The following is a 72,089-nucleotide window of genomic DNA, read 5'->3' as shown; positions in this document are numbered from 1 at the left end:
ACGGGGATTGAACTTGGGTCGCAGCGGTTTTAAGCGAGTGCACTTTAAAATATTTTATATCTACATTTTCTTTGTTATTCATTGAACGAATTCTTTAAACGCATCTAAGAGAAATGACCAGGTGTAAAGTATGTTTTATATGTAAGAATTAATTATGAAAGATTGTAAATGAAACGCTAATTAGTATCCCCTTTCTCGAGGCCAAACAAGATATTCTGGTGAAATGTTTATTATATAATTAATCAAATTAATTGATAACCAAGAAATGTCAGCGATGAATGTGCCAAAATTAATTTATTTGTAACGCAGTCGAGTATACAAAATAGTATACAAAATTATGTATTAGCAAAATTACACGTTCCTTTAATTTCTTCCACTTTTTAGCTCACCTGAGCTGAAAGCTCAAGTGAGCTATTCTGATCGCATTTTGTCCATTCGTCCGTCTGTCCGTCTGTAAACTTTTTTACATTTTGAACTTCTTCTCTAAAACCGCTTATCCTATTCCAACCAAATTTGACACAAAGCATCCTTATGGTAAGGCAAATATAAATTGCAGAAATGAAAGACCTATATTTATTCAAAGCTGAGAAAACCTCTAAACTGTAGAAAAAGGGGGTGCATTTTTAAAAATCTTCTTCTTAAGAACTACTAAGTCAAATTCAACGTAGTTTAGCATTAATTATCCTCATGGGAAGGAAAATATAAATTGCAAAAATTAAGGGCTTATTCTGTTTCAAATTTGAGTAATTTACGAAAATGATAATATGACAGAGAGAATGAGGGTCAATCAGAATAACTTCGGGTTCGGTACTCCATATCTCAAAACCCTCTTTGAAACAAAGAAGCGGACATTTTGAACGTATAAGAAATGGGTCAATCTGAAAAAGATGAATTTGGTTGTTGTGGAACAGTTTGCGTGCGAGAGGAATATTTGAAACGTGCAAGATACATTAATGTCGATTTTGTGAAGTAAATTGACATTAAATATTCCAATGCGTTGACATTTTTACCTTTGACGGTGGTTTTAGCTTGTTTGATTTTCGTTTCGTTTTCATGAATTACGGTTTATAACTTAGGGGAACTATCGCCTGTATTTTGTAATTTTTACGTATCAATCAAATATAAACATCGGAAAGTAAGACAGCTGACTGTTACTTGCGGAAAATAAGATACATTAACAGGTACGGTACATTTACAACTAAAATACAAATTCTAATGGTAATACGGTATGGTCTTTGCGTAATAGCTGATTACTGCATTGTGTTTTTGGCTAGTTGTAAGTATTTTCTCGTCTATTCAGTCTAAACGGAGATTAATATTGCTGATGGAAATACTAAGTGTGTGTACATGTAGCAGAAACATAAATAATTGTTAGCTCACCTAAGGGGAAATATACAGAGAAACATTTTCTCAAAAATCAATCGGCCAGAAAAGCTGTTACTTGTGTGGAAGCATCCTCAAGTAGTGCAGATTCAAGCTTGTCCAAACCATGATCCCCGGGGGTACGGTGGGGCTCCAATGGGGGAACAAATTTTTAGATACAAAAGTATAGAGAAAAATCATTAAAATCTTCTTTGCAAAAACCAGTTAGCCAGAAAAGCTGAAACTGTGGAAGCATCTTCAGGTAGTGTAGATTCATTTTTTTTTCAAATCACGATCTCCAGGGGTAAGGTGGGGCCGCAATGGGGGGGGGGGGGTCGATATTTTTACAAAGGAATACATAGAGAGAAATCTTCTGAAACAAAAACCAGTAGGCCTGAAAAGCTGTAACTTGTTAGGAAGCATCCTCAGGAAGTGTAGATTCAAATTTGTTCAAACCATGATCCCCGGGGTAGGGTGCGGCCACAGTGGGTGGGTCGAATTTTACATAGAATTACATAGCGAAAAATCTTTGAAATATTTTCTTCTCAAAAACCAATTGGCAAGAAAAGCTGTAACTTGTGTTGAAGCATCCTCAGGCAGTGTTGATTCATTCTAGTTTTTTCAAACCATGATTTCAGGGGATAGGGTGGGGCCACCATGGGGGTCAAATTATGGTGGTGCGTGTAATTCGGTATTATCTCTACGTCATAGTTTAGTAATGCAACATGTTCTATTAAGATGTTCAGCAATTTCAATCTAAACGGAGATTATTCTCGCTGCTAGAAATATAACTAAAGTATATATATTTATATATTTAGTTTTCTCTTTGTTTTAGTGCAGTTTTCTCTTGTTTTAATTGTTTACAAATTCCTATAATTTTACTAACCTGAGAGTCAAGCTTCGAGTTTTAAGCAAGATACAGAGCTTTGCGCACAATGCTACTATATGCTGAGGTCATGCTTTAGTTTGTTTGTATTTTAAATGCAGCTATGCTGAATAGGATACCAAGTTTAAAATTCTTAAGTTGAATGTAATAAACTCATGTGAACAAAAACATGACTCAAACCAAGCTATGAATCTTTCTTATGATTTTACGATTGACACTGAAATTTTGGTTAATCAATAGAAATGTCTTGCTAAAAGGATGATATGCTGTAATTACTTTCTGTTCTCCCTTAAAGTGATGGGGGGGGGGCTAAAATAAAGGGAACTGGAAGTTAACCGTGAACACCAACTGAAAATTTAGTTATTTATATTGCATATAATCTAATTATCGGTAAAAATGGTATTCATGAAGGTGAATATGTCAAAGATTAAGTATATGCAAATATAAGTGAAAATTCGGATATTCATTTTTGGTTAATCTACCGAGAGGCCACATGGCACAATATCCTTTGAACGCCAATTTAAAGCCAGTGTTGCTCAGATGAGCGATGTGGCCCATTGGGCCTCTTGTTTAAAATACTAATAATAAATTGTAACTCCATTTATAAAATAAAGGAATATGAATCAATATTCATTAATTCCCTCATTTATATTTCCCGCATGAGAAGAATTTGGGGAGGTAGCTCGCGTTAAAAACAAGAACAGTTTTCACCTGGGACTGGTTTTACAGTACCGCGATAGTGTGGTAAAGGTGAGAAGCTGTATCGCGAGGATGCGCGGTTTTACCTGAGTTACCTGTGCTAAACCGCGATCAATTTCACACCACGAGGACTCGCGGTAAATACGCAACCGCGTTAGCCGTAGTGTATGTAGCTTCAGTGTTTGTTTTAATTTTATTCGATAAGGGGGTTGCGGAAGAATATCTCTGGTCATGTGTCTACATAAACACTTGAAACAAATACGTTGGGAATCTATATATTTTTAATGACCAGGAAATTATATTACCAAAATAAATCAGTCCAACGACTCCATTTGCATCCATATACAGCCAGTTGCTTTAAAATGCAAAACTCAATGTGTTTATTTGGAATTCTTTGTGTCTTTAATGTCGTTGTAAGTGGTGCTTCTACTTTAAGGTCTAGACGTTGTCGAAGGTAAACATTTAATGTAATTTAGTTTCTGACACAGTGTGTAGCCTCAAATAATACCGTTGTTTTTATTCTTTGTAAGAGTAGAGCACATCTATGTCAAATCATTTTATGTAAGAATTTGAGGCTAATATTGTTTTTACATATCAAAATTCATCTAATCCTTCATAGCTTGGTATCTTTGTGTTTTGCCTTTAAAGCATAGTCCTTTCGCAGTTAGCATTTATTGTAACTCAGTCTCTTTGACACACTGTGAAGCCTAAAATATGACCAAATGATGCCTTTATTTGATACTGTAAACAGGTGACCATTAAATTTTTAAAGGGTTTGCTTTAGTGCATCTCGACAGATAGAACAAATATAAACACCCATCAAAAATCATCTAAGTCAGTCGGCGAGTTTTAGACTAACCTTTATATCCAAAAAATACTCTAAGGAAGATTTAATTACCGACTCGTAATGATTTCTCAGTAGAAGTAACAAGAACATCTATCCGACGTTGGCAAAATTTATATTTGCAATTATTGAACGCTGAAAACGGGTTTAGAAAATGTTCATTATTTCATTGTCTATAATAATGCGAAACCTGTTTGTGTTTCCAGAGTGTACACATATTTTTAATGTAGTACAAACTGATTATTACCACGCAGCACAATTCAAGCACATAATGTTATTGAACTCAGATGAAAAACTGACAAATGTTCAAATCAAGTAATCGAATGTCTTTGAGTTTTAGCAAACGCTAAGAAAATTAAGAACCTCATTTATTTTCAAAATATTTCACAAAACGAAAATAAAGGACTGTTGGCTAAAAGTATTTCAAATTACAATGATTATTATTTTATATTTATCAATAAATGAAACTGATAATTTACACTATTGATAAAGAGAGACTTAACTTGTTAAAGCTGCTTGATCCGATTTTTTTGTAATTACAGTATCAAAAATTTTTCCATACAAATCATTTATCTTAGAAAGTTATGGACTTTCTCCTATTTACACCAGCAGAATCAGTCTTCTTTCAAAGTTAGAAATATTCAAAGTAAATAAAAATAATTTCTCTTTGGGCAAACGAAAAAACAAATCAAAATGCATCACGGGAATGTTTAGAAAAGGAAACCGCTTGGTTTCGTCCCCCGAATGATTGGGGTTATTCAACCCGCATGCTATGCATCGATTGTAAAGAAAGCAGACTTTGGAAATATTAGCGAAAAAAATGTACACATGTTTATTGTAATTTGTCTGATCATTTTGACCTTTATTTAAAGCGATGTCAAAGTCGTAATACAACCATACCCGTCTCGTCGTCAGGGGTGAAATTAACATGAGGCGAAATAACGCGGTACCTTTTAATGTCGTTTGTTTTGTTAGCAAATTTTGTACGTATTTTTCTTCATGTAAATTTGGCATAATTGATGGGTTTAACTACTGCAATGTCTATTATTATACATATACTAAGCATAGCCATCGTTTAAAAGCGTGCATAAAATTTGATAGAAAATCGGACCAAGCAGCTTTAACATATTACTCTTTTAAATTTCATATATTGCCAAGCTTTAGAGAAGTAAAACTATTTTTCTTGATTTTTGTACTCTTTGTCATAAATATTGAGTCGTAAAACGTTCGATAATTGGGAGTTAAAAAGAGGCTAGAGGGTCATCTTTTCATCTTTCTTTAAATTATCTATTTCACAAAACAATCTAATAAATAATATCAGGATGTTCAAAATACTAGAAAATTAATAATTTCACTGTTCAAAATGATGCGTTAAACAAATTTACAACATTCACATTTTAGAAAAAGGTCCGTCGAATAAATAAAGCGATAAAATATTTTTAACTCTTTTTCATCTCTCTCGAACAGTGAAATTATTCAGTTCCTAGTATCTGTGCCCCTGATAAAACTAAAAATATAATTTCTTTTATGTTTGAAGAAAAAAAACGATAATTGGCACGCTGTCTGAAATGGGTGTATTTAACAGCATTACGTGATTGGTTTGTGCCGCTTGGATATGCACACGCTATGTGAAAAAAATAATGTGTCAAATGACGTTATTCTAAAAAAAAAAAAAAAGGACGTACAAACGTCATTAATTAAATTGTACTATACAAGTAGTTGAAAAATGTTGAATTAATATTTGTATTTTATTTTGGAAATAAACTTGACTATGGGTCAGTACGTGTTCAAATTTACCATTTGATTACGAAATTGGCCTGGATTTGAATAAATGCACGTCAACACTTACTCAAGTACATAGTTTCTTGGCATTATTATCACTGATTGCAAAGGAGTGGCACCGAAAAACTATTTAGAAGTATTTCTAATAATGGCAAAAATCTAAGTTCAAATGGGATAGAGTTCCCAGAAAAATACTAGAATCAAAATTTTCTGTAAATATGCACGTCTATGCATTATACAATTATTGCTGTTTTTTTATGTCAATTCGATGATCTAAATCACCGTATTGATGGAAAAACAACAATAATTATTTTATCATATGTTTCAGCCACAAACTGATACAGACATCAAATTGAGTGTTATCAAGCACAGATATTAGTTTGAAACCATTTAATTAGCCAAACAAATTGAGAAACGCGATATTTCATTGGACAATCTATTTTTAGTCTAATGTAGAGAATTGACACCCCAGGTAACGTGCAGGTACATTGATGTGCCATTAGTGATCATCCAAATTCAAAATGGCCGCCGTAGTAACATGACGCTTCGGAAAAAGAAAACGATAAAATAAAATAGAAAAACACTTTATATTACCTTAATATTTTGTTATGTAGCCCTTTGACCTTAGTACTCTGTGTATCCGTCTAGGAATTGACCTATATAGGCTCTGCACATAGTCGGTTGGGATGTTTACCCAGGTGCGTCGAATGGCCGCCTCCAGTTGATTTTTGCACATAAATGTTTCATTGCCGTTTTTAGGTTCACGTTTGAGTCTTAACCAGATAATTTCTATAATATTTAAATCTGGACTCTGAGCGGGCCAAACCATCGAATGCATGTTGTTCTGCACCTTGAATTCTTGGACGATTCGAGCTCTGTGAATGGGGGCGTTGTCGTCTTGGAAGATGTAATTATTCCTTGGAAAATGACGAGCGATAACAGGCCATAGTTGTTCATCAATAATATTGATTTACTTCTGGGCATTAATATTACCACTCAGAACAGTTACAGTACCCACACCATCGAAAGTAATGCAACCCCATATCATTAAACTGAACTTGGGCGTCGGGGGTGTCAATAGACAACATGGCATCCACTCTTCGCCGACCTTTCTCCAGACAAATATACGGTTATCACTTCTAACATCCACTTTACATTCATCACTGAATATAATTAGGTTCCAGTAATTGTCAACAGTTTTAAATCTGTTTCCTCTACACCACGAAAGCCGGGCTTTTCTGTTCGCTTCTCGAATTCGAATGCGCTTCCGAACAACTCGTCTAAAATATCCTTGCTTGTACAAACTTCGCTGAACAGTTCTTTTTGAAACAATAGAGTCCCTATTCTCAATAAACAAAGCCGTGATGTCTGATAATTTTCTCTTTCTGTTTTCCTTCACCAACCTCAAAAGTTTACGACTGTCTCTGTCACTCAACTTCGCATGCTTCCCTTTCCGACAATTGTTTTCAACACTTCCCCGCTTGCGATATCGGTCAATTATAGATGAAATTGTAGGTCTGGGTATCTCTAACCTTCGTGCAATATCTGAATGTTTTAACCCTGATAGATACAAAGAAACGATAACTTCTTTCAACTCGGTACTCAATTCTCGACGAACGGCAGCCATGTTGTTAACAAGGGAAAACCACAGCAGACGAAAATATTATTGATACGTAATTATGATATGTGACAGTCTCGTGAATACGTGTTAAATATAGGCAGGCTTTATCAATATGGACGGTGTTATTAAAAACCAGAGCGCCGGTAAACGCAACCAAAAATTAAAGGTGATGTAAAAGAAATGAATTTGGATGATCACTAATGGCATATCCCTGTATATAACGTTTTATTTTTTCTAGATTGTTTGATATAAGCCAGAAGAGAGCTGGGAATTAATCAATCATACAATATGTTTTATTAACCGGGTTTTCCAACGGAAAAATCCGGTTATTAAAATGGTGAAAATGGCGGGCGGGCGGGAGGACGGGCGGCTGCCAAAAGGGTACCCTCATTGTACGGATAACTCCTCCTACAGTTCTCAAGATAGGCAGTTGTTCTTTTGCAGATCAATTGTACATATATTAGAGATGTGCATATTGCTAGGATTTTGATTTCCGATAATTTATCAAAATAATACAAGCTTTTGAACTTAGTCATTTTTGGCAAAATATTGCATATAGGGTACCCTCATTGTACGGATAACTCCTCCTACAGTTTTCAAGATAGGAAGTTGTTCTTTTGCAGATTAATTGTACATATATTAGAGGTGTGCATATTGCTAGGATTTTGATTTCTGATAATTTATGGAAAAAAATACCAGCTTTTGAACTTAGTCATTTTTTGGCAAAATATTGCATATAGGGTACCCTCATTGTACGGTTAACTCCTCCTACAGTTCTCAAGATAGGAAGTTGTTCTTTTGCAGATCAATTGTACATATATCAGAGGTGTGCATATTGCTAGGATTTTGATTTCTGATAATTTATGAAAAAAATACTAGCTTTTGAACTTAGTCATTTTTTGGCAAAATGTTGCATATAGGGTACTCCATTTCACTGGATACGGGGTGACATGGATTAAGGATACTGTTCACATAAAAGAAAACCCGGTTTGCTGTCACAATGACAGCTTTTCACTTGTCAACTACTAGGATTCATGAAATTCTATTTAGATGGTTTTGCTGACAAGATGTTCCAGTTGTATATGAAATAGGGGCTAAAATTCTAAGTTCTAAAGGGATAAATTTCCCGGAAATTACAAATTCCTGCGAGCATGCACATTTAAACTCATCTATGCATGATGTCGTTACATATTAGGTTTCATTACATTTGACACAGTTGTTTAAAAGCAATAACGTTGACAAACTGTTCCATTAGTAAATTCGAGAATTTCCATAAAAGGTAGGAAAAGGAAATGCTCATTGATGATCATTAACACATCATAATGACAAGATGGTTTAGTGACTGAAGGGTGTGTTATATACGTTATACAAGTACCTATTAAACTTGTTGCGTAGGGTCAATGTATAAATACCACATTTTATCTTTTAAAAATCGGACCTACTCGCTTGCCTTAATTATTTACCTTTCTACAGTACTCAACAGAACATACATGGATGTTGTGATGGATACAAGTGGGATACTGTTGACAACGATTGCGTCAGTACGTGGTTTTTTTCTATCAATGATCAAGATATTTATACATGTATCAATTCTTTTAATGATCAAGAAAACATAATTGGTTCTTGGAAAAATAATGCACCAGTAATTCAGGTACGGTTTTTGCAGAATGCAGCCCAGGTTTTACTGGTGTAGGATGTTCCATTAAATGTTTTTATCCGTTATTTGGAGAAAATTGCCTGAGAATATGTTCGTGCTCACCAGTGGAGTTCTGTGATTTTATAGTTGGTTGCCTCAAAAGTAAGTATATGTTAAAAGTAAGAAGACTCGGGTTAGATGGTATGGATTTATCTTAAACTTCACACTAAAAATAAGATTTATTGGGAAAAAATAGGATAACGGTAAATACGGGTGATCATTAAGATAAATCATTTTGCCCGTGATATTAACCCAGCCACATGCACTTGACATTCTTATTATGTCTTTTTATAGCAAGATAATTCTGCGGTGGTACATTTATGACAGTTTACTTTTTTTTCAAAATACACGGGAAAAGATTACCTCTTGAAAACGAAATATTATGCATTCATTGCATGATTAAGGGAAATATGAATGTTTATTCCCCGTGAGAAAATCTTATTTCCCGATGGAAATATATATGATTTTTCTTTGGGAATAAATCTTCATATCTCCCGAACGTTAATGCAATGAATTGCTTTTCATACCGGACGACAGGTGGTAATTTAGAATACATCGGTTTCAAACCGGTTTTCAATTCAAATAAAGCAATAACGTACATAATGTTTACCGGTTTCTTTCTGTGTCAATTTTCTGATATAAAGAGGCTTTAAATCAAATTTTACTAGAATTAATCATTTACACGTAATTGCATTGTATGATCATCCTCGGGATTTCTCATAAGCATGGCATGAAAATTCGAAGGGGTGAGATATAATCAAAAATATGAATATGAAGTTTTATTGCCCTGACACGTGATTGTCTAGAACCAATCATATGTCGCGTTATATGGAACAATTATATTGAGGAATAATAATAGAGTTTGTATTTATATGAACATACTATCAATTAAAACTGTTTTATTGCAGTTAATGAAATGAGTTCTACTGGTCTACTTGCTACTGAAACTACTATTGACAAGGATACTGGTTATACAAATCTTTTCGTCAATGAAAGTACGCCAAGTCAAGATAATTCGGAAAGAAGCAATGGGAACATCATGATACAAAGAAACATGAAACTGATAGCAATCATATTATTGGTACTTTCCTGTTTTGTGCTTTCTTTAACATACTGTCAACCAACTTTTATTCGAATACGAGAATTTTTTACAAGGTTGATGAGTACATTACAGCCGTAATGATTTAGCAATGTTATTTTCCCCGGTATAAAGGGACTACACAAACACAGAAAGTGTCAAGTTTATATATTTTTCTTAAGACATATATTAATAATGTAACATAAAGGACATGATTTATACAAATACAAAAAGGGAAAGCAGAACTGGTTCAGATATACATTTATGATCACGTAGGAAAACCTACCATATCGAATAATGTATTGATAAATATACAATTTTTAAAAATTTGCAAGATTTTTAGCTAACATAAGTACAAACCATTTAATGTTCTCTAGTTTTTCTTAATGTAACAAGCCAACACATTCTAGAATATAATGGTATTTCTCGCCGATCTGGTTGGCATGACACAAGTTGCACGTACGTACGACTCTTGGTAAATTGTTCTATCTACAAGTTTTTTCTCTAAAGGGGGTAATTAGGTGTTCTAAACTTTGTAAATATGTTTCTCAATTTTCATTATACTGTAACATGAAAATATTTCATAACAAAGGTTCAGTTCCATATTTTTATAAACTTTGCACGAACACGTTTTGTTGGTACAAGACAAAAATATTCTTGATACCAGTTCATTTTATATGAGCATTAAAAGGGTACATGAATAATTTAACTTCTTTTCTTGACATAAAAGATGTTTTGCCTAGTCTCTTCGATATAAAAAATCTTTGATTATCAGTATGTCACGGTGTGAAATCTAATCTTTCGGACTATTTTTAATAATTGTGTAAATGAACTTTTTCGGACTTAATGTTAATTGCTACAAAAACTTTTCATCTATTTCGACAACTTTTTTTTTATAAACGTTTCAAATTCCGCGCAGCATTAATCCCACCTGAGGCACAACCAGTGATGGACAACTAATCTTTTAATTGACTTCTGTTTATGTTTATTGACACTTCAGCTTCTTTCATCTTATTAATCTTTTTATGTACATGCTGCTTAAATGTCCCGAGTTTCTCAATAGCTGTTTGATAATTGATTTACTTTCATCTGTACTTATTATGTTAATCCTTCATTGTGTTATTTTTGTTCATTATATATAATTCAAAATTGTAAACTATCGTCAGCTGGAATCCGACCTTCGGTGCTGATGCATACCAAACTCACGTAAAAGTATATTTCATGTAAAGTCTATACAAAAGTCTGAAAACTAAAACGTGTGTGTGTTGGAGGTTTCATGAGGCTGGGTCCAACAACAAGAGAATAAGCTCACGGTTGGCCCAGTGTTAGTTTTGCACGGGAGAGAGCGCCCCGTAATAAATATTTTAGCCGATTCTTTTGCGCATGATTTTAGAACAGTGATTATTGATTGCATTTTTATAAAACAGTTTAGTTCGGCTATTTGAAAAATATCTTGCATGACAAAGTAAGCGAGAAACTCAGGCATTGGCCACGTATCGTTATGCTTTACAGCAAATATTATTCATTGAAAAACTTAATTAGAGTGCATTTGATATTAATCTAATAGTGATTTGATAAACATATGCATGTAGATCGGAAGAGCTGATAAGTTATTATGATCAGGGATAGTTCCGAGTGATCACCATTAAAATTATTTAATTAACTAATTATTTAAAGTTCATTGTAATCATGTATTATGGATTTGGCATACAACATAAAACATAAAAATCATCGCATATAAAGGAATAATTACATTATAAAATGTGTCCTGTTAAGCACCATCTTATAATGAGGATAAAAAACATCTATACTTATAAATTAAGGCATTTTGCAAATAAACTACAAAATGCTTGCACCAGAGTAATTGCTTATACCTTTGGTGTTTCACACATGCGTGATGATGTCCGTAAGATATAACTGAATTTTAACTGATAAGTTATTATTGTGAAATTAATCAAAAACCTACTTTCATATTCGATAAACAATCCCGAAATAGCAAAAATGAGAGTAAGGTGATGGACACGCTTTGGCGGATCCAAATCAGGGATAATTTGCATCAAAATATATACTTGCAATGAAATAATATTGAATGATTACGTAAAGAATAAATGTATTTTCTGTGAGCCTATTTAGAGAATACATAGAAGTTAGGATTTTACAAATGGTGAATAAATAAAATGAGTCAATTTGTTTCTTTAGTGGGCGATTTAAGTTTTGATACACATTGGCTTGAGAACTTTCCAGAACGGGATAACCAAGAACGCGGATTGACTAATTAACGAAAAGTGTAGAACGAGTTCATCATGCATCGCGGGCAGATACCTTGGATCGGACTTTTATAAATACAAAAAGTTAATAAATAAAATGGGACAATAAATGCGATTTTAGTATTAATGAAAAGAACTTCCCAGAACGGGGTACCCAGAAACGGGTTGACTAATTGACTAATTGACATCATGGCAGAAAGTGTTAGGCAAGTTAACCATCGGCAAGATACTTTGAATCTGACAACTTTGGTTTAAAATATGCATGCAAATTGATAATAATGCATAACCTAGCGTGTTTTAATTTCATACTTTTTTATACCATGACAGATTGGTTGTAAACATTAATGAACAGATTATAGTCTACGTTTGTAAGTTTAATGGGGACACCCCCCTTTCAGATTGTTTTTTTTTAGCTCACCTGAGCTGAAAGCTCAATTGAGCTATTCTGATCACATTTTGTCCGTCGTCCGTCTGTCTGTCCGTCCGTCTGCAAACTTTTTACATTTTGAACTTCTTCTCTAAAACCGCGTGGCCAATTTCAACCAAATTTGGCACAAATCATCCTTATGGAAACGCAAATATCAATTGCAGAAATGAAAGACCGATCTTTATTCAGAGCGGAGAAAACTTCGAAACCGTAGAAAAAGGGGGGTGCATTTTTTAAAATCTTCTTCCCAAGAACTACTGAGTCAAATTCAACGTAGATTAGCATAAATCATCCTTATGGGAAGGAAAATATAAATTGCAAAAATTAAGGGCTAATTCTGTTTCAAATTAGAGTAATTTACGAAAATAATAATAAGACAGAGATAATGGGGGTTATTCAGTTTAACTTCGGGCTCGATATTTCATATATCGAAAACCAGTCTATGTTAGACGCAGCCATCTTGAAGTTGAACAGAGATATATTTGGTTGTTGTGCAACAGTTTACGTGCGAAGGGAATATTTGAAACATCCAAAATATATTTGTGCCGTTTATGTAAAGTAAATTGAGGTTAAATATTTCAGTGCGTTGACATTTTCATTTGTGACGGTGGTTTAAGCTTGCTTTGATTTTCGTTTAGCATATTTAGTTTAACTTGAGAGGAACCGTCGTCTTTATTTTCGAATTTAAAATTTTTACATGTAGACCGGTTAATCAAACAGCTGATTGTTTACATGTACCTGCGCAAAATCTGATGCACTAACAACATATTATAGAATACTTTTCATTATGTTGGTACATGTAATTCGGTACGATCTCTATACGTAATGGTTGATTAATGCACCATGTCTTATTAAGATGCTCAGCAATTTCAATCTAAACGGAGATTATTCTCGCTGCTAGAAATATATAAGTATATATATGATGAAAAATAGATTGTGTTTTTTCTTTGTTTAAGTGCATTTTTTTCTATAGAGCTTTGCGCACAAAGCTACTGTATGTTTGTACACAAAGCTGAGGTCATACTTTTGTTTGTTCATATTTTAAATGCAGCTATGCTGAATAGGAAATACCAAATTTAAAAAGCTTAAAGTTGAATATAATAAACTCATGTGAACAAAAACATGACTTGAATCATCTTTCTTATAATTGTACGATTGACGCTGAAATTTTAGTTGATCAATAGAAATGTCTTGCTAAAAGGATGATATGCTGTTACTACTTTCTGGTGCCCCTTCTTCAACGATGAATTGCATAAAATCTACACAAACTTTTGATAGTTTTTCAAACACAAGAAATTCTAAACAACGTCTTTTAAACAGTTTCCATAGTCCTGACACATTATTATTATAAGGATAAAAGCATTATCGGTGCTCTTAAAAAATTATTGCAACGGAAAATCATCTTTGTTTGTAGACATTTGTTGTTTTTTCGGCAATAAACTGAAAATAATGGGTGAGCCTTGGTACAATAGAGCGAGATGCCTGTCAATACATAAAATTTAATTATAATTCTATGTCAAAGATTAAGTATGTGCATAAATAAAATTCGGATATTCATTTTTGGTAAGTCTACCGATGGGCCACATTTTACAATATCCTATATTTACAATTGCAAATATTTTTCCTTATATGAACCAATAAAAAAGCGAAAACGTTCGATTCTGTATATTTACATTTGCAAATAAGTTTCCTTATATGAACCTATACTGCAGTAGAATTGCGAAAACGTTCAGTTCTGTATGAACTTTTTCATGACGTCACAATGATCACAGCACGCTATTATCGCTTGTCACTTGGAATATTGTAAACTTAAAATGTTTAACAGTTCTGAACGAATTGTCTTTTTTCTAACGTAAATATAAGTAATAAACAGCAATGTTAAAAAGTTCACCGGGATATGAAGTTGGTTGGTACGTGATCAAATTTACCGAGAAGGCCTACGGGCTTCATAGGATTTGATCTCGTGACCAACCAACTTCATATCCCTGTGAACTTTTTGAATTGCTGTTTCTTTCTTAACGAGGCCGAGTACAGAACGAGTACGCACGCTTTTGCGCAGCGTTTCATTTGCATTGTGACGTCATCTTTTTGCTTTGTTGACGCCATGGCGTGATAGTTTCAACTGCAGATATTCAGCGAAATTTGTTGAAAATAGCTCGTTTGATGCGTAATATTGATATTATATTGTGGAATAAACATAAATGTCTCGAAGTATAAGCTATATTTGGGCTCGGGTTGAAAACGTGAAGAGGGTTCAGCAAGCCTAGCCCTCTGTCGCGTTTTCTTAACCCGCCTAAATATAGCTTAATTCATATATTTTAAGACAGTAACCATGTATTTTATAGTAATGACCCTTAATATGTGATGTTATATATTTATTTATTACTTAAATATGTTTGAATGTTTTAATAATACTATAAAGATCACCATTTCCGCCGTTGTCAAATAAAAAAAAAGCCATTATCTGACAAATCTGGAAAATTGGGCATACAAAAAACAACTTTGATAAGACCCCTGGAACAAACCAGGAGGTAAGAGGTTTTTTTATTTGACAATTTGATGCCGTTTAGCAATATCTTTAATATAAAGAACAGAAAAAGAAATCCCTAGGGCTGAAGTTTAAAAAAAAATGTAAAAAATGTGCAAAATTGATACATTTCAAGCAAAATCCCATAGGGTCCAATGTTAAAAATTAACAAACTTTGAGATGACCCCTTAAACAAACGGTGTGGTAAATGTCTTATTTTTTAATCTTAAAATAATAATTATATCAGTAGAAATTCGTGTAAAAAATTTCATTCAAAAATCTAGGGCAGAACAAATTAGACCCGGCCTCGTTAAATGAACGTTTTCGTGACGTCACAATGATCAAATCATGCGCTTATCGCTTAGATTATTGTAAACTTAAAATCTCGGTAATTTTAAAGGGGCATGGTCACGATTTTGGTCAAAAATTAATGTTCCGATTTTATGTTTACAATGCTTAAGAAAGGCATTTTTAATAGCCAACCGGAATTTGGGTGTCATTTGTTGAGTTATAAGCGAGTTACAGAGCTTGACATTTTTCGCTATGTAAATAAAGCGTTTGTTTACATTTTTAAAGGTGGAAGTAAAAATTGTATGCCTAAAATAGATAAAAAGATAGACAAATAGGCTTGAAAAAGATTTTTTACTGGTAAATTGAACCCATGTAAACAAAAACAGGGCACGAGCCTTGTTTACGCGACAAAAAATTGTGAGCCCTGTATCATGACTCTACAAACGACTCTCAAATATTTGATCAACAGAAATGCATTTCTAAAGCATTCTGAATAATAAAGACAAAAAAATAGAATTTAACCAAAATCGTGACCATGCCCCTTTAACACTTCTGAACGATTTGTCTTTTTCAAACGTCAATATAAGTAATAAACAGCAATGTTAAAAAGGTCACCGTGATATGAAGTTGGTTGGTCACGTGATCAAATCCTGTGAAGCCCTTGTTAAAAAGTTCAATGGGATATAAAGTTGGTTGGTACGTGATCTAATCTACTGAGAAGCCCTTATAAAAAGCAATTTATAAGTTGTACGTCAACATAATTAAGTTGCAGGTCGACATAAATATGTTGCATGTTGACATCAATAGGTAGCGTATCTAGTATCTTGGATGTCACATGTTGGCGATATTTGAGATTTTTTATAACTCTTATTTGATTGCGGTTTTCTTGCATGTCAACATAGTTATGTTGCATGTTGACATAACTATCTTGCATGTCAACATAATTAATAGAAAAATAACATGCACACAAGGGGCTGAGATATGCCACCATAAGGGAGCAAATTAAGATGGTGAAACTTGTTTCAAGAAGTTACTATAAAACTTTAAAATACGATCAAATTAAGTTAGTCATTTCGAACAAGTTTCCGAAGAATTAGCAGTAATTGGTTTTTGTATTCCTGAAATATTACCTCTCTTATTACGTACTGGTATTTTTGTTTTTATCAAATTGTAATAAACGATAGTCTCTATCAACTCATCTTAACATCCGCTATTTATTATTCAAAATAAAAACTTCACAGCTGTTGCAAAAAATCAGTTCTGTTTGTGGTGTTACACTTCCTGATCAAGACCTACTTACAAAAAAAGAATACAAACCAATACCCATTTAACTCTTTACAAACCTAATGACTTAACAATACTAAACTTTAACATTTTCAGCTAAATCTTTGGTGTCATACTATCATTTGAAACTTTATTATTATGTTTACGTTCATAATCAATTAAACACGTTATGCTTTATAATAGAAGTAATAAAAACAACACTTTCGTACACGAAAACGTATGCAATGAAAACGTATAACAAAGAATCGATGTGAATGCGTCGTATTCATCGTACTCTTGTCAACTTTGTTCTTTCAATCAATCTTTTTTTTTGGAAGTTAACACTAGTTGTCATAAAAAAGAATGATTGGTTTATAATTTGATAAGTTTTATAAGGAATCAAAATATACAGACATCGTATATTATTAGATTTAGATATCTGAGTAACACCAACTGAAATTAAATTGACCCCAACAAACCACACATTTCAACACATCATCAGAAAAATGGAATAGCAAGGAATGTAAGCTTACTAAATCAACTCATGATCCAATATTAAAACAAAATTAATACTAATATTTGATGTAAACTTAATGTCTTCTTTCTTACATCTACATGAGAAAAAATTCCAGCATTTTAAGAGCATTCGTTATCTTCAATCCTTTTTTGGTAAAAAAAAAATAAACAAATTCATTCAAATTCGAAAGGTAAATACTGGTAAAAGAGCGAAATAATAGGGAAGTATTTACACTTAGTTCAAAATACTGAGTTTAATGGTGGCTAGAACATATGACTGGAAAACATTAACATCCATGACATGAAGATTGATGCCGACTAGTTTCAATTCAAAATTATAAATGCTGAGAAGTGATAAAGTAGACGGTACAATGTTTGTCTGTGGATTTTTTTAAAACTACAGAGAGAGTGTGTTTGATTATCAATATGAAATACAGACAATTGTAGATGAATCGAGTTTAATTTTGTGCATAAATAAAACAGGAGTGAAGTTGAAAAAAAACCCACCATATCTAATATATGAAATAACTTTATTAACACATTTAGCAAATTATATGGGATACAATTTTTATTTCCATAGTTTGTATAGTAATGTTTTGATTCTTAGAATTGCTGTGACCATAAAAATGTAAAAATAAAAATCTAACTGTAGATAATTAGGCATACTTTTACTCTAAGATCTCCAATGTTAAACAATCAACAAGAGGCCACATCCCTCATCTAGGAAAGGTTTGGCTTCGACATATTCGATGTTGCTTCACAAAGCGACTTTTCTAAAGTGAATATCAAGATTCTTGCATTGTAGTATAATAAACTGCAGCATTGTTGATCATAAGAAAAACAATTTTTATTTCTATTCAAAGAACACACAAGTCAGGAGTTTTTTTTATAAAAAAAAAATTCTTGATAAATTCTTTTCTCAGTTTTCGTTGTTTTCAAAGCTTTGCATTATAAAATACTAACAATGAGTATGTATCTTATGTGAATGTTTTATACTTAGTTTTAAAAAAGTTTTACGATATGAATAACAGATTTTATTTGCCTAGATTAAATCGCCAAAATAGTATGTATTCAAGTTAAACTGCAGAACGATAATATTAATCATATGATAGAGCTTAATATGCAGTGTATATCACCCGTGTAATATTTTTTTAATTACACCGTGTATTCTTGCGCCATGAAATGTCATAATTAAACACTATGTAGCTTTAAGTCAGATGATTGACTTAGATTGAAAAAGTAACAAAATTTTAACTCTAGACCTTACAACTGTATTATTTTGTTACTTTTTCAATTTTCAAATTTCCCTGCGAATGTTATTGTCATTTAAATTTTAGACCACGTAGTTTTATTGATTCTTACAGTTTCGCAGTGAAAATCGTGCCTCGTGTTTATAGTCTATTTCATAGAATCTAGGTACTAGTAGTCAAATATAAAATCTAGAGGTTTATTCATTTTAAACTTTATCTTCATTAATTGGTGGAAAACATTTCTATAAATAAATGTGAAAATACAAAAAATAAAATATAGCTAAAATAGTTTTTGTCTGCTGTTGCAACAATTAACATGCTAAGAAGAGATCCCCCTGAGGATTAGTTTTCGATTCGCGCCTGACCTAGTAATAGCATTAATAGTGAAACAGACTATACTATTTTATGCAGAATGTCCCTTGAAAATGGCTCGATATACTAAGTTTTTATGCAAAACAGACACCCATTATTTTTTTTTTATTTATTGCACACCAAAAGCACCAAACATGGATTGATTTTATTAAGCCACGTAATGTTTATATTTTCAACCACTCAACACGTGGTTGAACACGAACAATAACTCTGTTCTGAATATCATCGTTTAATATAAAAAAAAAAACCGGTAAATGGTGAAATAAAACATTCATCTTAAAAGAGTTTCATGTTTTAACATAAACCAAAGTAGGGTACGATATGAAAAACGACCAGTACTTACGTATTTTGAGAAAATTATCCGAACACCTATACTTCCGCTCGAAATTTCACAAGAACTGAACAAATCTCGGTGAAGTCTCGTGAACTTTCATTCGAGCACCTCTGGATTTATTACATACTTAGCAACGATAAAGAAAGCATTCCGAACACATTCGCAGGGGTGATACAATCAGATTAAAATCAGATCCTTAACCCGCTTCAACATATTCAATGTTGCTACACAAAGCAACTTTACTTTGTCGAAGCGGATCAAAGATTTGATGTTTATACAGAAAAGGTTCAAGTTTAACACAAAATGTGGCAAAAACATGCGATTAAAAGAATCGCACTTGGTTTGCGATGTTTTTTCTATCCCTGAGCCTTGGCGAGGGGATAGAAAACTCAGAGAACGTGTTGCATAAAAAATCGTATACCATTACAAATCAAATCATGAGAGATCCTAAATGAAGCAAGAAAAAGAAAAAAAACCTCACAATGAAGTTAAAAATTATACACATTGATCAATATACCCAAAACTCCTTCTCATGTTTCTGAGCAATCATACGTGTATTCTTAGCAAAACAACTCTGTGGTTCTTGAGCTTGGGGAGGCTACTGTCGTCAAGGAGGAATCTAAATTATTCATTATACACGTATCAACATAAGGTTTTTAACACTTTCTCATCTCATTTTGTAATTTAATGCAAAACCTCAACATGGGGATTAGTATTACAACTAAAAGATTATGCAATGAAAGTAAAATTACATATACATTTTTTTTTACAAGGAAACATTCATTTATGGATTTTCCTAAAACGAACAAAAATATGTGGTTTTCAAGTATCAGGTCACAAAATCATATCTATTACCGAGTGATTTAAAATAACATCAAACTTCAAAATTTGAGGAAAATAAATTAAAAAATTCAATGGAGTTATGATACCAACAAAACTAAATGATTAAAAAATGTTGACATTTTCCTTATAACACTTTATGTACACGGAATGTTCAATTACTGAACACAAGCTTGAAGTATTTTTTATAAGTTGGAGATTCGTATTGTATTTCATCACAGAATCTTGGCACAGTGCTCTGACAAGTCCCGGTTCTGCTTTTCCATGGTCAGGAATCTGAAATAAAAATCGGTCATATTTATTTCACCTCACCTATTTGAACTTGGATTAGATCGTTCTTAATTTAAAACAGGAGGCCCAATGGGCCACATCGCTCACCTGAGCAACACTGGCTTTATATGGGCGTTCAAAGGATATTGTGCCATGTGGTCCCTCGGTAAATTAACGAAAAATGAATATCCGAATTATCACTTATTTTTGAATATACTTAATCTTTGACGTATTTACCTTTATGGAATACCATTTTTACCGAAAATACTTAGATCATATGCAATATAAATAACTAAATGTTCAGTTGGTGTTCACGGTTAACTTCCAGTTCCCTTTATTTTAGCCCCCCCCCCCCCATCACTTTATAAAGGGATTAAAATACATGAGAGCATAAAGGTACATTTTCTCCCTTCAGTATTTACTAGTATTTGTATTTTAAAAAATTCTATATGTGAAAAAAGAAAATTGTACCTCAATGCACATGAATGAATGCGCTCAATTCCTCAAATTAAAAACATTGAAAGATTTAATAGGCCTTCTCCATTATAGACGATTGTCATTTACCAGACATGAATTCATTTCGTATGACGTTTCATATCCTTACTCAATTGATAGAAGAATAAACTTAACTGAAAATTGTTGTCATTTATGTTAAAGAGCTATAATTCAAATTAATGTATTGGCAGGCATGTCGCTCTATTGTACCAAGGCCCATCCATTATTTTCATCTTTATTAAAAAACAAATGTGTACAAACAAATATTTCGTTGCAATAATTTTTTAAGACCAGCGATAATGCTTTTATCCTCATAATAATAATGTGTCAGGACTATGGAAACTGTTTAAAAGGCGTCGTTTTCATTTACTTGTGTTCGAAAAACTATCAAAACTTTGTGTAGATTTTATGCAATTCATCGTTGAAGAAGGGGCACCGGAAAGTAGTTTCAGCATATCATCCTTTTAGCAAGACATTTCTATTGATCAACTAAAATTTCAGCGTCAATCGTAGAATTATAAGCAAGATAAATAGCTTTGTTTGAGTCATGTTTTTGTTCACATAGGTTTATTACATTCAACTTAAGATTTTTAAACTTGGTATTTCCTATTCAACATAGCTGCATTTAAAATATAAACAAACTAAAGCATGACCTTAGCTCTGTGTACAAACATAAGCTTGACTCTCAGGTTAGTAAAATTATAGGAATTTGTAAACAATTAAAACAAGAGAAACTGCACTAAAACAAACTCAATTTATTTTTCATCGTATATAATATATTTCTAGCAGCGAAAATAATCTCCGTTCAGATTGAAATTGCTGAGCATCTTAATAGTTGTATGTGCAACATAATGTTGCATTAGCAAACCATTACGTAGAGATCGTACCGAATTACACGCACCAACATAATTTGACCCCCCCCCCATGGTGGCCCCACCCTACTCCCTGAAATCATGGTTTGAACAAACTAGAATGAATCAACACTACCTGAGGATGCTTTCCACACAAGTAGCAGCTTATCTGGTTTTTGAGAAGAATTTTTTTTAAAGATTTTTCGCTATGTATTCCTATGTAAAATTCGACCCACCCACTGTGGCCGCACCCTACCCCCGGGATCATGGTTTGAACAAATTAGAATCTTCCATACCTGAGGATGCTTCCAAACAAGTTACAGCTTTTCTAGCCTACTGGTTTTTGTTGAGAAGATTTTTCTCAATATATTTCTATGTAAAAATTTCGACCCCACAGTGTGGCCCCACCTTATCCCCTGGGGATCATGATTTGAAAAAAATCTGAATCTACACTACCTGAAGATGCTTCCACACAAGTTACAGCTTTTCTGGCTAACTGGTTTTTGAGAAGAAGATTTTTAATGATTTTTCTCTATACATTTGTATCTAAAAATTTGATCCCCCATTGGGGCCCCACCGTACCCCAGGGGATCATGGTTTGGACAAGCTTGTGGCTGGATTCCGCTCCAGTCGCAGAACAATGAGTGGAATTCTCACTGGAATACCTCCCACGTTTTCTCAGAATGAATCTACACTACTTGAGAATGCTTCCACACAAGTTACAGCTTTTCTGGCCAATTGATTTTGAGAAGAATATTTTTAAAGATAATTCTTTGTATATTTCACCTAAGGTGAGGTAACAATTATTTATGTCTCTGCTACATGTACACACACTTAGTATTTACATCAGCAAAATTTATCTCCGTTTAGACTGAATAGACTGGAGAAAATACTAACAACTAGCCTAAAACACATTGCAGTAATCAACTATTGCGCAAAGACCATACCGTATAACCATTAGAATTTTATATAGTTGTTAAAGTACCGTACCTGTTAATGTATCTTATTTTCCGCAAGTAACAGTCAGCTGTCTTATTCACCGATGTCTATATTTGATGGATACGTAAAAATTACAAAATACAGTCGATAGTGCCCCTAAGTTTCAAACCGTAATTCATGAAAACGAAACAAAAATCAAAACAAGCTAAAACCACCGTCAAAGGTGAAAATGTCAACGCATTGGAATATTTAATCTCAATTTACTTCACAAAATCGGCATTAATGTGTCTTGCATGTTTCAAATATTCCTTTCGCACGCAAACTGTTCCACAACAACCAAATTCATCTTTGTCAGATTGACCCATTTCTCATACGTTCAAAATGGCCGCTCTAAAGAGGTTTTTGAGATATGGAATACCGAGCCCGAAGTTATAAACTGATCGAAGCCCACCCCTTCCAATTATTTTTTTCGTCATCACTCAAATTTGGAAAAAGATTGACCCTTAATTTTTGCAATTTATATTTTCCTTTCCATAAGGATTATTTATCTTAATTTGCGTTGAATTTGACTCAGTAGTTCTTTAGAAGAAGATTTTTTAAAATGCACCCCCCTTTTTCTACAGTTTCGAGGTTTTCTTCGCTTTGAATAAAGATAGGACTTTCATTTCTGCAATTTATATTTGCCTTACCATAAGGATGCTTTGTGCCCAATTTAGTTGAAATTGGCCAAGCGGTTTTAGAGAAGAAGTTCAAAATGTAAAAAAGTTTACAGACGGACGACGGACAAAATGCGATCAGAATAGCTCACTTGAGCTTAAAACCAAAAAACTCTTGTACCTGGTTCACATGTATTTTAAAAGGTTCAATTATTTTATCATATATTCTTAGTATGTCAACTCATGATAACAGGTTTTTTTCATGCATTGGTAAATCTCAGATGAAAATATAGACAAGAGATGTTTGTGAAAAACTTATGCCCCTCTCTTGAAAACATCTGCGAAGAAAATGAACACAAACTGCAAATAATAGGATTTTTTTGTTAGTCAACTCTGTCAAAAATTGCTCAATCATACCCAAAATAAAACAAAACCTAGATATTATTATGTTTAATCTGTATAACAAATTTCATAACAATATGTGCAACCTCTGCGAAGAAAATGACCGGAAACTACAAAGTTTGAATTTTGAACGTCATAGGGGCATAACTCTGTCGAAAATAACCTGATCAGACCCATAATCCAACTTGACCTAGATAATATTATGTTTAATCTGTTTACCAAATGTCATAACAATATGTGCAACTTCTGCAAAGAAAATGACCGGAAACTGCAAACAATTAGAATGTTTCTATGTCTATGGGACATAACTCTGTTGAAAAAGGCTTGATCAAACCCATAAACAAACTTGACCTAGATGTTATTATGATAAAATTTATAACTAATTTCATTTCAATATGTGCAAGTGAACGGAAACTTTTGGTGGACTGATTGATCGACCGACAGACAGACAGACGGACAGCAGCAAAGCAATATGCCCTCCCTTATTCGAAGAGGGGGGTATGATAAAAGCAGATCTACAGTACCGATCAGACCCAACCTAACACCAGCGTAAACCCCAACTAAACCCCGGGTTTACTTTTTGGGTTTACTTGGGGTTTACTCTGGGTTTACTTTATGGAAATTTGGGTCCACTCGGGGTTTACTTTGGGTTTATTTTAAAATTGCTTTTGAGGTCAACTGTATGCACTGAAGTGTGAAGTATACTAGTATTTTGTCTTACCATCCTACTGCCTGTTTTTCCTACCCTTTGCATATTCCGAATACACAGTTAGCGTCTGCTTTCAGGGGTATACTTCTGACTGGGTTTACTCTCTGTGTCCACTCTGGGTTTAGTTTGGGTTTACTCTGGGTTTACTTTGGTCCACTCTAGTAAACCCAAAGTAAACCCAGAAAGTAAACCCAGGGTTTGGTTGGGGTTTACTTTCTGTTAGGTTGGGTCTGATCGGTGCTGTATATATAACTGTATTTGAGTATTTCTTATAAAGAACACTTCGTAGTGGGATGTTTATAATAGATGTTTATCACACAAGAATGCAATAAACAACATACAATTCCATTATCAATGTCCACGATGTCAGTAGTTCGGCATCTTTTGGAGGGAGCCAAACAAATACTGTCCTCTAGGACGATATATATATAGCTGGACTTGTACTTGTTTAGAATATCATGAACATCTTGGGAAGTTCTCCTTCCATATATCTGGTAAATTAACGAGGCTGGGGGTGGCTGCCATATTAAAGCGTTTTTATCTCTACACAAAAAAGATTTTCACTTTAATGTTCTATAACTCTTACATCGTACTGAAATTGTCTTTTGAAAAAAATGGATATGATGGTATTGAAGCATTATTAAAAGAGTCAATTGATGGTAACCAAGGGATACAAGATGCCAAAAAATCATTTTAGCTGTAAAATTTCTCAGCACCTTTTTAACTATTCCAAGGGAGGTAACTTGTAAAACTCCAAATATTTTGTTCAAATATTTTCTTTCTTTTTATTTTTTTTTCAATTTCACCATCAAAAATCTTTTTTAATGCCAAATCCTTATTACATATGTATTGATTATTGTCATGTTAAAATTTTGAAATAATCTTGTGACTACTTTTTTTTTTCTTTACATATTTGCATTTGTGTGTCAAATATAAATTTTTGGTAAAATTGTGATATTTTTCTTTATAACAAGTAATGTTAAGTTTTTGTTATTGTGTTTATTTTTAGTGATGTTATTGGTATGATTTTTTGGCCTTAATTAATTTTTTCATATTTTTTTCATATTTTTTTTTACATAATGTGCAATTGTTTCAGATGCAATAAATGATAAAATTAACGATGATTGTGATGTAGTCTTTCACATTAAAATGTAAATTAAGAGTATATGAGTCATTTCTGCAAATTTGGTGAATTTTGGAGACAATTTTTTGGACCCCCAGCCTCCTTAAGCTGTCATAAAAATAAAAGCTCACAATAATAAATGTCCTGTATCTACAGGAGTATTCAACAATATTTAAATCATGTTCAAAGGTATTTGTACAAAAAACTTGAAGTTTTTAATCAAAACCTTTAACTAGTAATTTAAAGTTGTTAAACTTTTATAATCACCAATACTAGCAGATTATAACATTAATCTACATGTTTGTGTATTTATTTAGGTATTAACCACCATAGAACTATGCTTTAAATAAAAACCCGACATTAGACAAAGAACGGGTTTTTTTCTCCTCCACTAAACCAACCTCTTTAGTTTCAAATCTGAGATGTTTATCTTCATAATGCGGGTGGTTTGTTATTAAACGCCCTTGTACACAGTTTGACCCCGGCTAATAGCTGCATACTGCCAGTAAAAGCCGCACCTTTTGGCACATTAGATCTGTAAGAAACCAAGAAGGATAACTCTTTGTCACAAGTCTCATGACAATCTATTCAGAGTTATATCAACAATACCAATATGGAAATATTGAAAAATATTTGTCAAGATTTTTAACAAATTTGGTTTAATACACAACTCAAATCTAAGAGTTTTCTTCAAAGCAAAATAAAGGAACTTTGTTTGGTCAACAGAAATACTTATGAGTAATATGTTTAAGATCTATATTTTTTTTTACATTAAAAGAAGCACAGTTAGTCTTGCATTAAACACAAATTTCAATGTATGAAGTATGATAAATTAAGAATAATGGTACAAAATATAGATAATTTAGAATCTGGACAATTATTTGATTGCCCAAGAATTTTTGTCTTTCTGTTCCAATGTTGAGATTAGAAAAATTTCTGATAAAAAATGTGATATTATATTTAAAAAAAAATACATGTGATGTAGTGGCCGCACACATATTCTGAGTACGGCTGCTACATCACATGCGTGATGTAAAATAAATTTGTAACAATACATGTAAATGTATTTGGTAACTGTTACACTAAGGTTTACATTTTTAGTACACGTACAGGTTTTTACTTTGTGCTTACTTAATCCACATTAATTCTGTGTACGGTACGTCCACTACCTCAAATGTATGAGATAAATTTAATTTTACCGATCGATATATATATAGAGGTGGAAGAGCCTACAGAATTAATCTTGGATAAATCAAGTAGAAAATGGGAGAGTTAAAACTTCAAGAATGCGTAACAATAAACTATCAGTCATGTCCTTACTTACTTACTTTTTTATATTTTACTTTTACTTTTTTAACACAAAAATTAGAGATTATATAAATATCAATGAATTACCATGATGTGTTAGAATTGCAAGTAATAATATGAATTATTTATGACATTATTGCTGTTTTCATAAGTGTTTTTTTATACAATATCAATTGCATATAACAATATCAGTAGTGTGTTTCATACAATATCAATTTGGTAGCAAAAACAAGCAATTTTTCTCAGTTAATTCACATTTAAAGACAATAACTTTTATTTATTTGATGAAATACCACGCAGCACAGTTAAGGCTGTCAATAAACTCCGTTCAGATAAAAAGTACGGGAAATGTGCATTATGACATCACAGTATATTACAAACCTAGAAAGTACTTATTAATCTATTTATTAGTAAAATTAACTTATACTAATCTTTTAATTAAAAACAACAAATGCTATTACTTACAATTTTGATGTCCGTTATATCGTACACACTGAAAAATAAGCGAGATGTCGTTCTCGCTGTACTACAAAATATGACGTCATATGCTTCAAAATGACGCATTAAGTTAAATCATTGAAGGCTATCGTGCAGTTTTATAGCGAAGAAAAATAAATGTCATACATTAACGGAAAAGTATAAATGAATATTTTGTTTAAAATTATTATTAGTAGAATGCTACCTATATAGTCTTCTTTTCATTTTGTTAAAAATATGCATCGTATAAAGAAGCTACCTCGGTTTTGTATAAAATATCGTATATCTAAAATCTGAGTACCTAAATAAATCACTTAATTGCAAGGGCATACACTTACCTGATCCCGACAAACTTTTACATGTGAATTTGAAATATGCTTTGTAACTTAAAAACTTCTACGATCCTTGTAAAATCTTACAAACTAATTATTTTTTAATGAAATTAACCCTGTGACCTTCAAAATTATTCAACATATGCATGATAAATTACGGTTTCTACTAACAAATATTCTTATCTTAAAAAGTTCGCACCGTTTTTCAAAATCTACGATATAACATCAAGTTATTTCATAATTCAGTTGTGAATTTTGACATGAGTATGCCCTTGCAATATCGAAATTTTCAAATGACCTCAAAACCACAAATTCATCTGCTTGTACCATGCGACTGCCATATCACGTGACCACTATGAACATAAAATATTGTACTGTTATATATATATTTTAGAAATACATTGCATTTGAGTGACTGTTATTGATTATAAAAAGGACATGCCAGTTTAACTAAAGTATACGTGTTTTCATCACAAAAATTTGCTCATATTTTTATTGACCGCCTTAACTGTACTGCGCAGTTTTTGAATGTTGACCATTTTCCTTTAATTACTGTCGATAATTGCAATATTTTTTAATTTGTGGTAGGAAAAATTGAGTCAAGGCTCAAACACTACACATTACACACAATCTTAGAACATATTACTTTAATGATTAACCTTACGATGAAAGACTATTATGACTCTTACTCGGGACACCTTTCTTCGCTAAATTTGTCAGATGCAATTAGGCAAAAACTTTTGTATTTCAATTACATGTGTTTAAATTGAGTTCATTTGCGATTCTTGAACTCGTTTTGTTTTTCAAAAAAAAGCAAGTGATTGTGTGCTTGAAAAGTCCCCGACATTGTTCCGTGTTTTGGCCATATTGATCAGAAATTGTGATAAATGATTTCCTCCATCATGTTTTACACCTGTTTTATCAATGTACCTATAACTCATTCCTTTTCTTTTTTTAATAGAAAACTTTGCAGCTGTTGTGAGAAATTACTCTTACTTATCACGATCTAATTATGGGAAAATAATACAAAGAAAAAGATTACATCCACATTACTCTTTACAAACACAATGTCCTCACAAATCTTCACGATAATAATTTTAGCTAAATCTTTTATACCATTTAAAACTTTATTTATTGTATAACCATTCATGATCTATGCATTGGCGAGTTATTCTTATATAGATGCTTAAAGAAGTTACTGATAACACAGCTGAAAAGGTTACTGATAACACATTTTCATAACAAAGTATGGTTATGGCTGCGTCTTATTCATAAATGGATGATTAAGTTTTATAAAGAATCAAAATAAAGAAAGAGTATAATATATCATATTAACACCAATTGAAATTAAATTGATCCCAACGAACCACACATTTCAACTCATTTTTCATCATCAGGGAAAGGAATGTACATGTGTAAGCTTACGAATAAACTCATTACCATATATTACATCAAATTTTGTTATATTTTGCTTTCACAAAAGAAAGTACAATAAATACTAATGATTGATGTAAACTAAATTTTTCTTTTTTACACGCACATGCATGAGAAAAATTTCAATCTTTTAGATAGCATTTATTACCTTTAATTCTTTTAGTTGAGAGATTAACACATTCGTTCATATTCAAAAGTTTAATAGGGATGTCGTAATACCTCTCAAAGAACAACAATCGTATTGCTGACTTGAGATTATATAAAGAAACTATCCCAAAGATCACCTTGGAGATAACCAAATTGAAGCAAAATCAATAAAGAAAAGAAAAAAGAAATTAAACGAACAAATATTTGCTGTTCATTTTTTAAAAAATAGTTTAATGAAATTGACACACGTTCGTTAATTTTGTGATATTCAAAGAATAAACGAATATTTCTATATGAGAAGTTGTCAAATTTACGCGCTGAAACCCTTAAAACTGCATATAAATCACTAGTAAATACAATATATTCTCATAAAACCTTACCTGTAGTCATTTATCATTTTAAAAATTCGTAACAATTCAACATTTTCTATGAGGATAAAAAAAATTCAACTTCGTGCTTTTCTACATAACAAAAATGAGATTGAAAATAGTTTTTTTTTTTGTCAAATTATAAATTATTGAGCAAATTACACCATTAAAGAATAAGAAATTCCTATGTCCGAGACTTTTTTTTTAATTTTAGAAAGTATCAGTATTAGTATTATGACGTATAATTATATGATTTCATTATTTTCCTTTTTTAAGTATTATGATAAATTTGATATGCAAGATACTGCACAGATTAAAAAATAGGAGCCCCATTGTTTTAAGATAATGATAAAATATATTTAAATCAAATAAGTCATTTGTAATTTCCAAAATGTAGCAGAAATAGGTATTGTGTGCGTGAGAAACGAGTTCTCTTATTACGTATTTCGTTCTGTTTTGATCACATTGATCAGAAATAGTGATAAATGATATCCTTTTATCAGTCCATCTTTTACATCAGTTTTGTCAATTCCCGGCAACTTATTTATTATTCAAAATAGAAAACTTAGCAGCTGTTGCGAAAAATATGTTCTGTTTTTGATGCTACGTTTACTGTTCACGTCTACTAAGGGGAAAAGAAATATCAAATAATTTCTCAGAATTTATTCATTCGTTTACTTCATTCGTTTTATGAACATTTATTAATCCACCCAAAAAGATATTTTTTACATATAGAAGTTATGGAAAGCATTTCATTTTGTAAACTAAAAAATACTATACAATTTCAAAACATAACAAAGCCTCGATATGACTGTGTCGTACACTTGTAAACTATGTTCTTTCAATCAACATTTTTTAAGTTTAAAAATATCCAGTTTTGATTAATAGAACACACAAATGAATTTTAATTTTCATGAAATTTCTTTTAAGCATTATGAGGTGATCATAATATACATATATGTAAAATTCGTACGTGGTAAAATCCAATAAGGCTCAAAAGTCTATATGAAAGATTTGATTATACCCCTATCGTGATAATCACTTTATAACAGGGGCTTGACGTTAAAAAATATTTGTTTTAATAATAAACTTATTCTCTGTACTATAATAATTACAAATAAACAAATAATATTTTTTATAGCATAGGGAATAAGTTTTATTTTAAAAAGAAATACATTTCACGTCAGGCGCATGTGCTCCATAACATTCAAAGAATGATACATAATATGATTTTCTGCAATGTATTATTAAAATCATGAACATTTTACGTTATTTTGATTTTGCATAATTCGTTTGTGCCCCAACGATGCGTAATTTTGAGTCACTGATGAAATTTAATAAACTGTAACTTTAATTTGTAGTCTTAATACCATAACAACGACACTGAAAAATATAAAGAATCAAAATATACATAGATGGTTTATTATAAGATTCCAAACAACAAGCAAAAAATTGACCCAAACAAACCACATATTTCACCACACCATCAGGAAAGATAGGAAAAAAGGAATATAAACATACTTATAAAGTTCAACTGATAATTCAATATCAAAACAAAATTTTGCCAGAAAACATGAAATAAATATTTAATGATACTTATATGCGCTTTCCTAAAATGCATTATAAAAAATTACACAGTACAATGTTCCATCCATTACCCATAATCCTTTCAGTTCATAAACTAACACATTTATTCAAATTTAAAGGTAAGTTGAGTAGTTAGATACCAAAATAAAAAGCATATTCAAGTAGAAGTATTCACTTTAATGACTAGAACGAATGATTAGAATGTATTTACACTTAATGACATCAATGTAAAAATGTTTTAATTTAAACTAAATACAGTAGTAATTGAGATGTTTGACTCTACAATGCAAAAATCAACAATTGTTTTAATTTGATACAAATTGATACACATGCTTAATCACAGTAAAAATGGAAGCAATAAACTGTACAATTCTTGTACAGCGAGATTTTAAACTGCACAAAACACATTAAGAGAGATTATCTTACTGTCAATATCAAGTTTGTATAGTTATAAGTTTTGATTTTTAGCATTGTTGTGACCATTGAATTGTATATACATTAATATAATTTCAAACTGTCAATACTATATATGCATGGTTCTCAAACATTTAGCAAGCTACAAAAGGCTACATGTACATCACACACTTGAATAACAATTCAAATGGGAATTTTTTATCCTTTCTAACAATTGCAAACTCTACAAATAAAACTTTACACTCCCAAAAAACAACACTATGTTTGTAGCTTGTTGATCTAAAGAAAATTGATTTTGGAAGATTTTTCCAATATTAATAGTTTTTATAAAATGTGAAAAAAAACAACTTTTGTATGCCTCTAGCTAGGTTTATGCAAAAAAATAACATTTTTCAAATAATTCCAAATCAAATTGTAGAATTAACATTAAACAAGATATCATAATTGTAAAGGGGTCCACAAAAGAAGTTGACAAACAAACAAATCAATCATGATATTAAAGAGAGCTCATTTTGGCAATACTATTATAATTCTAAGTATGCATATGTCCAGAAAAAAATATCAACTTTATAGATGATAGCACCTTAGGGCATTAATATCTTGATTCTATATTAACATAATATCTCAATTAAAATGTATATGCATCATAATCAGTATTTGATTTACAATGAAAAATGAAATGTATTCAATTCAATTTGCATTATGTCTAAAGCAAATCTTTTTTTTCATCCATAATTTATTGCAAAGAATCAACAAGGGAAAGTTAATGCATTATAACAAATACATGCAGATTATGCAATAAAGGGAACATTGATTCATGGATTTCCTCAAACAATCAAAATATTGTAGTTTTTACATGTAGTTATCAACTCATATAATCAGAAATTGTTACATCTAAAACTGAGTGAAAAAAAACACAACAAAACAAGTTTAGAATATTAACCAAAAAAAAAAATGGAGGCATCAGGTACCAATAAAATAACAATTTAAGAAATACTGACATTTTCCTATAACACTTTATGAACACGGAATGTTCGATTACTAAACACAAGCTTGTAGTATTTTGTGTAAGCTGGAGATTCATATCGTATTTCATCACAGAATCTTGGCACAGTGCTTTTAACGAGTCCAGGTTCTGCTTTACCGTGGTCAGGAATCTGAAATTAAAAATTATCAGAACATATTCATTTTAATTCACTTATTCAGAGCAAAGGGATCTTGGATTTGATCATTGTAAATCTGATTATACCTCTTTGATATAAAGATTAATCATAAAGAAAATCAACAAATGCACTGGTGCACATGTACCGGCCTGTACAATGGACATATCATTTCATTAATATTTTTTATAACATGTAAATTAAACGTCACAGCTGATGTACAATATATAAGGTATCAAAGCCTATATACAGGTGTACATCTATGTGTATATATAAAGTTGGCAACACAGAAGGTTTAAAAGAATTCAATAAACGACATACAATTCCATTATCAATGTCCACAATGTCTGGAGTACGACAGCCCTTGGAAGGAGCCAAACAAATACTGTCCTCTAGGATGATATAGCTGGACTTGTAATTGGTTAGAATATCATGGACATCTTGGGGAGTTCTCCTTCCATATATCTGGTAAAGCTGTCGTAAAATAAAAGCTCACAATAATAACTTTCACATATCTACAGGAGTATTATTAAACAATATTTATTTCATGTTCAAAAGTATTTGCATAAAGAACTTGGAGTTTTTAATCAAAACCTATCATAAAATTCTTAAACTAATAATAATAATCAATACTAGCAGATTAAATCACTAATCTACTGGACGGTACATGTTTGTGCATTTTATTTAGGTATTTACCACCATAAAACTTTTTATACATGCAATAAAAACAAGACATTTGACAAATGGTGAATTCTTTTTCTGATCCACTCACCTCTTTAGTTTTAAATCTCAGATGTTTATTTTCATAATGCGGGTGATTTGTGATTGGACGCCCTGTACACAGTTTGACCCCGGCTAATAGCTGCATACTGCCGGTAAAAGCTGCACCTTTTGGCACATTAGATCTGTAACAAACCAAGAAGGATAACTCTTTGTCATAATTCTCTTGACAATCTATTCATAGTTATTCATATCAACAATATCAATATTGAAAAGTATATGTCAAGATTTTTAAAATTTTGATTTAATATAAGACTCAAATCCAAGAGTTTTCTCCAAAACATAAAAAGTGAACTTTGTTTGGTCAACATAAATGCATACTTGTGTAATATGTTTAAGACCCATATTATTTTAACAGTAAAGAAGCATAGTACATGTATCAAAGTCTTCCATTAAACATATCTTTTAAATGTATGAAGCATGATAATTTAAGAGAAATGGTGCAAAATTTAAGTAGTTTAGAATTGGGACAATTTTTTTATGCCAAAGAATTTCTTTCTGTTCCAATTTTGCTATAAAAAATACCGTAGGTGACACATATTCTGTGTATGGCCATTACATCATATGTATGATAAGATAAATTTGTATCAATATATGTATTTGGTATCTGTGTAAATTGTTGTAACACTCAGGTTTACGTTTCTAGTACATGTACAGGTTTTTACAAAGTGCTTACTTAATCCACTCCATGAGTTCCACAGTATCTGGATCCCAAAATTCTTTTAATTCTTCTAATTCTTTAAGTAGAGGTGGAAGAGCCTACAAAGATTATCTTTATAGTGAAATAAGACCATTCAATTAAAGATGAGAGTTATTTATGACTGCGGCGAATTTGTATTGATAATTATCCTTGAAAAATCATGTACTTTCTAACCATTTACGGTAAACGTACTACGTTTGGCTGTGTATTCTATTTTATAGCGCTTTTGGCGGAAAGTGGCTTCCGCAAAATCAAGTACACCGCTAAATGCCATGCATATATGTGTAAGAAAAGTCAATTTCAGGAATACGCTACTTCAAATCCACATAAACTTGTTCAAAAACTAATTTCTGCCAAATATCGTACACGCCAAATATAATATGTTTACTGTATATTCATAAAACCAGACTTACTATAGCGAGTAATATTGTCAAGGTCAGCAGTGTCATGAAATGTCTTACAATTTGTATCTGAAAAATAAAAATCACCCCAAATCAATATTAAAATGACCACTGCAATAGAGTTTGGATAAATATTTTAAAAATGTTATAAAATATTGGATTCAGCTTATCAAACTTTCAAAGACAGCTTATAAACATCATGAAAATACATTCTGTATGGCATTTTCCTTGAAAATCAGAATCATCTTTTAGATAAGTCAGAGTCATTTGTGTCAGGAGTGAGATTGTAACTCTGCATGTAAACTCTTACTATGACTCCCTGTGTTTTGAACGGAGAAAGAATGGTTCGCCAACTTTATAATCACTGATTCCAATACTGCCTAGAAAACACATATACGGTGTCCACAGATACTTCATACGTAATCTAGACATTCCTAGAGCACCAAAGAACACCGCTAATACTGCAAGATAATCTTTGGATAAATAATTTATTTTCCATAATTGTTTAGCATTTTTCATTTATCATGTTAAGACTGAAGCATTTTTTCAATGTATATCCAGATTTATTCATAAAAATCTAAACCATCTTTACGAAACTAGGTCAAGTTAGCTACTAGTAACTGGCTACGACAGTAAGAAAAGCTAGCTACTAGTAACTGGCTACGAAATGAAATAAAAGTTGGCTACATGTACTAGTAACTGGCTACTAGTAACTGGTACGACAAGTAAGAAAAGCTAGCTACTAGTAACTGGCTACGAGATGAAAAAAACTTGGCTACTAGTTACTGTCCAAGTGAGAAAACATACCTAGGCTTTCTATTTGTGTTCCTAATATGTACATTGCACTATATCATCGTTTAATTACTCATATTCCCCTCATATTCTCATCGGTAATTGGTCCATTTCGTTTAAAATATTTTATTTTTAGACAATATTGTCCATTTGACTCAAGTAGCTGTACTTATAGATTGAAAATATCAACAAGTGTTATTAATTATAACAATCTATCATGACATCCGATTGATATTACAACAAAATAACTCAGATGTCTCTCTTAATCTCGTCAGCTACCAGGGCATTTCGCTAAAATTATCTTTATTTACATAAGATAAAGATTGAAGACATCATCAAAGGTTGTTAATATCAACATTGTATCAGGTCATCCACAAGATATTACGATATACTTACACAGATATCTCTCTTTATGTCGTCAGCTACTAGTGCATTTTGCTAATATTATATTTATTTTTGACGGTTTTGTCAATATATCTCAAGTAGTTGTATATATAGATTAAAGATATGTACCAGTGCTATTAATTTGAAGTCTATATAGTCACCAACATGATATTATGACACAATTACTCAGATATTTCTTAAAATTTCGTCAGCTACTAGTACATGTTGTCATACATATCTTTATTTTTGAGAGTTTTGTCAACAAATCTTTAGTAGGTGTATATACAAAATGATGATACCGTGTATCTACCAGTAGTACTTATTACAACATTCTTATAGGTCACCCACATGGTATTCCGACAAAACTACTCAGATATATCTCTTAATCTCGTCAGCTACTAGTGCATTTCGTGACAAATACCTCCATTTTTAAACGTTTAATTGATATACCTCAAGTAGTTGTTCATATAAAATTGAGAAATCTACAGGTGTGGTTAATTTGAACATTCTATATAGTCACTTACATGATATTATGACAAAACTGCTCAGATATCTCTTTAAATCTCAGCTACTACAGTTCTATTAATTTGAACAGTCTATATAGTCACCTACATGATATTATGACACAATTACTCAGATATCTCTTAAAATGTTACAGATATCTTTATTTTTGAGAGTTTTGTCAACAAATCTCAGGTAGCTGGATATAAAAATTGATAATAGGTACCAGTCTTGCTTATTTCAACATACTGTTTATAGAGTGAAGATATCTACAGGTGTGGTTTTTTTGAATACTCGATAAAGTCACCTACATGATATTATGACAAAACTACTCAAATATCTCTCTTAATCTCGTCAGCTATTAGTGCATTTCGTTGCCTTCTAGTGCATTTCCTTATCTTCAATCTATATACACAGCTACTTGAGCTTTAAGAACTTAACTGTTTACAATGGAGGTATAGGTGAAAAATTGCACTAATAGCTGACGAGAGTGAGCGATATCTGATTAGTGGTGACGTAATATCATGTGGATGACCTAATAGAATGTTGAAATTAGCAAGACTGGTATATATCATTGATCTATATACATGTATACAGCTACTTGAGATTTGTTGACAAAACCCTAAAAAATAAAGATATTTGTAACAAAATGTAGTAGTAGCTAACTAGATTTAAAGAGATATCTGAGTAACTGTTTCAAAGTATAATGAAGGTGAACTTATAGAATGTTCAAATTAACTATTCTTTGAGATATCTTCAATCAATATATTCAGCTACTTGAAGTATAAGAACTAACTGTTTAGAATGGAGGTATTTGTAACAAAATGCATTAGTACTGAGAGTAAGCGATATCTGATTAGTTGTGTCGTAAAATGATGTGGATGACCTGACAAAATGTTGAAATTAGCAAGACTTGTACATATCATTAATCTATATATACGCTACATGAGATATATTGACAAACCGCCAAAAATTCAGATATTTTTAGGAAATGCACGAGTAGCTGACGACATAAACAGAGATATCACGTGGATGACCTGACAGAATGTTGTAATAAGCAAGACTGGTACATATCATTACTTTATATATATACAGCTACTTGAGATATATTGACAAAACCCTAAAAAATTTAGATATCTGTAACAAATGAACTAGTAGCTGACGAGATTTAAAGAGATATCTGTGTAATTGTGTCATAATATCGTGTAGGTGACCTTATAGAATGTCCAAATTAATAGCACTGTTATATGTCTTTAATCTATATACAGCTATACAGCTACTTGAGATATACTAACAAAACTGTCAAAAATGACATTTTTAGCAAAATGCACTAGTAGCTGACGGCATAAAGAGAGATATCTGAGTGAGTGTGTCGTAATATCATTTGGATGACCTGATAACATATTGAAATTGACAACGCTTGTAGCTATTTTCAATCTATATGTACAGCTACTTGATTTATATGGACATTTTTAAATATGGAGATTTTTGTAACGAAATGCACTAGTAGCTGACGAGATTAACAAAGATAGCTGAGTAGTTGTGTCGTAATATCAGATGGGTGACCTAACAGAATGTTGAAATAAGCAGACATGGTACACATCATCAATCTACAAATACAGCTACTTAAGATATGTTGACAAAACCCTCAAAACAATAAAGATATTTGTAATAAAATGCACTAGTAGCCGACAACATAAAGAGAGATACTTGTGTAACTCTATCGGAATATCTTGTGGATGACCTGAAACAATGTTGATATTAACAACCTTTGATGATATCTTCAATCTCTATGTACGGCTGCTTGAGTTGCATGAAATGCAAAAATTGTCATAAAAATAGAGATAGTTGAAACGAAATGCACTGGTAGCTGACGAGATTAAGAGAGATATCTGAGTAATTTTGTTGAAAATCAAGCGGATGACTGATAGACTGTTATAATTAATAACACGTGTTGATATTTTCAATCTATAAGTACAGCTACTTGAGTCAAATGGACAATATTGTCTAAAATAAAAATATTTTAGACGAAATGCACCAATTAACGATGAGAGTATGAGAGGAATATGAGTAATTTAATGATGATTAGCACAATGTACATATCAAGAACACAAATAGAAAGCCTAGGTATGTTTTCTCATTTGGACTTGTAGCCAAGTTTCCTTCATTTCGTAGCCAGTTACTAGTAGCTAGCTTTTCTTACTTCTCGTAGCCAGTTACTAGTAGCCAGTTATATACTAGTAGCTAACTTTACCTATCTTCTTTACGATCAAAATTATTGACTCTGTATTAAATGTGACAGTCCATAATATATTTGTACAGGTATATCTATGTATATAAAAGCAAAGGAATATTTCATGCAACATTGGTAACCTTAGCATTAATTTTATTGATTATCTAGCTGACAGTGAAGCATTTTGTCTTTTGTCTATTTTGTTTTTAAAAATATAAACGCTCATCAAACAATTTAAGATCAAAATCATGGACTCTACATTAAACGTGATGATACATAATATACATGTATGTACAGGTTTATCTATATATACAATGTATATAGAAAATCAAAAGAATAGTTCATGCAACATTGTTAACCTTTACAAAAAAGATTGAAAGACACCTGTGATAAGAGCAGGCTCATTTTTACCTGCATTATATGCAAGTTCTGGTTGAGAACTCAAAAGATGGAATGTTTGTACATGGTTGCTGAAAGATTCAACAAAATCAATTCTATTATAGTTCTTCTATTGATGCTAGTAATTATTAGTGATGTAACATAAACATAGTATTAGCTGTTTTACTGATACTCCTCTGATATAACCATACGAATGACTCTCAAATTCTATTTGATCATTAGAAATGCATTCCTAAAGCATTGTAAATAAAAACATAAAAATAGAATTGGACCAAAATCGTGGCCATGCCACTGGTATAACACATCACAAAATGGCTGACTTCTGATTGAAACAACATTTTGTTTTATTAAAAGGATTTATCGACAGCAACTTGTAATACTCCATAGCCGTGTGGATAAAGTGTCGGGCTTTTGATCTGGCATGAGTTTTACTAAGCTTCTTATCTTACGCAAAAATATTATTACTTAAGAACTTCGTAAGTTTTAACTTTTAAAAGATAAGAATGTTCTGTTTTACTAACGTGTTCGTAAGTTTTACTCGTAACCTTAACTTACGGAACGTTCGCAAGTTTCCGTAATGGAACTCTCTAATAACGGAGGTGTGAATATTCGCAGTTATGAACGCTGCGCAAGCGCAGAGGGCACTTTCGTTTTCGCGGCTATTTACATTTTATCGTCTGCGAAACTGTTTTGAACAATGGAGAAAGAATAGGTTTACGATATAAAGAAATGATAAATAAATATGTTTAACCCGTATAAGTATGGAGAGTGAATGTTTTTAATAAAGTATATGTGTGTAACTTTGTAATGAATTTTCATGAAAAGCTAAAGTCTGTCCCAAGATATTTATGCTGCACATTTGGACGATTTTTGGACGATACCTGTGAAAGAAGAGCAATTGAAATAGTTGAAAGGGATATTTTCCAAGATAATTTCATTGACACATTATCATTTTTCACTCGGAATAATTCACAGGAACGAAAACAGATTCCTTACGGAGATTTATAATGGGGAATGTTTACATCTTTTCTCCATTCGGACTACACTCGGAATACATCGCGCAATATTTCAACGTTATCATCCGGGCTTGCTGCAATACAAAATCTCCGTAGACATCACATTTTTTAGCATTGTATTGAAACCTGATAAGCTAACAGGGGCGTTTTGACTGAGAAATATTGGAAATTTTTCATACTTTTGAATGAACATCGTTTGAATCCTGAGGTATCTATAAATATCAAGCAATTAAGCCAAATGTAAATCCAAAATATCTTGGGACAGAGTATACATGTAAATGTTTTATTCATTAAATTGCCCAGACTGTTCATTCATTCATTCTAATTATCTTTATTTCCTCCCATAGGAGATTGCATGAAGAATAACATCTAACACAAATAATAAATACAGCACATGAGTTACAAAGTTGATAGAAGTTATAGTGAAAAAAGGAATATAATTAAATGGAGTAAAGTAAATTTACGATATTCATTGTATACTGAATATGGTGATCGATTCATGATATGAAATCCAGTAAATAGGACCTGCACTCAGTTCCATAAATTGGTAACTATATGTTTCTGTCATTGCTGTAAATAGGTTTATTGATATTTATTACCGTAAATATTTCTGATCATTTGGAATTTATAGTTTAAATATAAATTATCAAATTATCGCTCTTTGCTGATAATATTAATAGGTGACTTTATTGAAAAAGGAATCGAACCCTATAAAATCGACTTGGTGTTATTATGTCATCTGCATCAAGACCCGATTACAATACATGTACAAATAATTAAAGCTGCTTGGTCCGATTTTTTTGTAATTACAGTATCAAATTTTTTTCCCATACAAATCATTTATCTTAGAAAGTTATGGACTTTCTCCTATTTACACCAGCAGTATCAGTCTCCTTTCAAAGTTAGAAATATTTAAAGTAAATAAAATTATTTCTCTTTGGGCAAACGAAAAAACAAACCAAAATGCATCACGGGAATGTTTAGAAAAGGAAACCGCTTGGTTTCGTCCCCCGAATGATTGGGGTTATTCAACCCGCATGCTATGCATCGATTGTAAAGAAAGCAGACTTTGGAAATATTAGCGAACAAAACATACAAATGTTTATTTGTAATTTGTCTGATCATTTCGACCTTTATTTAAAGCGATGTCAAAGTCGTAATACAACCATACCCGTCTCGTTGTCGGGGGTGAAATTTAACATGAGACAAAATAACGCGGTACCTTTTAATGTCGTTTGTTTAGTTAGCAAATTTTGTACGTATTTTTCTTCATTGAAATTTGGCATAATTGATGGGTAAAACTACTGAAATGTCTATTATTATACATATACTAAGCATAGCCATCGTTTAAAAGCGTGCATAAAATTTGATATAAAATCGGACCAAGCAGCTTTAAATTTGTATGGTTCACACACAATCTTGTTAAAGGGGAACAACTCGATGAAGTAATAATACAGTTGTTGCCCTTTTGTTTACTCTCCATCCTTCTTTCAAAATAATGGACAAATAGAAATGTTTGTAAGGATATCTTTCGGAATCATTCTTTGAACATAACCAACATAGTAAGTGTATTTTTTTTTATCAATATCATGAGTGTGATGTTTTATGATATTAATATTTTGTAAGAATTTGATTGATAGGATGCTTTATAAGTCCAGCTTCATTTAGAATTTCCTCTGTTATTTTTTTTAAAGGTCATATCCATAAAATTATCTGGATGTGAGCTGGAATGGCATGCGACCTCAAAGGTTGTGGTTGTATGTGGTCTTTGACATCGTCTGTCAGCTGCAGAATAACTCGCCTTGGAAACCTATATCGCCCAATTATCGCCTTGTCTTCATTTTCTCTCAAAACTTCAATAAACAATAAGCAGACGGCCATTTTTATTCATTTATTTAGAAAAATACGAAAAATTCTTAACTTAGAGTAGCCCATAGGCTGTCGTAAGTTACGACGATATTTTTGACGTAACTTAAAGTTAAGAAGGTAAAACAGATATTCATCGTAACTTACGGGGGGGGGGGGGGGGGGCAACACCATGTTCTTTTAACATGATAAGCAAATATTTTTAAGCGTAAATTAAAAATAAAATTAAACATTAATTATTTTTTTTTAAGTGGAGGGGCAAATCCATGGTAAGTCAATTTCTATGTATAAATTGACAAAAATGAAAAAAAATTTAGCATGGGGGGAGCTCTATGATGAGTCAAGTTTTATATGTAAGTTTAAGAAAAAATGTCTACTGCAAAAAAGGGGGAAATCAATCAATCAATCATAATCACAATCACTTTAAAAGAGGAGATGCAGTGCAATGAATAATTATATATTAAAATCTTTATTATTTAACAACATTGTATCTGAGATTAAACTATTGTTCTACATATAAATAAATAAATTATAACAAATCTTATAAACTATGAATAATGAAAATTTACTGAAAAATAGGTATGTTTTATTTTTTGGCATTCAAATTTCACGTTGTTAATTTTATTTTATTTTATTAATTTATTATAATTGATTGTTTGACCACATGCTGTGCTCGCCCCAACGGTCGCACCGTAAAACATATTATTTTTGCGTAAGATAAGAAGCTTAGTAAAACTCATGCCAGGTGTGTTATTCAACATTAAGAAATTGTAATAAAATATGTTGAAATCAAATTAGTCATTAGTGATTTCCAAATAACAGCAGAACAGGGTTTTGCGTGCGTGAGAAATGACGTCTCTTATTACGTATTTGTTTTTATCATATTGATCAGAAATAGATAAATGATATCCTCTATCAGCCCATCTTTTACATCCGTCTTAGTCTTATCAACTCCCGATCTACTGGGGGGGGGGGGGGGGGGGGGTAATTCATTTCACACAGAACTGTCTACTTTGTAATTTCACAGTACTTCCTTAAAACAATGTGCTAAATATTTACTTTTATTTTAAACTTCATTCATTTTATGAGCATTTATTAATCTACCCAAATAGATATATTTTACGAATAGAAATTATGGACAGCATTTTTTAAACAAAAAAGTACTATACAACTTAAAAACACAACAAATTATGACTCGGTCGTATTTATAGTACACTTGCATGTAAACGATGTTCTTTCAATCAATTTTAAAATATCCAGTTTTCATAAATAGAACAAAGGAATGAATTTTAATTTTCAAGAAATAAAATATAATTTTTTGAGATTTATGAAGTGATCAAGGGCACTGGAAGTCATTGTTAATATATTGTATGTGCATGTATAAAAAAGGACTCTTTTATACATGCACATACAACACATTTACAATAACTTCCAGTGCCCTTGGAGGTGATCATATTATAATAGTCGGGCGTGATAAAATCCAATTAGGCCCAAAGGGCTTTTTGACAGAGTTGATTGACCCCTATCGTTATGATCATTTCATAACACTGGCGCTTGACGTTAAAAAATATTTGTTTTAATAATAAAACTTATTCCCTGTAATATAATATTATAATATATTACAAAAAACAAATAATATTTTTATAGCATAGGGAATAAATTTTATTTTAAAAAGAAATACATTTAACGTCAGGTGCATATGCTTTATAACATTTCAAGAATTATTCCTTATTGCTTACATTTATATGATTTTCAGCAATGTATTATTAAAATCATGAACATTTTACGTTATTTTGATTTTGCATAATTCGTTTGTGCCCCATCATTGCGTAATTTGAGTCACTGATAACTTTAATTCGTAGTATTAATAGTACCACAATGACACTGAAAAATACAAAGAATTAAAATATACATAGATGGTTTATTATAAGATTCCAAACAACAAGTAAAAAAAATTGACCCAAACAAACCACATATTTCACCACACCACCAGGACAGATAGGAAAAAAAGGAATATAGTTTAACTCATAATTCAATATCAAAACAAAATTTTACCTGAAAATGTGAAATAAATATTTAATGATACTCAAATGCCTTTTCCAAAAATGCTTTATAAAAAATTGCACAGTACCATCCATTACCCACAATCCTTTCAGTTCATAAACTAACAAATTCATTCTAATTTAAAGGTAAGTTGAGTAATTAGATACCAAAATATTTAAATAAAAAGGACATTGAGTTAGAAATATTCACTTTAATGACTAGATCAAATGATTATAATTTATTTACATTGAATGACATCAATGAACAATTGTTTTAATTTAAATACATGTACAAATTGATATACATGCTTAAAAGCAGTAGTAATTGAAGTCTTATACTGAACAATGCTTGTACAATGAGATATTAAACTACACAAAACAAATTCAGAGAGATTATCTTACTGTCAATATCAAATGAAAATACAAATGTATATGAATTCAATATGTATAAATGTTAAAAGAACAGTAAGAAATAAACAGATCTTACATGTAAAAACTGCATATATAACCACAAGCAGCTTAATAGCACATGAATATGCAAAAATCATGTAACAAATAATAATTGTTATATTTTCTTTAAAATTCAAAAGTTTGTAAAGTTAAAAGTTTTGATTTTTAGCATTGTTGTGACCATTGAATTGTATATAAATCCATAAAGTTTCAAACTGTCAATACTATATATACATGGTTCTCAAAAATTAAGCAAGCTACAAGAGGATACATATAAATCACACTCAAATAACAATTGGGAATTTTTTTCTCCTTTCTAACCAAACTCTACAAATAAAACTCTACACCCACAAAAAACAACACTATGTTTGTAGCATTGTTGATCTAAAGAAAATTGATTTTGAAGATTTTTCCAAAATAAGTTTTTACAGAACGTGAAAAAAAAAGTTGTATGCCTATAGCTAGATTTATATAAAAAAAATAACAGTTTTCAAATCATTCCAAATCAACTTGTAGAATTAACATTAAACAAGATATCATAATTGTGAAGGGGTCCACAAAGTAAGTTGGCAAACATACAAACTGGTCAGGAATATTAAAGAGAGCTCATTTTGGCAATACTATTATAATTCTAAGCATGCATATGTCCAGAAAAGACTTTATAGATGATAGCACCTTAGAGCATTAATATCTTGATTCTATAACGTAATATCTCAATTATTTAAGAAATGAACTCAATGTCTACCCAAGTTATACTCGTATAACCTGGGTTGGGGCAATTTACGCTTTATAATCCGCGAAGCGGATTATAAAAAAGCGTAAATTGCTCCAACCCAGGTTATACGAGTATAACTTTGGTAGATATTGAGTTCATTCCTTATAATTTAATTTTCTGGAATTTGCTGTACAAATTGAGTCCGTTTTACTTTTAAAAATGATATAAATCTGTTCAAAATTCAAACGTAACGTCAAGTGAATTAGTACGTTGGTGCATTGTGACGTGTCTTGTGACGTGCAAACCAGGTTATACAAATTTAACTAAATTTTTCTATCCAATCAAATGCCGCGTTACAACCAGAATTAAATTATTTGAATTTATTTTAAATTAATTAAAATGTAAATGTATCATAATCAGTATTTGATTTACAATGAAGAATGAAATGTATTTGATTCAATTTACATTATGTCTAAAAATCTGACATTTTTATCCATATTTTACTGCAAAGCATCAACATTAGATTATGCAATTAAGGTGAACATTGATTCATGGATTTCCTCAAACAATCAAAACTTTATAGTTGATTAGTTATCAGGTCATATAATTAGACATTGTTAAATCTAAAACTGAGTGAAACAAGAGGCCCATGGGCCACATCGCTCACCTGAACAGCAGTTCCTTGTAACATTACATTTCGTAGCATATGCTTTTTCTATTTTAAACATTGAACCCCTTTCTGGGGACCCAGTTATGGTCCGAGGTTTATGGTTGGCTTGAACAACATAAACAGTTACATAGGAATGAAAATGTGTAGCACTGCGGTAGGACCGCACGTACACAACCTGAAAAACTGAACGTAGCAGAGTTCCACTTCAAGAGAAATAACTCTCAGACTGTACAGAACATCAAGAAAGATAACTCTTGGTTCCACTACATTAGAGTTTACACAATTTGAGGATCCTTGCATAATAATCTCACAAACTGTAGCATTATAGTTCTCGAGAAAAACTTTTTAAAAACATTTTCAATATATCTTTCTATGTTAAACTTTGAACCCCTCTTGGGGCCACAGTATTAGTCCAGGGCTAAAGTTTTAATTATTTGGAATCTACATTATTTAAGGATGCTTGCATAGTTATCTCACAAGCTGAAGCATTATAGTTCCCTAGAAAAAGATTTTTCAACATTTTCCCTCTATATTTCTATGCTAAACTTTGAACACCTCTTGGGGCCCCAGTATTAGATTGAGGTCACAGCTTTTATAATTTCGAATCTACACTATTTGAGGGTGCTTACGTAGTTATCTGACAAATTGATGCATTGTAGCTCTCAAAAAGAAGATTTTTAAACATTTTCCATATATACCGGTACTTCTACATTTAACTTTAAACCCATCTTGGGTCCCTAGTATTAGTCCAGGGGTCACTATTTTAAAACTGTCGAACCTTCATTATCCAAGGTTGTATGCATGATAGTAATCTCACAAATTGAGGCATTGTAGTTCTCGAGAAGAAGATATTTTAACGTTACCTTTATATTTCTATAATAAACTTTGACCCCATCTTGGGGCCCCAGTATTGTTCCGGGGGTCACGATTTTACCAATTAGGAATCTATATGAGCGAAGGCATAGAAATTCCACAAACTAAAACATTGTAGTTCTTGAGAAGAAAATTTTTAAACTTTTCCTTTATGTTTTTTAAAATGTTTAAATTTTGAACCCCTCTTGGTGCCCATCAATTGTCCGGGAACTACAATTTTTTGAATCTACATTATTTAAGGATGTACATGTATGCATAGTAATATCCCAAACAGTTGCACTATAGTTCTTGAGAAGAAGATTTTAAAACATTTTCCTATATATGTTAAAATCTAAACCCCTACTGGGGCCCCACTTTTTGTTCAGGGGTCACTATTTTACAATCTTCACTATATATACAACCGTTTGTGTATGTATTGGCATTTTTGGTGAAGTGGTTTTTGAGAAGAAAAGTTTTAAACATTTTTCATATGTAGTTCTATGTTAAACTTTGAACCCCGCCTGGGGCTGCAGTTTTGATTTGAGGGTCACGATTTCTACAATTTAGAATCTTCATTATACATACAAGCTTTTGTGTAAATATTGGCATTTCTGGTGCAGTGGTTCTTGAGAAGAAGATTTTTTAAACATTTTCCTAAGGTATATCTATGTTAAATTTGAACCCCGCCTGGGGCCCCAGTTTTGGTCCGAGGGTCACGATTTTTACAATTTAGAATCTTCACTATGTATACAAGCTTATGTGTAAATATTGGCATTTCTGGTGCAGTGGTTCTTGAGAAGAAAAGTTTTTAAAAATTTTCCTATGTATTTCTATGTTAAACTTTGAACCCCGCCTGGGGCCCCAGTTTTGGTCCGAGGGTCACGATTTTTACAATTTAGAATCTTCACTATATATACAAGTTTTTGTGTAAATATTGGCATTTGTGGTGCAGTGGTTCTTGAGAAGAAGATTTTTAAAACATTTTCCTATGTATTTCTATGTTAAACTTTGAACCCCGCCTGGGGCCCCAGTTTTGGTCCGAGGGTCACGATTTTTACAATTTAGAATCTTCACTATATATACAAGCTTATGTGTAAATATTGGCATTTCTGGTGCAGTGGTTCTTGAGAAGAAGATTTTTAAAGACATGCACCCTATACTTACTGTTTCGCAATTATCTCCCTTTTGAAAAGGGCTGTGCCCTTTATTTTTACAATTTATAACCCCCTTTCCATGAGGATGCTTTGTACCAAATTTGGTTAAATTTGGCCCAGTGGTTTTTGAGAAGAAGTTGAAAATGTGAAAAGTTTACAGACGGACGGACAGACAGACAGACGGACGGACGGACGGACGGACGGACGACGGACAACGGGTGATCAGAAAAGCTCACTTGAACCTTCGGTTCAGGTGAGCTAAAAACACAACAAAACAAGTTTAGAATATTAACCAAAAAAAAAATTGAAAGATTCAATGGAGGCATCACGTACCAATAAAATAACAATTGAAAAAATACTGACATTTTTCTATAACACTTTATGAACACGGAATGTTCGATTACTAAACACAAGCTTGAAGTATTTTGTGTAAGCTGGAGATTCGTATCGTATTTCATCACAGAATCTTGGCACAGTGCTTTTAACGAGTCCAGGTTCTGCTTTACCATGGTCGGGAATCTGAAATTAAAAAAATTATCAGAACATATTCATTTCACTTCACTTATTCGCAGTAAAGGGATCTTGGATTTGATCATTGTAAATCCAATTATACCTCTTTGATATAAAGATTAATTATAAAGAAAATCAACAAATGCACTGGTGCACATGTACCGGCCTGTACACTGGACAAATCATTTCATTAATATTTTTTATAACATGTAAATTAATGGTCACAGGTCTCTTAAATGTATAATATGAGGTATCAAAGCCTATATACAGGTGTACATCTATGTGTATATGTATAAAGTTGGCAACACAGAAGGTTTAAAATGCGTCACATATTAAAGAATGCAATAAACAACATACAATTCCATTATCAATGTCCACGATGTCTGGAGTACGACAGCCCTTAGAAGGAGCCAAACAAATACTGTCCTCTAGGATAATATAGCTGGACTTGTACTTGGTTAGAATATCATGGACATCTTCAGGAGTTCTCCTTCCATATATCTGGTAAAGCTGTCATAAAAGGTAAAGCTCAAAATAATAATTGACCTGTTATCAGGAGTATTCAACAATATTTATATCATGTTCAAAAGTATATGTACAAAGAAATTGAATTTTTTATCAAAACCTTTCACCAGTAATCTAAAATTGTAAAACTTTGATAATAATCAATACTAACAGATTATATCACACATCTACTGGAAGGTACATGTTTGTGCATTTTATTTAGGTATTTTAATCTCCAAAGAACTATACATTCAATAAAAACAAGACATTAGACAAAGAGTGATTTTTTTCCTTATTAACCCACCTCTTTAGTTTTAAATCTCAGATGTTTATCTTCATAATGCGGGTGATTTGTTATTGGACGACCTGTACACAGTTTGACCCCGGCTAATAGCTGCATACTGCCGGTAAATGCCGCACCTTTTGGCACATTAGATCTGTAACAAACCAAGAAGGATAACTCTTTGTCATAATTCTCTTGACAATCTATTCAGAGTTGTTCATATCAACAATATCAATATGGAAAAGTATATGTCAAGATTTTTAAAATTTTGATTCAATATGACTCAAATCTCAGAGTTATTTCCAAAACATAAAGATGTGAACTTTGGTTGGTCAACATAAATACATACATGTGTAATATGTTTAAGACCCATTTTTTTTACAGTAAAGAGGCATGATAGTACATGTATTAAAGTCTTCCAAAAAACACATTTTTTAATGTATGAAGCATTATATAATTTAAGAAAAATTGTGCAAAATTTAGATAGTTTAGAATCAGGACAATTTTTTTCTGCCAAAGAATTTCTTTGTCTTTTTGTTCCAATGTTGAGATAAAATATATGGGACACATACGCAGCATTGTTAAGGCGTCCCGATGCTAAAATACGGCTGGAAAACGATATTATTTGAATCATGGCAAAAATAATTTTACCGGGAGCATTTCTTTAAATCTATGTTACATTTATTGACATCGATGTTAAACATTATATTTGATGCATTTTTGTGACGTCATATGTACTTCGTAATCACGTGACAGGCGAATCCTAATATTGCAAATGATCTAGTTAAAACGCATCGGCGCAGGTGATTAATGACATTAAATCATACATATTTTTAAGAAAAATCCTTTGTTAAGTCATAAACTTTGAAGTTCTTGCTTGGGAAAGAAATAGATATTTCGTTTATAGAAGATATTGTTGAAACATTCCACAAAATCATCAAAATAATGCACATTTTTACTAATCAAAAGCGATTTACAAAGAATTTGGGTAAATCCGTAGGTTTCCGCAGCACGATTCACATTGGTACTTATATTCTCTACCAATTTTACGTAAAATATTCTAAAATTGTGTTGATCTTTCACCTGCGCCAAGCTGGTTTTACATGCATTAAAATTTCTTCATTCAGTTGTTTACACGTAGCAGGGAGAGTCTCCAAACCACTAGTTTATAAATAGTCTTTTACTGAAAACGAAGCTTTAAAACTGCCGATTATTTGATACTGATTTTTTAATATGAATGAATTCTGTACGTCTAGAATTAACTGCAGCATCTATATAAAGGAAACATGAGGTATTATACTGGTTTGATATAATTCACTTTTAACGTTAAGATACATTCCCCGAGAACTATCGACAGGAATGCAGATCGTGACGTCAAAGTTAATTATGACGTCATATCGTATGAAGTACAGACAAGTGACTTTCTACATATCGCATCGGGAAGCCTTAACATGCCCGCATATTCTGTGTATGGCCACTACATCACATGAAAGATAAGAAAATTTTGTACCAATATATGTACTTGGTAAATGTGTTGTAACACTTAGGTTGACATTTCTAGTACATGTACAGGTTTTTACAAAGTGCTTACTTAATCCACTCCATGAGTTCCACAGTATCTGGATCCCAAAATTCTTTTAATTCTTCTAATTCTTTAAGTAGAGGTGGAAGAGCCTACAAAGAACATCTTGTATAGTGAAAGAATGAAGGATGAGAGTTATTTGTGACTGCAGCAAGTTTGTATTGAATAGAAAAAATTATCCTTGAAAAAACATGTACTTTCTAACCATTAATATTCATAAAACCAGACTTACTATAGCGAGTAATATTGTCAAGGTCAGCAGTGTCATGAAATGTCTTACAATTTGTATCTGAAAAATAAAAATCCCCCCAAATCAATATTATAATGACCACTGCAATAGATCTTTGGATAAACATTTTTAAGATGTTATTATAGCATTGAATGATTTATTTTTGACGTCGTCGTGTCAATAACTGCCGTCAGGTGAGCAGACAAATTGAATAATGCGCGTTAGTGCGTTATGATAATTTGTCTGCTCACCTGACGGCAGTTATTGACACGACGACGTCAAAAATAAATCATTCAATGCTTATATTTACATTCCCTTACTGAAGAAATCAATTGATTATTGAAATAAATCGATATAAAGTGCAGACCACGGAGGGAGTAAATTAGTAACAGCAAGAACAGCTGATTTGTAATACCGGTTTAAACTGGTTTTCACAGAGACCGTTGAGATGAGATCGACGAGCATGAAAATATAATCCATAAAAATAACTATTGAAATTTTGCTTTTAACAATAAAGTCAACTGTTTTGTTGAATAATTATAAAACATGGTGTTTTGACAACATTTATGAAATACATTTTTTAACCAATTAAATAGAAATCACTGTTTGAGAACTACTTATGTAAATTACATGTAAATTCATACGCAGTGAATAGGTGTTGCATTTAGAGACATTTAAACATCACGGAATTTAATGGAAAAACACAGTAGAATGTAAATATAAAATATTTGATTCAGCTACGGCAATCAAACTTTAAAAGACAGCTTATAAGCATCATAAAAATACATTCTGTAAGGCCTTTTCTTTGAAAATCAGAATCATCATTTAGATCAGCCAGAGTCATTTGTGTCAGGAGTGAGATTGTAACTCTGCATGTAAACTCTTACTATGACTCCCTGTGTTTTGAATGGAGACAGAATGGTTCGCCAAACTTTATAATCACTGATTCCAATACTGCCTAGAATACACATATATGGTGTCCACAGATACTTCATACGTAATGTAGACATCCCTAGAGCACCAAAGAACACCGCTAATACTGCAAGATAAAATATATTTATAATCATTTATCTTTGTATACCGGTAAGTAATTCATTTTTCAAAATTGTTCAGCATTAATTTTATTAATTATCTAGCTGACAGTGAAGCATTTGGTCCATTTTTTATCAAGATTTAATCATTTCAACAAAAAAAACAATCATCAAACATTTTAAGATCAAAATCATAGACTTGCATCAAATGTGATGGCCGGTACATAAAATACATGTATGTACAGGTATATCTATATATGCAACAGCAAATGAATAGTTCATGCACCATTCTTAACCTTTACAAAAAAAGCTTGAAAGACACCTGTGATAAGAGCAAGCTTATTTTTACCTGCATGATACGCAAGTTCTGGTCGAGAACTCAAAAGATGGAATTTTTTGGCACTTGAGTGATCTTTTACATTGGTGTCATGTACATGGTTGCTGCAAGATTCAACGAAATCAATTCTATTATATAACAGTTAAATTTATATCTTCCATTGATACTAATTAAAGCTCTAAAATAGTGTGTTAATTTTGTGATGTTACATACACACACCTGTTTTACTGCTACTAACATTATTATATATTCTAGAATAAATGTTTCATTGCTTTTGTCTTCACATTTTATCATACATGCAAATTAAATTATTATCTTCAGTTAGTAATAATTGTAATATCATTGCAAGTGAATATTTTACCTCCAGTTTTGTAAAACTGCAACAAATAAGATGATCAGCATTCCAAGATGTGTGACTACATATAAAGGGAAGACAACTCCGTTTGTTAATCTCTCAAAGGTATCGAACTGGAGGAATCCAAAAGCATCAATACATAGATAAAGCAACGCATCAAAATCTCTGAAAAAAAAGAAAATCAAAAATATCAAAATCCAGTGAAAAGGAACTGTATCAATGGACTGAAAGAAATGTTATAATTTAGTTAATCATTACCAAACATGTACTTGAGTGTTGAAGGATAATAATGATAAGTTCAATAGCACTACAGTCCCAGCCTCCAACATGTAAAAAGAAGGTCATTGCTATCTTTGGTAAGTAAATAATATCAATGGTGAAAAAATATCATTCATGCTATATTTATTAATAAATTGAATATGATTTTTGTTTTGTATAATTGTAGTTGCATATGAGGAAATTCTGAATTGACAAAGCATTTCAATGTTGACACTTACCTAGCATGCCCTACGTTAAACTTTGACATGATGAATTTGTAGATATGATCATCTGCATCAATTCCAAGTAATAGCTATAAAAAATAACAAAACATGGATGAACTTAAATATCATAAAACTTAATTTTGATGAATATTTACAGAAATTAGTCTAACAATGGCATTGAATATGCCTAGATTCATTACCTTGACAACTCTTTGTAAGAGAATCATGAAAACCAGAACCGTCAGTGAATAACCAATGACTTTGATGATTCGACTAGGAATGCTACAGTATTTCATCTCTTCTCCCTGTAAACAAACCAGTAGTTATTAACAATTCTAAAGTCCTTTCTACATGCATTTTGTTCCCCATATTTCTTCCAGAAAAATTAGATGCATAAAATAAGTCCAATTAAAAAATAAAAACAATTGAAATTGGAAAATGGGAGAGCAAACTTCAACAATAAAATATTAGATGGCCATTCAAATATCTCAATAACCCTGCCATTTGAGTGTATGCCCCTACCTTGAGGTAAATGAGTAACAGAGCAGCTGGAATAAAGCTCATGACTAGAGACCCCAGGATCATTTTGTTGATGAACTGTAGTAAACATGTAACCAACAAAGAGGTCATCTGGGCAACTAACAGCATCTGTATCTGTGACATGAAATATATTCATTATAGATAGCGTTCTAAGAAGCTTCACAAATATGACTTAATATTAAACAAAAATTAAAGTAAAATTTGTTCTATACCGAAACTCTTGCACATTAATGTTACCTTAAGAGGTATTTGCCAGAAATCTGTGACACAACACTAAAAAATCTATCAAAGCTCTGAATCATTACCATAACTTTGTCTACAAACATTTGTGTAAAACACGTTTATGAATTCCTGTAGAAACACTTCTGAATTTTCTCTGACCTTCCTGGGAGGTACCATGTCCAGGATCCAGGTACCAAACAGAGCAAAGGCCTGGAGTAGGAGCACGAATTGATTGAACTGCCAGCACAGGGAGAAGCACAGAGTGGACGTAAAGATGATGAACACAGACAGCCGCTACAATGAAAACCACGGTTCAGATGAAGAGGCCAGTCATTGAATTTCATCCTGTAAATGAAAGTTATCCACAACGTTTTGTGGGTGATGTTGGGTAATCCCCTACTTTGAATTTTCTGGGCATGATGATTTTACTTTCTAATGTGAAAAAAATATTTTCATAAAATTTATAAAATATTTTCAATGAGTTCAAGAGAAGCAGTCGAGTCTCTAAAAATTTCACTGATATGAGTTCCATTCTGTCTCAAGATCAAAGTTTTGACCGACTTTATACAGTGGTTTAAAAAAAAAACATGAATCAATGGTTTATTTTATTCTCTTTGAAATACCATGAAGACATTAAAAAGGGACAGTTATGGTATAAGAATACCTCTTTCTGAGGTGAACAGTTGTGTCTGAAGTAGTAGGTGGTGGCCGCTATCTGGACCCACAGGAATGGCAGGGAGAAGCTCTCCCTCAGAGGAATGATGTACTCCACCCGCGTCGTGTCCAGCCTGTCAATCATGTCATCATTATTAATATTACATACACGACTGTACATATTAAAAACTTTCTTTATAATTGTGTACAAGCAAAATTTACTGCAAGTTTTTAGATACTTTTATCATCATCATCATCATTAGTAAGTAATACTAGACTAAGTCTAGTTGTGAAAATTTAATTGTAAAAACCACATATACAACTATGAAGCTTAAGCGTTCTGTTTTCGTAACTCAATTTTCTAGACTCTTAACATTTACTTTGATTTATTCTCTTCATAAAACAGACAATTATGTGATTAATGAATTAAATGTACTTTGATACAGTAAACCATGCAGCGCATGAAGGAGTGGTACAGGGGAAATTTTATAATTTATAATAGGATGAGCAACCATAGATCTGTTTACTGCCATTTCCTTATAATTAAAAACAAGGCATCAATGTCTGCTTAAAATTGCAAAAAGCACATCTCATTGATGATGAAGTTTTGCTGTTATTATTTGGACAGATGTAAACTAAATGAAACTATGAAAAATTTAGCATTTGCGATTTTTATTTTCTAAAGATTTGATACAAAACAGTTGAATTGCGGTATCAAGTTCTCACAAGGAATCTGAAGGTATTGCAGGCTAACAAATTAATTTATTGGAAGAAGAAAGACGTGTGATCTTTCTTCCAAAATGCCCGAACAAAACTGAAGTGCTTGTGCATTATGGGTATACACACAGTGTATAATACCATAGGGGTGGTCTCAAAAGTTCAGGCAAGATCGTAGGCAGCCCAGGGAGAAATGCAAAAAAATTTGATCCAGGTAAGGATAGATATTGATGTAAACTACAGTATTCAGAACACGAGGGAATGTATGATTGATGGCCTATGATACAGCCTAAAGAAAATGCTCATGAATACAAATGCTAACAAGTAAGACAAGTGAAAAGCTGTCAATGTGACAGCAAACCGGGTTTTCTTTTATGTAAACTGTATCCATAATCCATGTCAACCCTTATCCAGTGAAATGGAGTACCCTACATGTATATGCAACATTTTGCCAAAAAATGACTAAGTTCAAAAGCTAGTATTTTTTTCATAAATTATCGGAAATCAAAATCCTAGCAATATGCACACCTCTGATATATTTACAATTGATCTGCAAAAGAACAACTTCCTATCTTGAGAAATGTAGGAGGAGTTATCCGTACAATGAGGGTACCCTATATGCAACATTTTGCCAAAAATTGACTAAGTTCAAAAGCTGGTATTTTTTCGATAAATTATCGAAAATCAAAATCCTTGCAATATGCACACCTCTGATATATGTACAATTGATCTGCAAAAGAACAACTTCCTATCTTGAGAACTGTAGGAGGAGTTATCCGTACAATGAGGGTTCCCTATATGCAATATTTTGCCAAAAAATGACTAAGTTCAAAAGCTGGTATTTTTTGGATAAATTATTAGAAATCAAAATCCTAGCAATGTTCACACCTCTGATATATGTACAATTGATCTGCAAAAGAACAACTTCCTATCTTGAGAACTGTAGGAAAAGTTATCTTTACAATGAGGGTACCCTTTTAGCAGCCGCCCGCCCGCCCGCCATTTTCACCATTTTAATAACTGGATTTTTCCGTTGGAAAACCCGGTTAAAAACCATGATAAATGTACAGACACATGTACACAACATACAATATATCTTCTGATTTACATGTAGATTGCCATCATGATAACTATTTAAACTTATTTGATGTTATTGCTTCTAGATGTAGTAAAAAGAGGAATGTTCCTCAGATACAATGTATAGTAATAGAAATGAAGAACGTTCCTCAGGTATAGTGTAACTGTTTCAGTAGAAGAGAAATGAGGAACATTCCTCAAAAGCCTTTTGAAAATTTCACTTGTAGTGAAAAGAGGAATATTCCTCAGATACAGAATTAAAATTAAATACCAAGTTAAGTTTAAACAGGAACGTTCCTCAGATGACCTTTCAAGATCGTCCTTGAAGTGAAAAGAGGAACGTTCCTCAAATGAACTGTGGAGATTTCAGTTGAAGTGAAAAGAGGAACGTTCCTCTTATGTTTCATAAATTTTACAAGGATAAGAGGAACATTCCTCAATTTAATGTCTGTTTAATGCATTCAAAGGTCAATTATTCGGGAAAAATCCATAACCTTTGACTTTTTAAGGCTCATTTTTATCAAAAGGGGTCTAATTGGCTCAGATATACAAAAAGTGGGTCAAAAAAAGGAAGTTTGATTTCCCTTTTTTGCTTTAGATCGTGTTTTGGGCAAAAATTTACATAGTAAACATGCATGGACTTCGTAATTAATTTCACTGACAAAGCATCCTAGCGCAGGTTACAGTTAGAGTAATAAAACAAGAAAAATCAATAGAGTTTAATCAGGAATTAGATCCTGGGGAGCTCAAAAAAAAAATTTTAACACAACAATTAAATCCTCCATGACAGGGGAGCATCTAGAGCAATGTTATCAGTCCTCTCCTGCTAAATTGTGTGCGACTTCAAACAGAGTGGAAACAAAAGACTTCTCCCACTGCACCGATCAATACATCTAAAGAGACTAACAAACACGCAGCGATGCACAACAGAGCTTGTAAAAGGATTACGTCTAAAGGGTTATGCTGATTACGACCTCCCTGTGACTCACATTCCCGGATTTTATTTATTGTTTGCTAAACTTTGATTTTTTTCCGTAATTTTATTTCCCCATTGGGCTTCCGACCATGATATCATACAAAGCATGAAAGGGAATTCATCCCTATGCAGTTTTTATTGAACTGGCAGGATTCTACACAGTATTACATAATCTGATTTTAATTATCTAATATGGTATGGAAAACTAATCTGGTTGATCTGTATTCATTGAAATGAGACTTCAATTTTCATAACATAATGGTTAACTCATGGAAAAGCTAATTCAGTGTTCATCTGCAGAATTCAAAATACAGTTATTATAAATATGCATTGCTGCCAAACAATTCCTCAGGGTGATATGCTTCATCTTGATCTCTTCAAATTCATTTTAAAAAACAAACCGTAGCTTGGATGTATACCACATGGTGTATTTAAACATAATAACTATACGATTTAGACTTCTTTTGATATTTTTCATATGCATGCATGCACTTTAATCCAAACATAACATGTTTAGTTTCTCATGAAAGAATTAGAGGTTATATGTAGTAATAGGATTAAAGCATGTTTTACATTTCATTAATTAGTGCCATGAACTTTCAGAGCCTGATATATGCTAGAATACTTCAGAAGATGGGGAAATTTAGGTTTCATTCCTTTAGTTTATGAATTATTCCCAACATAAAGCCAAGACTTTGCAAATTTTTTTGGTTGGTATCTGTTAATTTTTAATTAGTATTTATTTACTACGAGAATCATATTAATCATTTTATTAATCTTTACTAGCAAAAAATAAAGATTTCTTTATAAAACAAAATATAAAAGACTCTATAATTATTGTGACTTGGCAGGATTCATTTAAGACTCTTTATCAGTGTTTATATTCTGTTCCAGGCTACCCATTTTCATCTTTTGGTTTATTTTCTTAATAAAGACAAACAGAGGCAAAAATTCTAAGATTCCTTTTTTTACATGTTCCCTCTTTAAACACTGAAAAATTCACAGGAACTAAAAATATATTTTTACAGGGATTTATAATGGGAATATATGTTCAACATCGTTTCTCCATTCAAAAATTCTTGGGACTCCTTGCACAATTTTCAACATTATTATCTGAGTACTTTTCATACTGTTTGCAATGCAAAATTCCTGTTGACTTTTTATTTTTGGTTTTGTATTCAAACCAAAGGTGAGAGAGAGTGTTTTAAAACTTTCTTCCATTCTACAGCGAATAAATTAGCTTGGACACAAAGGTATTAATGATTATCAAAATATAAGGTTAAAAGTGGTGGAAGCAAAAACTTGGGACAGGGTATACCCAATTCAATTTGCGTTCGTTAGCAACATGTCAAAAATAGCACATAGCATTTAAAACCTTGGAGACCAAAACAGACATACAGCATATTCGTTATGCTAGCAAGAAAAAACATGAAGGTATATCAACTAAGGCAAGTGATACTGCTGCCTAGTTTCTTACTTATTGAAGGTGTAGAAACAGGCGGTCAAAATACCGGCCAACCAGGAGCCACTCAGGAAGTAGGCGGTGAGGAACAGAGCCCACACCAGCATCGCGTGGAGGGCAAACACAGAGTTAATGTAGAAAAAGATGGGCTGCATCCAGGTCTGAAATATGGGAAAAGTGAAATATTATAGCTATACATAAAATATATAACAGCTGCAATTTCATCATTTATTAAATTGTTTTTTGCAAATGTAGGTTGAGTGACAAACTAAGTGCCACTTTATTTCAAAATTGTTTCTACACTAAAAAAGAGTGAAATACAGTGGATAGGGAAATTTCATATAGGAGTCAAATTTGCTACAGTTGTAGTGAACCTTTTTATCATATTTCCAAAATGAATCAACCTTGCGGTTTCAATTTGTACTTGACAATTTCAGTAATAACCACCATTATCCCTTGGGCGAGAATTCTCCAGCACTTATAGGTACTTATTCTCACAAGGCTGTATTTTAGTACATGTACTTCTCACACAGGTACACAGGAATATTTTATCCAATACTAACCAGAGCCATTTTTATGTACTAAATGTACCCTGGTGATGAAGTGTAGTAAATATTAAGGACATTAATTGGCTTGCAAAAGATTGAAGGCTACTTAAATATAAAAACTTGAAGCATACCTTGATGGGTAGAATTCTGTAGAGGACACTGAGGACAACCTCTTGGTAGACGTTCATCCTCTCGAGGACATTGATTGTATCGGGATGTTCCGTCACATTGTCATAGACCAATGAATGCAAGCCTGTTATACAGCAATAGACAATTCTAATGGAAATCTCATCAAATACAAATTTGAATTTTGGTATTTTCTTATACAAATTATTTATTAAGTGTATTTAGTCAATGAAATTGGAAGTCCCAAAGACTGTTTCCTTTTGTAATATGCTTGATTAATAGTCTCATCAAGTTCAAGATACTGGGAACAAGAGATGATTGTAATTTTTTTTATGTCAACTATGGAAAGCCTATCTGCCATATTGCATGTTAAATACAGATTTAATGTGTTTTCAATTTATGGAAGGTATACACACAATTATTTTGTATCATTTTGCAATTTTAAATTCACAATAATTTTTGTGAATGCTGTGGAGATATACCATATTTCTTGAATGTTCACCATTTCTCTTGTATTGCTTATGTATACTGTATATATATATATATATATATATACCTACCCTGAGAAATGGACGGTGCTTGCACCATCTGTTTGTAGTAGGAATAGTAGAGCCCAGACTCTGTCCTAAATGATATCTCTCTCTCCACCTCCTACAAAACATAAATCATTAAAATTCATTTCTTCTGCTGCCATAATTGGTTCTTTTATACAGGGACTAATTACTGTAGATTCCACATTTTATGCGAGTACCATACTTATTTCTGATAAATTAACCTTTAGGCAACAGCGAGAATGTAAAATTGCAAACGCTAAACATTATCACAGTTTCTTTAGTTTCATCTGTCCAAAAAATATAAGCAAGCTAGGTTTTAAAATCCACAAAATGTGCTTTTTGCAAATTTAAGCGGATATTAATTCCTCGCATTTAAGTAGGAATTTACAGTAATCTTCACTACTAGACGAGTGTTTGTGATATATAATAATTTCGCTCCTGAAAGAGGTTTCGACACAATTTTATAGAATCTTGCAATCAATGCTGGAACAAGATTTTCTGCCTCACTCAGGAAACACCTACTGTATTTGACTGCATTCATAGAAGACAATGATTTAAATTATAGCTTTGTTCATTAGTTCTCCCAGACAGCAGAGGTTTTTGATCAGTGATAGCCGACTGTACCACTAATGCCTCGTCAGTCGTCAATCGCAGTCCTTCATTTTTCTTCAAACAGAACTCCTCTCAGGATTAATGATACAAAAGATCAGAGGCCAGAACCAGCCATTAATGTTTTTTGTGTCATGATCAGGCATCAAGAGGAAAAAAGTTGTCCGTAAAATGATGATATGATGGACAATTCTAATGAATCTAAGACCAAAATCAAGGTGATCAGTTCCAGTCGCATCTATTTCTCATATATTACATTTCATTAAAAAAAAAATCAAAATGCAGTTTGGATTATAGTTACTGTGGAACATTTTCTTTCCCCTTTTTTTTTTACCTTTCAGTAAAAGCGCTTACTATACAATATATACAAAATTTGTCATTGAGTATGTGTTCAAATAAATTTACTTTAAATTACATGTACTTATAAAAGAAATTGCATGCATTTTAGCTACATAAAGATAACAAAATTCTTGATTACCATGGACTTCGAGATATTGGAGCCACCTGTAACTTTTTAATGATGGAAAATTATATAACTTACGGCTGCTTTCAACTGACTGCTAAAATTCAGTCTGTTTTAATATTGTACCTCCGTACTATTCACTCTTTGTTGAATTCAATAAAATGCAAGTCTATTTAACGGCATTAACCAAAACTATTCATGTGCCTTTAAAACCCTTTGATTATATCATCAGAAACAAAAACAAATTTTTTCACTATAGTAAATATTCACTTTTTGACATAATCATTACCTTGATGCTCGAAAACCAGGTATTGTTATCATGAATGAGAGCCATGTAAGAAGCATGCTTATATCCCACCCACAGACACACCAACAGACCAGCACCATTGGTCAGCAACTGCTGTGGGGACATCCCTAAGTAGGTGACTGCCTCTCCCTGACCCCCGCGGGATTTCAGGTAGCCGTTCTTGCCCCCTCCACTCTTGTTCCTGTACGGTCTCCTTCTTCTGATTTCCGTCATCCTTTTTAAGCCTTTTCCAAAAAAAATGTCTATCCCGTACTGTGTAAAATTGCCAGTCATAAACTCCACCACTGTTAAACTGCACACAGATTCGTCTCTTCTGACAAATCTATAGGGATTCTTCCATGTTCCAATGACAAATATTTTCAAATTACATTTTTCCAATAATGTATCCTTATAGATAACCACGAAGCATTATTGTCACTGACTCCAGCAACTATTGCTCGGTCCCTGATACTGCCTAGCAGGTTATAAAAATCACAGACATTGGTCTAATTAATAATTTTCCAGTGCTTGTCTGTAAAATCTCCTGACAACGCAGATCTTTTGTTCTATATCATTTGCACTCTCAAAGATGCATGTAACCAATCCATTTGGTCTCAAATATATTGGATTCAAAGTGCACTGCTGAAAATGGTACGGAACTGGAAATCAGTAGCTTGTCAATAAAGACAAGCTTCGGTCACCATGGAAATTGTTTTTCCCTGAAATTGTCTCCTGTTTGGGAATGATGTGCCCATTTCTCATCACTGTTTTAGACTGGGAACGAAATAAAACATCACCTAACACACTAAATGCCCATTACTCAGATAGAACCAGGAGATTGAGTCCTTGGATCCAGGCTCAGCGTGCCAACCAGAAGTTACTCTTTCTATTCACAGGAAATTTTTCTCCACCACCGTGCACTGTGTGTGTGTCACAGAAAAATGGCATTTAACTCGTTGAATAATTAGCCGTAATTAAGACTTGGAATGGAGACAAATTGTGTTCTCTGCAATACGTTTTCTCTGTGCTTCTGTCAGCTTCCAATTCTGTCAGAGCAAGAAACTCTTAACTTTTGCTACATCAATAAATCGCAGTCAGATTAGTTTGATATGAATCACTACACCTCATTAAGCCCCTAAAGGAAGGCTGTCTCCTGCAATAAAACTCTGCCTGATTGCTGGCCAGAATGCTAAACAATAATTAGCATTCACACAAAAACCGACAATTTTCGCGAAAATAGACCAAAAACACTCATGTACTGTCAAGAATTCCTTACAACAAATGCATTGGGAATTGAAAGTTAATAACTCTTTTAGGAGTCCCTTTTTCTTCCAAAAATAATATAGTACATATATTGATTTCAATCTTTTTTTCTTTTTTTCTTTTTTTTAGAAATTAACAAATACCGGTATAGATCGATTGTTGTGGTTTACCGTTAACCATGATATGAATTATCCTCTTAAAACTACCACACAAAAAAGAGAGAAAAATTATGAATATAAATGAAGCAGATCGAAATTCAAAAGAAAAATTGGGAATTTAAATCAAGCAGAAATTCAAATGCTTGTCACATAAAATAAATGATTAAGTAGGAGCTTGAAGTTGCACAATGTGTAGAGAAGGGTCTGTCATCAAGTACCTGTAGATATTATTTTGAAGACTTAATCAGTAGTAAGAAAACATGTTACATGTACCAGGTATAAGTTAATCACAAAGGCAGAAAGAAAGGGCAACAATTCATGGGCAAACATACAAACATTAAGATAGAAAGTAGAAACTCAGACAATTTTAAAAATGTATTTGTGTAATTATGGTAATATGTCAAATTTTGCTGATTTCAACAATTCAAAGAAAACCTACGCTAGGACCTAAAAACCCAATAAATTTCACCTGTCTCACCACACAACTTCTTGAAGGTTAATCTCATGTAATGCTACCACCTCCACACACTATTAAATGTCATACAGAAAGTAAGCAAGTACTTTGGTGTAAAATCCTTAATCTCTTCCATTGATAAATGTAGTTAAGAGATTATTTCATCTATTTCAACAAGCCAGGAATTATCTGCCCTTTGGCACTTTTTTTGGCCATTTTCAGAAACAATGAAACTTTAAAGTCAAGGGCTGCGTTTTACAAAAGAACTTATGACTTAGGACCAAATTAATGAATGCTTATTAATCCTTAATTAACCAATGACAATGATGTTTTATTTTATTGGGCTGTAAAATATATTTATGGAAATTAATATAGTTGTAAATAAATGGTTTTATATAAAAAATTTTTTATTAAAAACCATTCTATGAGACCGCAAGTATTAACAACTTTGTCGTAAGTTCTTAAATTTGTAAAACGCAGTCCTGATCTAGTAAACAATAGGAGACCAATATGTTAAATTTATGGAATTTGAGATATGAATTATTTCAATGCTGCCTGATAAGTAACCTTGCAATTCAAATTTGACTGAATGACAGAGTTCCATTCAGTGTACATCATGGATTTGAATAAAATCTACATGATACTGCCATGGTATAAAACCTCTGCTACTTCGTGTAATTACAAAGAAGTAGTGAGTGACCTTCTTGGGCAAGGTCACAAATCATGTCACAGATAATGGCGGGTAGTACATCGAGAGAGAAAATATACATATCATGAGATTTGAATTTCATCGCTTTCAAACTAATAAACGAGCCAGATTATCTTAAATAAAAGATTACTGGACAGGTATGTTTTACTTATTTATTTTTAATGAGTATAGAATGATTATATTCAAAAAAGTTTGAACAATGAAAAACATGAGATATATGTCCTTTAATGCATATGTTCCTTTTGTACCGGCAATCGAATCTACTAGACAGTATTCTCTTTCGATTGTCTGAGTAGATTGTATAATAGCTATTAAATGATTCATTGATACGGCTACAAGAATTTCTGCAGAGTCAAAGGCTAGATAACTTTAACATGACATTTAGTGTTTTCTCTATGGAGGCCAACTCTCAGAATGCAAGAAAAATCTCAACTTGAATTAACCCAATTTACTCAACCCTCATGAGGTAAAAGTTTCATTCATGGAAATTGTTTTTGCAATATTCTGTCAGTTTGATATAAAAATCAACAGTTTATCATCTTAATACAAGTGAGGCTTAATCAAATTATACTTCTGAATCAAAATTATGCAACATCTTACTGTACTTTCAAAGGGAGAACAACAGGCCCAGGGGCCACATCGCTCACCTGAGCAACAATTTCCTTAACTCTGATCAAATTAACATAACAGTATCAAAATCAAAATATCTTGACAACTTAGTACAGTAGACCTTGCTAAAAAAATAAATTAAAATCTGTCAATTTTTATCCACATATTTTTTTGGTAAATACCAAGCCTATTTTGTTGTTGTACCTGTAAGAAGATTTTTCTCTATTCCTATATAACCCCCACCCACCATTTTGTGGCCCCACTTTTCTCTAGGGAATCATGGTTTCATCAAACTTTAATTTGCACAACCTGTGCTTCACATAAGTTACTGCTTTTTAGACTGAAAACTCTCCCAGAATATTTTTTAAAATATTCTCTATATATTTCTATGTAAAAATTCATCCCGCCATAGCGACCCCATCCTACCCCAAGGGACTATGATTTAGCAAACTTGAATTTACACTACCTGAGGATGCCCCCACACAAGTTTAAGTTTTTCTGGCCAAATAGTTTTAAAAAAGGAGATTTTTTAAAATTTGCTCTATATATTCCTATGTAATAACTCACTCCCACTGTAGCCTCACCCTACCCCCCTGGGACCATGATTTAAACAAACTCAAATCTATATTTTCTGAGGATGCTTCCACTAAAATTTGAGCTTTTCTGGCCAGATAGTTTTTAAGAAGAAGATTTTTAAAGATTTACTCTATACATTCTTATGTAAAAATCCATTCCCCCATTGTGGCCCCATCCTACCCATGGGGACCACGATTTGAACAAACTTGAATGAACACTACCTGAGGATGTTTCAATACAAGTTACAGCTTTTCTGGCTAACCGGTAATAGTTTTTGAGAAGAAGATTTTTGAAAAATACCAACAAATTTTCAATAATTCTAAATTATCTCCCCTTTCAAAAAGGCATGGCCCTTCATTTGAACAAACTTGAATCACCTTCACTCAGTGATGCTTTGTGCCAAGTTTGGTTGAAATCTGCCCAGTGGTTCTGGAGAAAAAGATGAAAATGTGAAAAGTTTACAATGACAACGCCGCCAACACAAACGCCAACGCCAACAAACAACGGACAAATTTTGATTAGAAAAACTCACTTGAGCTTTCAGCTCAGGTGAGCTAAAAGTAAACGGTAGAGTACCGGTAGTAAATATTTGCAAACCTTATTTTTCATTATAGACAGTAAAAAATAGCCTTCAAAAATATTTAAAGGTTTACCACATCTTGGAACAGATTTTCAACATTAGCAGGTTGTATACTTAAAATCTCATACTGAGGTTTATAAACCCTGAATTAAAGTATTTATTTACCGTGTAGTAGTGATACCAAAAAAATGGAAGAAAATATTTTTGGATGTCAGTAGTTTCATTTGGGGGGGGGGGGGGGGGGCTGTCAAAAGTTTCAATAATGTATTAGGTAAAATAACATACACTTGATTTCACTTGATTTATGTTTCAATATCCAGCAATATTAATATTGTTCTGGGGCTAGACACATGAGATAAATTGGACAGGGAATCATGAAGTACAGTTCTATTAATTATTGTCAATTTACCATACACTGTCTGAGGTCTATAATTCAGATTGCTGAAAAAAGTTGCTGAAACATCCAGCATTATGAATTAATTCAGATCAAGCACAATATGGCAGCAAGAAAATATTCAGATATGATTAAAAAATTATTCATCAATTTTAAGAATATATTTTTTTCAATATGTTTTAATAATAACCAGTTTCATTTACTTCTTCAGATGATTCACAGTTTACTTTACTGGTCCATTTGATACTGCATTAAAACGATTCATGGCAACTTAAATAATTCCATAAAACAGAAAATTTTCTCTGCCAATAGGGAAGTTCTGCTTTAATTAAGAGACAAATTTACACAGTTTCTGACGCTAGAGGAAACTTGATTCCAGAGCTAATAAACGTTAAACTGCCCAAAATAACCCAAAACCTTTAATCAAGTCATAAAAAAACCACAAAATCGCATTTATATTTGTTAAAGATTAGAGAACAGTGAACATTATTTCCTAGAAATGACAAGACTGAAGGAGGATCAATACAACATTTATTTCCTCCGACTTCAAACATCACTCATACAGCCTATAGCCGTATGACAACCCCGACTCTCTATGACAGATGTGTGGGTGGAGAAGGGGGGGGGGGCTCTTTCTTTAAAGATTTCCATTTTTGAATAGTCAAAGGAAAAGTCTTAAATGTGAGAAGAACAGGACTATGTCCCTACTTTAGCTTACAGTGATGATGTGGAGCTTCGTTGCACAGGCACTTGACATTGTAAATTTTTGTCATAATAAAATATAAATACCCTAGACCTAATAATACTGTCTTATTAGGTAAAGGGTATTTATTTTTTATTATGACAAAAATTTATAATGTTAGGTGCCACAGTATTATTAGATATAGGGTATTTATTTTTAATATGGCAAAATTTATAACGTCAGATGCCTGGTACATGCTTGGTTGTACATGTAATAGGTGCTAGGATTAACCCAAAGGCCCAACTGTGGTCACTTGATGTTTTGTGTTAATTGTTTCTTAAGACAACTGTCAAGGCACAATATTTGCATTGTCTCAGTCTACCTTGCTGCTATCCTAGTTACTTTCTGTAGCTGGAAGTTGACCTATGATGGACTGGAGTCCCATCCATAGGAAGTTAATGACTCGTGATCATCTGTTTATAGCCTATACACTATAGAAACTGAGGATAAACATCCACTTAATGATTCTTGTGGCTCAGAGGAGGATTTTCTGTGCTTTAGATACCAGTTTACAGCAGATTCAAGTAAAGCTAACACTTACAAAAGTTTAGAAAAACCAAGTTCAACAGATATAAGAAGACTATGCCATTGAAAAGATGGTATCATACGATCTTTTCAGTGGCATAAAAAAATGTGCTTCATTGTTAGGCTACATAAAATTAATTTTTAGATTCTCATCCCCACCCGCCCCTCTGGAAATGGCCTGCCATGATGTATTTTTTTTTTTTTAGGAAAAAAATTTTGTTCAATAAAAAAATACAGAAAAAAATAGGGCTCTGTATACAAAAAATTCAAAACATTTTGATGGCTTAATTCTTAAAATGTGGATTACTGTTTGATCCCAGTCTTGTTTGTTATCACAATGAAACAAATGTCTTCTTGCATTAACAGTTAAGTTGAAATAAATTTGAAATAAAAGATTTCAATTGGTTTGTGTACTCACATTAGCATTTAAAATTTAAAATGATAGAGCAGTAACTGTTGTAATTTTTAGAATATGAACGGTTAAAAAGATGTTTTTAAAAAATAAAATTAACGCAACTGCCCTATATTTTTTGCAAATCAGGATGAGAATCATATTAACATTATGTGGCCTTAGGCACATTCTATATATATTTCATAAAAATTCTTAGAATAGTGGTAATTTACTAGAAAAGATACATCAACTTACTATAATAATATTTGTATTACATTGGTGACAAGTAAACTGTATTTTATAATATCAATATCCTCCTTTCAGGATGTATTAGACAAAAGAGGATTAACTCAATTGAGTTTCCTGTATCAGGATTTACTGTTTTCAGCAACTTATTTTTGAACTAAATTTAAACATTCTTTGCAATAATAATGTTTAAGGTCATAAAGATTAAACTCATTTAACCCAAAATAATGACAAAGCAGCTTACTTTGAGATCAATCTTAAAATATTAATAAATGTATATACAGAAATTCTGATTAAAATTTGACCACACAATTACATAACTTGACACATTTCTCACAATGAGGATAACACAATCAATATACAGACAAGGCACAATATTTGCATTGTCTCAGTCTACCTGCTATCCTGGTTACCTGCTTCAGCTATGAGTTGACCTTTGACGGACTGGAGTCCCATCCATAGGGAGTTAATGACTCGTGATCATCTGCTTAGCCTATACACCATAGAAACTGAGGATAAGCTTCCACTTAATGATTCTTGTGGCTTAGAGGAGGATTTTCTGTGCTTTAGATACCAGTTTACAGCAGATTCAAGTAAAGTTAACACTTACAAAAGTTTAGAAAAACCAAGTTCAACAGATATAAGTAGACCATGGTGTGGAAGTATGCCAGATGGTATCATACAATCTTAAGAAGAATGTGCTTCATCATTAGGCTTCATAAAACTAATTATTAGATTCTCATCCCTGCCCGCCTCTCTGGAAATGGCCTGCCCTGAGGTATTTTATTTTATTTTGAAGAAAAAAAAACTGTGTGCAAAAAAAAAAAATTAAAGAGAAAATAGGGCTCTGTATACAAAAAATTCAAAACATTTTGATGGCTTAATTCTTAAAATGTGGATTACTGTTTGATCCCAGTCTTGTTTGTTACCATAATGAAACAAATGTCTTCTTGCATTAACAGTTAAGTTGAAATAAATTTGAAATAAAAGATTTCAATTGGTTTGTGTACTCACATTAGCATTTAAAATTTAAAATGATAGAGCAGTAACTGTTGTAATTTTTAGAATATGAACGGTTAAAAAGATGTTTTTAAAAAATAAAATTAACGCAACTGCCCTATATTTTTTGCAAATCAGGATGAGAATCATATTAACATTATGTGGCCTTAGGCACATTCTATATATATTTCATAAAAATTCTTAGAATAGTGGTAATTTACTAGAAAAGATACATCAACTTACTATAATAATATTTGTATTACATTGGTGACAAGTAAACTGTATTTTATAATATCAATATCCTCCTTTCAGGATGTATTAGACAAAAGAGGATTAACTCAATTGAGTTTCCTGTATCAGGATTTACTGTTTTCAGCAACTTATTTTTGAACTAAATTTAAACATTCTTTGCAATAATAATGTTTAAGGTCATAAAGATTAAACTCATTTAACCCAAAATAATGACAAAGCAGCTTACTTTGAGATCAATCTTAAAATATTAATAAATGTATATATACAGAAATTCTGATTACAATCTGACCACACTAGTACATAACTTGACACATTTCTCACAATGAGGTTAACACAATCAATATACAGAGATTGTCATAAATATTATGGGTTTTGTGCAACGAGTGCAATATGCAGCTTTGTGCAGCATTTTTATGACATTTAAACGATATGTGAATCTACTTCTGGACCAGCTAATATCACTGACAGTTGCTTGTATGGCTACTTATTTTGCCTTGTACATTTTTGGCATATTGATTTGAAGGAGTTTATTGGCTAGTAACTTTTTACCATGGGCTAGTTACTTTTTACCAAGGACTATAGTAACTTTGTTACTGCCTCTTGCCAATTTTTGTAATTGCACATCCCTGTTATAATATGAGGTTACCTTGATATTAGAGAACCACATGTTGTTCTCGTGTATGGTGTACATCAGCTCAGCATGTTTGTATCCACAGTAAACCATGGCTATCAGACAGATTCCTAGGTGGAGCCAGCTGGAAGAAGTCCATGTCTCTGATGTATCCTCCTCATTCTTGGAGCTGCCTGGAGGAACCACCGTCCTTTTTCCTGTGGTTGAGGTCGATCGAGTCCCACCAGGTGGTGCTGTCTTTGAAAAATTGGATCGATGTTTCCGATGTTTCACTTCTGACATGATCTCTAAGTGAAAAGCAAAAAAAAAAAATGCATAATTTGAATAAACTACCATTGACAGGATGATAGCATTATTTAGAGCTGTAAAGGTTATTTCTGCCGCCGAACAAGTTGTCCCAATTTGCCCTCAATTTCTGATCATATTTACATTAATTGTCACAATCAGTTTAGGCTTGGCAAACCTAATTGGTGATATATTTGGTAGATTTAAGCCGGCCAACTTATCTCATTGATATCAAATATGATCAACTGTACTCAATTCAAGAAGCTACGTATTTTAATAACCTAGTTTTAACTTTTGAAACAATTATTTATTTTTCTTAAGAATAAAAATTAAAAAGTTAAGTAAGGTGTATTTATCTTTCTGCATACTTATTCAATGCTAAAAATTCTGCTTGCTCCTTTTTTATAGAATGACAATACATAGCAGATCTACAGAAATAGGGAATAACTCAGATAGATATCAATCGTTCTTTGACCTATATTCCAAACGATTATCAATAGACAAGATCATGTAGATGCTTCAATCTTTTGTCCAACATGTTTCGTGCATATTGATCTTTGATGTTATGCATAAATCAGGATATAAAGGTTATTGTAGCATGTGTAATTGGCAGTAACAACAAAGATCTTAGATTACCTGTTTGCACTAGCAAATCTTGGAGAATATCAAATCTCTTGTCCAAGTTCACTGTTTTGAGTTTCCAACCAGACGGCTTATACTCGGAACAAAACACGTGGAAAAGTCGAAATTGTTCCGAACGGCCAAGAATTTTTTTTTTTTACGAGTAGAATATGCACAAAACGATACTCAAAACATCGACCCCGATTCTATTCGAAAGGCACTAATTTGAGTTATCGCGCATTAGTTTGCGATAGTTTGCTGTTTTAAATAAAATAATTTATGGGGATAACTTCGCTCAATATTCAGTTACAAAAAAAAATACTCTCTAAGGGTGGGTGGTTGCTCATACAATGTACAATTTTAAATTTAAAAAATGTTAGTTATCTATGAATGAACAAATTGTTTATTTTAATTCGAGCGCTGTTACAAGGTACTTGGAAAAATTAAACATTATAATTTTTTTTGTCAAAGTGCGTTAATTTTGGGACCAAGTCAACGCATTTTTTTTTTAATTTCTTCAAAAGGCTTTGATATCGTCGATATTAACCCACTTTGTAAAAAAAAAAAAAAATTCAGGGTTTAGTCGAAATAATGTTTAATTTTATGCTATAAATGATTGTTTTAACCTTGTTTAGCTTAATGGGATATATTTGGGGAAAAACCAATACATTCTCGGCTAACTTGATAAAAAGTTTCTCGATGAGAATTTTTTTTCTTTTCTCATAAGCTTACGTAGTTTGACAATTTACATAAAGAACAACTTGGGAGATTAGAATTATCCCAATATGACATAAAACTGCATTCTTAGCAACTGTATTTTCCACTTCATCGCTTAGCAACTGTGTTTTCCTCTTTTTTGTGTAAGCATGCAAATTTACTTCCTATTTGTACATTGCTAACATATTTCAACTGGCTTCAATTTCTTGTGCGTATATAATAAAACATGATGTGAAAAAATGATACGTAAGTTATCGTTATCAAAAACAATACGATCTTTTAAAGGGTTATTTCCTCTGATATTTTGTGGTTTTGACCCAAGCCTCCTGATGATGTTTCTCATAGAACAATTTCATTTCACTAGAGTAATAGTTTTCAGGGACCAAAACGGCTGCGTAATCTTTAAGATTTCAACTCCGTCGACCCAGGGGAAAATTCATTGTAATGATACGATGCATCATAAATTAAGTTTCATGTTCATTTAAAGTTATACATGTAATTGATATAATGCTATATTTATTTACATGCACATGTCTGTCTACAGGGATTGTTTACATACAAGTGTATGATAGTGTGTTGGTCAGAGATAATATCAGTGTCTTCATAAACCTTAACAGGTCTAACTAGATAACAGGCATACTAAAATATTAATGATTTATTTCAAACTATGATATAATGCATTTCAAACAAATTCAACATTATAAACTT

At 32.2% G+C, this 72,089-nt stretch overlaps 2 protein-coding genes across 3 annotated transcripts; both read right to left on the bottom strand.

Annotated features, from left to right (window-relative positions):
- Positions 1–32,526: 32,526 nt before the first annotated feature.
- LOC128184293 (probable C-mannosyltransferase DPY19L3) lies at positions 32,527–34,671 on the bottom strand. The gene is made up of 5 exons (XM_052853730.1): positions 34,621–34,671; positions 34,184–34,266; positions 33,500–33,632; positions 33,049–33,201; positions 32,527–32,724 (listed from the first exon to the last, which is right to left on the bottom strand). The coding sequence occupies exons 1-5, from the start codon at positions 34,654–34,656 to the stop codon at positions 32,575–32,577; spliced, it is 555 nt and encodes a 184-aa protein (XP_052709690.1). The 5' UTR covers positions 34,657–34,671; the 3' UTR covers positions 32,527–32,574.
- A 12,802-nt stretch (positions 34,672–47,473) lies between these two features.
- On the bottom strand, positions 47,474–70,787 carry LOC128184292 (probable C-mannosyltransferase DPY19L3). 2 transcript variants are annotated; one of them, XM_052853729.1, is made up of 18 exons: positions 70,680–70,787; positions 69,774–70,045; positions 59,878–59,968; positions 59,323–59,444; positions 58,659–58,804; positions 54,422–54,545; positions 53,917–54,051; positions 53,518–53,649; positions 53,196–53,300; positions 53,011–53,084; positions 52,520–52,678; positions 52,171–52,262; positions 51,678–51,829; positions 50,794–50,850; positions 50,571–50,653; positions 49,001–49,133; positions 48,550–48,702; positions 47,500–48,201 (listed from the first exon to the last, which is right to left on the bottom strand). In XM_052853729.1, exons 2-18 carry the CDS (start codon positions 70,038–70,040, stop codon positions 48,052–48,054), a joined length of 2,175 nt encoding a protein of 724 aa, XP_052709689.1. In that variant the 5' UTR covers positions 70,041–70,045; positions 70,680–70,787; the 3' UTR covers positions 47,500–48,051. The 2 variants fall into 2 exon arrangements, with proteins under 2 accessions (XP_052709688.1, XP_052709689.1); XM_052853728.1 differs by lacking the exons at positions 69,774–70,045; positions 70,680–70,787 and adding an exon at positions 61,233–62,544 and having other exon boundaries at positions 47,474–48,201.
- Positions 70,788–72,089: the final 1,302 nt, after the last annotated feature.

Source organism: Crassostrea angulata, chromosome 5, assembly GCF_025612915.1.
Source record: "Crassostrea angulata isolate pt1a10 chromosome 5, ASM2561291v2, whole genome shotgun sequence".
In the NCBI taxonomy this organism is placed as follows: domain Eukaryota; kingdom Metazoa; phylum Mollusca; class Bivalvia; order Ostreida; family Ostreidae; genus Magallana; species Magallana angulata.
The sequence above is the reverse complement of the archived record's forward strand: the minus strand, read 5'-3'. Positions and strand labels throughout refer to the sequence as shown.

Excerpts from the sequence above, each read along its gene's own strand:
- LOC128184293 (XM_052853730.1), bottom strand. The coding sequence starts at position 34,656 with ATGACACTGCTGACCTTGACAATATTACTCGCTATA. Across the intron at positions 34,267-34,620 it reads TGACAATATTACTCGCTATA|GCTCTTCCACCTCTACTTAA; the intron begins GTAAGTCTGGTT and ends TAATCTTTGTAG. Across the intron at positions 32,725-33,048 it reads TGGACATTGATAATGGAATT|ATTCCTGACCACGGTAAAGC; the intron begins GTATGTCGTTTA and ends TTTTAATTTCAG.
- LOC128184292 (XM_052853728.1), bottom strand. The coding sequence starts at position 61,523 with ATGACTGGCAATTTTACACAGTACGGGATAGACATTTTTTTTGGAAAA. Across the intron at positions 59,445-59,877 it reads AGCACCGTCCATTTCTCAGG|GCTTGCATTCATTGGTCTAT; the intron begins GTAGGTATATAT and ends GCTGTATAACAG. Across the intron at positions 53,301-53,517 it reads TGTTACTCATTTACCTCAAG|GGAGAAGAGATGAAATACTG; the intron begins GTAGGGGCATAC and ends GTTTGTTTACAG.